General features: G+C 40.1%; 2 protein-coding genes across 2 annotated transcripts; both read right to left on the reverse strand.

Annotated features, from left to right (window-relative positions):
• Nucleotides 1-5,329: 5,329 nt before the first annotated feature.
• On the reverse strand, nucleotides 5,330-22,980 carry GALNT8 (polypeptide N-acetylgalactosaminyltransferase 8; the record flags this gene model as incomplete). The annotated part of the gene is made up of 10 exons (XM_054817481.1): nucleotides 5,330-6,389; nucleotides 8,165-8,332; nucleotides 8,916-9,011; nucleotides 9,839-9,976; nucleotides 11,566-11,751; nucleotides 14,728-14,842; nucleotides 16,989-17,186; nucleotides 19,010-19,193; nucleotides 20,280-20,446; nucleotides 22,826-22,980. Coding segments are annotated over 10 exons (1,587 nt in total), but the record flags the coding sequence as incomplete, so codon positions are not given.
• Nucleotides 22,981-38,566: 15,586 nt separating this feature from the next.
• Nucleotides 38,567-58,770, reverse strand: NDUFA9 (NADH:ubiquinone oxidoreductase subunit A9). Its single transcript, XM_054844579.1, has 11 exons — nucleotides 58,636-58,770; nucleotides 54,445-54,615; nucleotides 53,534-53,631; nucleotides 53,251-53,342; nucleotides 50,185-50,326; nucleotides 48,978-49,080; nucleotides 48,160-48,227; nucleotides 47,936-48,012; nucleotides 43,292-43,387; nucleotides 41,251-41,317; nucleotides 38,567-38,846 (listed from the first exon to the last, which is right to left on the reverse strand). The coding sequence occupies exons 1-11, from the start codon at nucleotides 58,691-58,693 to the stop codon at nucleotides 38,676-38,678; spliced, it is 1,143 nt and encodes a 380-aa protein (XP_054700554.1). The 5' UTR covers nucleotides 58,694-58,770; the 3' UTR covers nucleotides 38,567-38,675.
• Between the last annotated feature and the right edge of the window lie 13,319 nt (nucleotides 58,771-72,089).

Genomic DNA, 72,089 nt, shown 5'->3' on the forward strand with positions numbered 1-72,089 from the left:
TGGACAATTTGACATGTTCCTTGAAATACTGCTTATTATAGCAGGGAAACCCCCATCTGTGGAGGCTTCAAGCAGTCAGACACTTTTACAGTTTCTATATAGGAAGGAAGTAGAAGAACAATATGAGAAAGAAAATTTTTATTCCCATTTGTTCACCTTGTTTCAAAGAGAAGGATGGAAGGATTTCTCTATGAAGGGCCAATAGAGAATAGAAAGTGGATGTTGGTTTGTGCCCTGCATCTCAGAGCACTATCAACTGCCCTGGATGGAGTATTAAGTAAACAGTGATGGAACTGGTAGGACATTCTCTCCTGAGGCCTGGCAGGGTGGGATGCTGGACTTGGGACTTGCAGATGAATTGGAAAAAAGCATGACAGTTACACTTCAGGGTGTCAGTATTACAGAGCTAGGATAACAAAGGGGAAGCCGCTGAGTAGCACATCTGCTTCTACTGTTCCTCATATTCAAGAACGCATGCTGCGAGGCTGCAAGGTGTAACACATGGCAAACTAAGCACGTTCTTCTCTTCAAATCCATCATAATATATCAAAGCATTCAACTTTCAGAATAATTTCAGTTTAGTATCTTCCCGATCACCGGCAGGGAAGGAAGAAACTTGCTGTTCAGTTACCTCCCAAAGTTCCTTTGGATCTTTGCAGCCCTCCACCAGAGCAAATAAAATTCATATGGATTCATTTTTAATCCCTTGCAACCCACTTGTCTGATGATAATAGCTTGAGTTGGTCACAGCAGGGCAGGGCCAAGCCAGGCCTCCCTAAGAAAGTCTGCCAGTCTCTGAATCATGGCTACTAACAACTGTATTGCTTATCTGATCTTTTATGCAGATCGGTCTCTATTCAAAGCAAATAGCTTGATTTGGTGACTCATTTTCTCTAGATAATAATGTATTTTCATATTTATCCACAATCACCAGCTTCCTTACTGTACCTGAACATAAACTTACTTGACTGTCAAGCATCTTTAATTTGGAACTGCCAAATTACAAAACTAATAGTTTACCTTTTGTCTAAGATTACTAGGCAAATAATGGCAATGAAAATTCATGTTGCCTTTACTTCCTTAAATTTTTGCCTGTAGCTGCCAGTACAAGATAAATGAACTAGGATGACTCTTGTTTCCTTGTTCTAGAGAGCCCTGCCTTCTTTTGCACTGCCTTCATAGGCTTTAAAGACCATCCAACAAGCAGCAGGGAAAATCATTTTATAGTTTTAGGTACCGACACTTGCATTCCAAAACCTACTATTGTTCTAGAAGAACCATGTTAAATTAAGGCAATTAAATGTTTGCCTACACACATAAGCAGCATCCATTGCACACACAGTTTTAGGGCAGATTTAAGGTACATAAGGGAGATACTTTGAAGTGAGATATACTGTAGAATAGCAAGTAACAGCATATTTGACAATTCGTCCCTTGAGGGCAGACACATAAGCTATCTCAGTGTAGTGCAAGATCTCGCAACCAGGCAGCCACCCCAGAACTCACACACTCAAATTTCTTATCTTTGCTTATCCCATGACTGTGCCACCATCATCGTGTTCTCAGGGCTTTTTCCTTGCAAGCCCAAAGGCATACTTTTAATTAGGGGGTGTTAACCACAGACATATTATTAAAAACAGTGATTACTTCAGTTTTAATCTGTTCTAAAAGGAACTCACACCTTGAAGGAGAAAAATCAACCCTCATAATGCTTTTCTAAGTTATAACCAGAAGAATTTTTTCCCCTCCTAAAGAGCAACAAGCCCTGTCACAGTGTGACATAGGTAACAAACTGTGAATCTAATTAAGTGTGTAATTATACAGCAGATTGCAGCACAGTATGCTATTACTTAACTCAACCGGCTTGCATGCCAGAAACATGGCAGTCGATGTAGACTGAGCTGAAGACGTTAGGGACCATACCCAGTGGGGGTGAAGAATGAGCCAGGCGCAGTTCATCCAGGCTAGTGGCACCTGCATGCATCCAACAAAAAAGACTGCGGACACACAGAAATCCAAAATCTAAAGGAGATGCAGAGGCAAACTTGGACAACTGTGTGGTGTGGCAGTTATCATGTGAAGTTTCCTTGCATCTCATAGGATTGTACATATTTGTCTTAGTCTTTTTTGAATGTGACTATCAGTGTAGAGCTCTGATGCTGCATCTCTTTTCCTTGAAATGTGGTGAATTGACAATACCTTTTCAAAATTGTAAGGCAAGTATTTCCCCTTTATTAAACTCCTCTTCCCCCAGTAGTAAGTTTGGGATGTGTGCCATTACACCGTGAGGTTCCTAGATTTGAATGCTGACACTTGCATAAATAACATTTACAGTGAGAATTTCTGCTAAATAATTCACACAAAACTGACCTACATTTGCAAATATCACCGTAACAGAAATACAGTGGCATTCAAAGCAAACGACCATTGCAATACTGAATTCAGAGCTCTCTGCATCTGCCACAGTAGGGCTCAAGTAAACATGGTTTTGCTTCGAAGCTGCTGCCGTTATCATTGTTGCTTTGGACACTTAACAAGAGATGGTACATTTCTGGGGAGTTTTGCAGGCAAACAAACACGTTGTACGGTACCATTTTGCCTTGTCTGGGAAGGTAGTTTGAGAGGACTAGGGACTGTAAGTAAATTCACAGTGAACAGATGGAAAAACATGCTCTGAAGTAACAGCAAGTCTCCCAAAAATCAGCAAAAGCAGCCTGAAATCTAATCTGTGATTATAACCATGACCGTGATAACGACCACATCCGAGTAGATAGAATTTGCCAAAGTTGGGGAAATATAAAGCAATTGCCAAAATCACATTTGCTACAGGGAGTTGAGCTGAATACTGCAGCACCGTTAGTGCATGGTTTCAAGCACGAAGCTTTATGCAAAGCCTCAGTGCCATACTTTCCAGGCAGGAGGGACAGCACATGACCCTGGTCTACCCCGTGTGATTGACGTACCCACCATCTCATTGGCAGTCTTCAGGTTTGCACGCTTTACTGAGGGTTTCTGGGCGGCTAACTGTGAGCAGCTCTACCCTTTAGTCTTCTCAGTGCTGGCAATTATTTGTCAAACCAGTGGATGTCCTCACCTCATTCGAATCTTTCAGCAGAAGGGAAAACTCAGGCTTCCGGTCTGACGAAGATTTCAAAAAACATGCATTCATAGGTCACATCATAGCAGAAAAAAAATATAAAAACACACTGTGCTGGAAGATGTGAGCAGGAAAACAGGTATATAGCCACTTAAATAGGGTGAATAAAACCCAGGAATATCAAATCAAACCAGAGAACAAAGTGAGCTATTTGTGTCTTGTGTGGGAATGGAAAAACTGTGCTGGGACAAGGACATGCATAGTGGCAAACAGGTGAAACCAGCAGTTAATCATTTAACTTTCCTGTACCTGATAATCTACTCTTACTTTTGACATAACACAGATAAAATTTAAATAATAATTTAGTTAAAGGTTGTCCACTGATCCTGACTGGATTGCTCTCAATGCAAGCAAAGTGCTATAAACCACTGATAACACATTCACTTAATGCTTCAAAAGGGGTAATTTCACAAAGATAGAGGAGTGGGGGCGGAAATGAGGAAGTAAATTTAGATGGGAAAAGTCAGGCAAAAAAATGTTAATGAAATCAGTGGGGTTTTTTATTATCTTATTATTGATTACCACAGTTCCACCACACATGGTTTGGTCAGAAGTAAACAAATCCCCTGGTGACAGATTAAATGATTCTGTCTGTTCTCAGATTTAGTTTCCCCTTAAAGAGACTGACAATTAGTAGTATCTTAAATAGTTCCTGTCTCCAGACTGGCTCTTCTGCCCACTCCACCAGACACTAAAGAAAAAAAAAAAACCAAAACCAAAACCTCTTAGCTCTTCTAATTCTTCCTCCCAAGGTGGATTCCTGTTGTACATGCAGTAAAGCCAAGCTTGCGTGAGCACAAAGCCAAGGAGGAAATGTTTTATCACTAGGGACTACCGGCACAGTAGTATATACCTTGGTCATTTTGTTTATACTTGCTCTGAATTAGGCTGTCTCATTCCTTTGAAGTTGCACGCCCATTAAAAACTCTTGCCTATTACGTTATTATATATTACCTGTTTTCAGCACATGGTACTGCAGTACTCTCAATTCATTTTGCAGGAGCTGAGGTGATTTTCTGCATTTCTGAAAGTTCAGCTAATGACTGTTTTTTAGGTCACGAAGGCATCCCACTCTTTATGCTGTGCCACAGTCATAGCTGCCTTCTCATGATAGACCATGGCAGCAGAGTCCTACCTCCACCGCTGACTTGCTGAGGAATCACACATCAATTGCTTCATCATGCACCAGTTGCTTCATCATGCAATGAATTTCCAAGTTCAAAAGTATTACTAGTGAGAGCAATGTATTACTACTGTAGCACCCAAAACATTGAGTTGGTATTTATGTCTCATCAAGCATCACCAGAAAGTGCTAATCTGAAAACTGAGTTCTTCTCTTATGGCTACTATACTTCCTCATTACAAAATTAGCCAAAAAGTCACATTTGTGGAGGGGCTTCAGGAAATTAAAAACCATTCATATTTGAGATAAATAAAAATATTTGAAGCATTTTGTTTCAGTGTTGACCCCTATGTATAACTAGAGGTCATAGATCAAAAAACAGAAAATCTAGACATTCTGGAACATTTTGATGTTTTCCAAACTCTAAGTTCAAAACAGAATTCTTCAAATGTCCATGACATTCTATTGAAGTGGCACATTAAGATGGAAAAATGATTAGATAAACACTTTTTATTCATCATCACCAATAGGCCAGATTATGATTTCAGTTGTACTGGCAAAATTCCCACTGTCTTCATTGTGCTTGCCAAAATGCTAGTCCTTTGACTTTGGTAAGACACATTGTTGAAGATGCAGAAAACCACCAGAGCACATATTCCTCTCTCTTCAGTGTTGTTGGCATTGACCCGGGGCATGGGAATAAAAGTTGATTTTAGAAATTTAACTCAAATCTGGTTAAAATGTGGCATTTTTAAAAATCATTTTCCAGAAAAGAAAAATACAGACCCTAAGGACCAAAGACTGTCCTTTAAGAAGAGCTTGTCCAATTCCAATCCTGAATATCAGGGCCAGATTGTTCACATTAAGTTTACAGAGAAATTAGAAAGGAAAAAAAAATATATTGGATTATATTCAAACAAATATTCAAACAAACCCTGAATACACTTTCTATTCAGATAAAATGCTTGGCACTTTTTTGATAACAAAATGACTTCAGGCTGAAACTCTATACAGTTTCAAGGAGTTTATTTTACAGGAGTTCCCTTTGACAAATAAATGTAGGTCCTTGGAGTGTTTACTCTAAGAAGTATGACAGCCAGTTCCACCTAAGCCTATTTCTACAAGAACTCATATTTTGTCTACTGGAAGTTGCCTCCCATTAGCAACTCATGCCGTATTTTACTCCGTTTCTTCGACAGACCTATGCTATTGCATTGGCCTTGCATTATTTGTGGAAACCACTGAGTTGAATTCCCTGGTTTCCAAGTGGAATTTGTCCATGTCATCGGCTGGCTAGCATGAACCAACTTCACGTGGGTAAAAACAAAACAGCCTTAGTGTGGCACATGGTTGAATCTATTAAACTTTACTGAGAAACTAAATCATGTCCAGGGAAATTAAAGGGACAGAAGAACAAGGATATATTTCATTTCACCCACTAGCATGAGCATATCTCGACAAGAAGTTTTGCATTATTTATATGACACAAGCCAAGAAAAATGTTCCAATTCAGCCTGAGATAAACTCTGTGTACAAGAGGAAGTCACTAACTTTCGTTTCTTCTGAATTTTCATATCTAATCAAAATGCCAAAGTTAGAGACCTTACACCGGTCTTTCATTAATGAGCAAGAGATAGGCACTTCCAAAAGGCAATGTAAGGAACTCAGGTGGGTTTAAAGACTCAGACATAACTGCTTCTCTCCAGTGATAATAAAAGAGAGCAAAGACAATCCTTCTCCTAACTGAGGAAGCTCAGGGGGGTGATGGCCCAAGAATGTGAGGAGATGAACTTGCACCTGTGCGTGAGTAGCTCAAAGCTCCTGCAATAACTACTACATTGTAAAATCCCATGTAAACCAACTCTTGAAATCATTGCTTTCAGTGCTGCATTACGAATGTAGTAATTCTCAAAGAGAAATGTCCTCTAGTCAATGCATTGAGTTCTGTGTCTTCTCTTCCAGGTCTTTTATCTTTCCCCAGTCCTTAACTGTGTGTTGGATATTCCACCTTTGTCCTGTGCAGGTCTGCATAACAAGTCTGTATGAAACTGCATTGTCTTCTACAATTTCGAGGCATCTTTTAGTGCTTCTGTTGATTACAGCTGATCCCTACAAAAAAAGAAAGAAAATATGAGAGAAGCTGATGGCTTGTAAATTTAGTGCTCAGGCAGGAAGCAATTCTCTTGGCCTCTACAAATGTGTCTGAGAAGTACCAGTAGGTCAGAGACCTGAAAAAAAAAAAAAAAAAAAAAAAAAGTGTTTTCCTCAGGCTAATGAAGCAAGACAGCTTATGGAACTATCCAAGGCATATTAAAATATATTTAGAGGTTTATTTTGTGTCTGCTTTTTGGAGTTTGGGAGGGGGGGTGTGGGTTTGGTTTTTGTGGGTTTGGGGTTTTTTTACAGTTCAAAAAAATCATTTTAGTAAATTTTAATACTGTATCCTGTTTTGAAAGAAGAGAGCTAATAACAGGTAAAAGTATATTCATCTATTATCTCTAAGTCAAGATTCCAGTACCGATGGGTGAATTGGGTGGGGTGTGATTAAGTCAACTCATCATGCTGGAAATGAGGATTTTCCTAAGGGGTTGGGCTCCAGAACAAACAGGATCTTACCTGGCTCCGTCAGGCAGCCAGTTGTTTCACTATGATAATTCCTGGTGCACACAAGGAACTGAAGGTTTACTTTTAAGGTGGCTCTAAATCTTCCAGAAACATACCTGCATTTTTCTAAGTTTTGTGGTTACAGACCAGAATAAAGATAAAGGAAAGCCCATGTTAGTGGGATTTCTGGAGACCCTATATGTCTATATTATTTGGTGCACATCACTGAAACTTTTGTCTTTCACCAATTCAACTCCTCTGTTCTCTACCACTCTCTCACAAGATTTGTCTCCTGCTTAGTTTTTCATGGAGGGATACAGTAAACAGGCCCATACATTACATGTAAAAATAATGAATTATTAATTACATAAAGCTAATAAGTTTTGAATTGCCTGAGAGGGGAGAAGTTGCATGGCTTTCTTTCCTACCTGTCCCTCCATCATTATTGCCACTGGCTGTTTATCCTGCCCCAGCAGCGTGGCAGTATCTGTCTTAGACTAGCTGGCTAAGCTAATATCATTGTATTCTGTATTCAGAGGCACTGAATACAGAATATGAAAGTATCACTTGGGATCTTAAGCACGTCAGCATTGCCTGACATAAATCCTGCACAAATGGAGACAAGTGAACATGGCATGAAGGCTCTCATTGCCAGCTGTAACCTGAGCTCTGAAAGGATGAACCTAGCCCGATCTCCAGCAAGGATTTCCATGCTCAGATGCTGGTACAGAAGATGGTACCAGAGAGTGAGCAGGATGAGGCGTCAGCCTGCTTCTTCCTTAAGACCAACAGGGAAAGGCTGGGAGGGCAGATGGTGGACAGCGGAGAGAGTTCACAACATATAGTCAGACCATCAAAAAAAAAAGTAACAGAGGCACCTGGACTTGCACATCCCTTGCCTGTTAGCTGAGCTGTGGTAACTGAGCAAATGAGTGTTTTCAGTCAGCCTGGCTGAAAATTAAAATACCTAAACTTTTAAGTTAAAGGCTTAAACCAGCTGATTCTACCAAGACAGAGAGTTAGACAAGTGGCTATGGTTCTGATAACAAGTGAGAACTGGTTAAATTCTGGAAACTCAGCTTCAGCTCTGTGACCATCCCCTTGTTTTTAATATCGCACACCCCTGAAGATTCAATCAATTTCACCTTAGCTCCTGCAGTGGCATCTGTAAGACTTGAGATGGAGGCAATGTTATTCAAACTGCTTTGCAAGGAAAGTGTCTAAGGATTCCTTATAATGGGAAAGCTTATTGAAATGTGGGAATATAGAAATGCACCTACCTGCTTAAAATCCCAGTACAAGTTCAGGCCTTTATTCACAGCTATGTTACATTGCTCTAAAACTGGCAGGTCCCCATTCCCAGGGTCTGTTAGGCATCTATCAACTGTATTCCGTCGGGCACGTAAACCTCCTACATACATTTCTCCAGTGCTGTGAAAAAAGATGTGCTGAAAGGGAAGGTGACACCACTGTCAGTGTATTAAGATACCAAGGAAATCTCACCAGCAGATGATAGCAGAGACTTCCAAAACTGATATTAAGATATATCAGCTGTACATCACCAGCATTCACTAATCTCTCAGTAATTAAACCAGGATGAATTTGACCCTAGACAACATCTTTGTCCTTTCTGATAAAAAAAAGCAAGATGCTTACAACTGAATGGTAACCCTTAGCTTCCCTCCTACTGAGGGGACAGGTAGTGAGGTGTGAGAAAGAGCTCCACCTCTCTCCCATTCATCCCACTGATCTGTTAATCAACAAGATCAATCAGTATCAACATGAGGTCTCACAATCTTTTGGCAAGGCTAAACCAAAAGCCTTAGTTTAATGCACGTAGATATCCACAGGAACCTGCTCTGCTGCCAGTTGCATTGGGGAGCAGAATTTAATGAAATAAAGGGTAATATTCCCCTTTAGATAGCACAAAGATAAAAGTTTTGAAGTGCCTATTGCACGGCCCTGTGGATGCTTGAAAGGAACAATTAGCAACAGCTCATATGTGAAGATCTGATCATTTGCTTGCATTACCTGTGGTGAGTATGCATGACAAGGATACATAATCGGCGTGTTTCCAGGGACAGGGCCTTGATCAATACAGATGTCTTCTTTCAACGTGTTTTTCATCTGCAGAATAAAACAGGAAATTTACTGTGAGGAACAGCAATCCTGTTTTCAACTCCTCACCGCTAATTTTAGAAACTGTCCCAAGAGCAAGGCTACTTTATTCAGAGCTCTGCATCGAATCCTGAAATGGAAGATACGATATGGGTTTAGAAAAACCTTATATTACCTTTGTAGAAATGATTCATCACAACAAAAATCAAAAGTAAGTCTAAGGTCCTTCAAAGACTCATCAACATTGTGCCATGTAGCACCATGCCAGAAGTCACCAGGCAGCTCCATACAGGTAAGTGCCACTGCCCAGCTCCAGCAAGGTATGCAAGCTTGGGTCTAGAAAATGCCTGCCTCTGTTAAGAAGCCACTGCAGCCTGGATGATTAGTTCGCTTTTTTGCAAACAGTGGCTTGATTTCCAATGTATTACATGCTATCTTGATTCATGTCTGCATGCTTTCCAAATTATCCTGCTAATCTCTGCAGGAAAAAAAATCCATTCAAAAATTCAGGCCCTTACAAGAAGATAGTGATCCATTCTCGTAGGTCAATGGATGAGCTTTGCATGCACTAAAAAAATGCATGTTAAGCACTTTCCCAAACTGCTGTTGTGCTCTCATCAGTACCTACACAATAACCACAGTTTAGAAATTCTAGACTGACAACTAATATGAAAAAGACTTCAGAAAACTTCAGTGTCTAGAAAGACATGTAAAAGTCTTTTTAAAGTTTCTAGGAAAATATATCATAATCAGCAAAACAGTGTTCACAACAATTCTTCATAACAGTAGAGCTAATGAATTGTTCTATATTTCAAATAAACAGACTCAATACTTACTGTTCCATAGCCAACAATGTTGGGAAGAAATACTAAATTAGGGTAAATGTTTTTTATGTACCAGTCAAAGCCTTTACAGTTCAGTTTTTTCCTTAGCTCTTTTCTGGAAGAAACATCTCCGAAGTCTATTCCATGATTCTGCAAGAACAACATATTTAATTTCAAAAAATTAAGGTGGTCTGAGAAACTAGGGAAAATACGGACTTATTTCTCCATATTGTCTATTCATAACACAAATAAATATATTTAAAAGTTAATTTAAAAAAAAACTGTACATTTTTTAAACTTCAGAATTTCAGAATGTTTGCCTAGAAGCACCGACAAATTACTAAAAAAACTAACATGTTATGACTTCATAAATATAAAGAATATCAAAATTAGATAAGGCTAGGAAATAGTTTTCATACTGGTAAAAAATCTAGCTCAAAGTGAAAAATAAGACAACGCTTGTTAACAACCTTAGTTTAATCAAGTCTGTTGACTGCAATGCTCATCTCGTATGGGAGCAATCAAGATTCAAACTATTATTTCCAAGACTATGTAACTTCTTAAGCAAAGTGGAACAGTTCCAGCAGGAAAGTTCAACAGTAATCAGTCCAACAGGAGCTTACACCCTGTCTTTAAGCAGTTCTGTAAAATGCAGTCTGTGACCTGAATAAGTTAGGTTAGTAATTTCAAATAGACTTGTACATCCCAGAGAAAAGGGGTCATTAAAGATAAACAAGTTTTACTTAAGTTTCCTTCAGTGCTAAAACTGAATGAATGTGTTCCTACCAATTGCTTGGTTTTTGATGACTAGCATTTTCAGATGAAAAATCCCAAATATTTACAGTAAAAGTTCATTAATGAGGAAAGTGGATTCTTCTAAAGTTTTAATTTATGCTATATCACTATATATTTTAATTTGTTTCTTTAATAACTCTTCAAGAAAACATGAGGAAATGTGAGGCTATTCTTCATCTGTTAAAGATTCATAAATCCATTGAAGTGTGGACTGGGAAGATTTACACAGGGTTTTTTATTAACTGAGGTTATCAGTACTCAGAAGACCTTGTCTTGACACTTCCAGTACCTTCAACAGTTTGTGCAGGAGAAAAGTTAAAACCATATTCAGAAGTACTGAAGTTAATCAAAATGAGAAAAAAACCTGTAATTTAAAGGATTTAGATGATTATGATGATGAAGTTCTTAATTTCCTGGTATTACCATTTTTCAACCTTCCAAGGATGCTTTAAGACTTTCCCCTTTTTCTTCCAGGAAAACAAAAGTAAAACTTTGGGCTGCAGAGAGGAGAGCTCACTTAATAAAAGTCATTGGGTATGTGATGAAGAGTAATTGAATTCTCTATTTCAAGTTCAATTTTGCTTATTTAAAAGATATTCAGGGATAGTCAGATCACTCAAGACATGCTTTTTCATCTAAATTATGAATATTCCAAATAAAATATCCCATACTCTCCCTAAAAAAGTTAAAATACGTGTTAAATAATTTCATTTTATATTATTTAAGCTAGGCATCAACTTTTGGTCTGAGCCTAAGAGGAACATGTCAATGATCATGACTCTTGGATGCCATCCATATCAATAATTATTAACATATCAATATTAATTTTTTGTCCACAGTGAGTCTTACGAGCACACTACGCCTTTTTTTGTGTGACCACATGCTCTTATTTCACCACTTTTAGACTTTGGATTCCAATTTGAGACACAGAGAAATGCTGCCACCTCAATTGGAAGATTCCATGCAAAGTAGACCATGTACTTGTAGTCATCCATCCACACTTCAGCTACCCTCAAGGCGTTGCGTTTCACCGCGATGCTGAAGTCTAGCAAGTAAGGCTTGTGAGCTCTTTCCAAATGAGCGATTCTTGAACAGGGCAGCACTTCTACTTTACCTCCACACTGCCAGGCCTAGGTCAAGAAGAGAGAATTGGAGGTAAAGTTGCCTATTTACTCAAGCTCTTTGCACATTTTGTTAAAGCGCTCCCATTTCTGCTCCCCCCACTCCTTCACCAGATAAACCCACATGCCCTCAACATTCAAAGCTCTATTTCCTGGCTTGAGTGAATGAAAATAATTTTGCAATACCTTTAATTTCTACTGTATGTAGCCCTACCACAGGTCCAGGAGAGTAAAGGCATGTTCTTTCTTCTTTTTCTTTGCCATTACCATTAACAAAACTACTCACCAGTTTCCTGTGACAAGGCACTCAGATCAATTGGTACAGATGCACTAAGGCGAACTGGTACATGCCTCCAACTGATCTCACTAGGAGCAAAACTGCTAAATACTGTGCTGGCTATGGACCTGAACCCTTCAGAAGCAGTGACAATGCCCATGACATGCCAAGAGCAAAATTGGTCCTGCAAAATCTTACACATTAGGAAGAATTCAAGAGAAAGAAAAAATCCATTGGATTCCTGGAAATTATCTACATGGAATTCAATTCCTAAGCAGGCCACAGTCAATGCTTCAAAAGTACTGAAGGTCCAAAACAAACACACCCAAGTTAACCATACATGAACCAGTGTAAGTGTGGAAGCTCTTCAAAATGCGAGCAGCTATGCAGAACTGAACCCGAGCTGGCAAATCCACACGGCGCTGCACAATGCCGATTTATCGTCCTAGTTTAGGGATCTCACACAATGCTCCATTATGTGCTATAGACTTCCTTCACATGTTCACATTAAATTTTCCAGGACTGGCAGCTGGCTAAAGAAAAACATGAGAGGCTACTTGCATGCTAACCAAGCATATTTGACACAAGAAACCCTCAGGATGGAAATAGAGATCTTTAATACTATTTTTACAGTCAATTTTCAGAGCAGCTTTGTTTTTAAACTGAACGCATTCTTCATTGTTTTTGCCTCCAGCACTTGTGTAAATGACTACAGAGTAGACATACATTGCCACCACTGTGAATGGTGCAGGGCAATAAAGAATAAAGTGGAAATGCATTTTTCATGCAACAGAACTGAATTATTAATTCACAACCTGCCTCACCAGTCATGAGGTGATGACATGTGATGTTTCAGTCTCACAGACAGAATATGAAGCATGGGGGGTTGGCCATCTCCACCACAAGTAATGGACAAATGTGCAAACATCTCCAATATAGTGTCAAGTTAGCACATCCACGTGACTCAGTGTGATGCCTTACACACAGGGGCTTTGTTTAACATAAGATTTAACATGTCTGGAAGACTGTTGCTGTACTCCTCTTGATCATCTTTTCTACAAATCAGAAAACTTCATTTAGGCCTATTTCTGCTCTAAGGTCACATATTACAGAAACTCTGTTCTTTTTCCTTCAGATTATTCAATTGCTTCACATATTTCCTGATGTATGGTCCCAGAATTCAAAACACAACTCCAGAAGAGAACTTAGCAGTAGAAGAGAAGGATCATCAATGCCATCATTTCCTGTGCAGCTGTATGGCCATGTTGACTCATACAAAGGCTGTTACTCCCAGTTCTTTTCCAGCTGGATGTTCCCCAACCTACACTTCTGTAGCTGTTTATTCCTCATCTTTCTCCTAATTACTGCCATTTTTCTTTTTTGCATAAAGCAGGCTACTCTGTTATAGGAAAAAAACCCCTAGACTTGTTTGACATGATTTGTTTAGACAAATGTTTATTATCTGTATTATCTCTTATGTGCTTACTAATAGATACCAGAACAAAAAAGAAAAAGCTGTAAGAACATGAGAAAATGCCCATACTGGACCAACAGTCCATCTAGACTACTATTCTGTATTCTGTAGTAACTGCAAACTTATTCCTGGGGAATGTTAAGAACAAGACAAGTACATATGTTAACTCTCACAGTCCCCAGTTATTTCCAGGTCAGGGGACTTTCTGCATATTCCTGTGATTTGCTCTTCTTTACTAACTCTGAGTAGGTTTTTCTTCCATAACTGTTCAGTCTCCCCACAAATGACTGCAAGTTTTTCAGACCCACAATACTCTTTGGAAGGAGCTCTGCTCCTCATCTGTTGGTCTTGTCTGCTACTAGAAGAATGAAGTACCTCCTCCTCATGTTCATTTTGAAACTGGTTACTGACTTCTTTCAAAACCCCTAGTTTTCATATTTACAGAGAAAAAGAATAATCAGACTCATTTTTCCTAGATATTTAAGTCTTGCTAACAGGTTTATAATTCTCATGTCCTACCATCCTTTCTCTTTTTTATAGAGATAAGCGCTATGTTAATTCTTTTTCTTCTAGAATGTCTCCAGCTACCATTACTTTTAAAAAAATACTCATCAATAGAATTTTTAGTGCTCTCACGTGTTCCTTAATAACTACAGACACTCCAGATAAAGTTGGGGGGGGGGGAGAAAAAAAAAGAAAAGAAAAAAAAGAAAGAAAAAAGAAAAGAAATAAGAAAAAAAGAAAAGAAAATAAATAAAAAACTTCCTCCATTCTTGATTTGAAGACATCCAAAGTTGAAGAATACATTACTTTCTAGGGCAGATAGACCTCTTTCTGGTTTGTTTTTGGTTGGTTGGTTTTGGTTTTGGTTGGTTGGTTTTTCCTAATACATAACTTCATTTAACTTGATCTTATCTTATTCTTCTGCTAAGCCAAGAGACATATACCTTAAATTTCTACAGAGAACCACATCTTGTGACATCCAATATTTCCTCACTGAACTAGGTTTTTGTGTCAGGAGTCAAAATCCTTAAGAAGTATCAACAAAAACCTGCTGATGAACCTTAAACGCTATTGGAAATCTATCACTTCCCTTTGGTACACAAAACAAAACAGAATTGTTCTGAAATATTAACCTATACTTTGGAAAATAACCAGTGGCCTGAGTGCTTTCAAAAAAATCACATACTAATTTTCACTGTATTTCAGAAAAAGATATAAAAAATAGGCTTACCCTCAGGCCAAGTTCCACGTTTTCTCCGCCATATATGTGCATTCCACCGTCCAGTACACCAATCTCACCCAGAAATTTCCTATCTGCAGCAAGAATCCCCATTATAGATGGGCTCCTGGAGACCAACAATGATGGAAATAAAGCAAAGTCACATCTTGAACTTACAGAAGGATTCCAGTTGTATTGAAGAGAGAGTAAGATTTAATTCAGAACACGTGGATCGACGTTAAAGAATCCAGAAGACAGCAAATAAACTTGATCAATGGTTTAAAAAGCATATTTTTAAGAATTAAATCTATTTTGAGTGGAGATGTAAACCACAGCTTTCACATATTTAAAACAAGAAGAAAGAAATCAAACCAAACTGCAGCAAGGAAGAATTAGGTTGTCCATTATGACATTTTACCTAACATTAAGGAAACTTGAACACTAAAGCCTGTTGCCAAGGGGGATTGTGGAATCACTGTCAATTGAGGTTTTGAAAGAGAGATGAGAGGATTGTCTGGCAGGACCAATTGCCCTGTAGATTAATCCATCTGAAAGGGTTTTTGGTGCTCTTTTCATATCCCCATTCTCTATGACCAAACACGCTTCTGTTTTCTCTGGTCTAAGAATTGTGGACACTCCCCAGTGAAATATTCTTTAACCTACATTCAGCTTGTTTTCATTCCATTCTCACTCATAGTTCTTTAAGTATCTGTGCAGCCTTATCTCCAATGTTTGGCTACCAGCTGCAGTAGTATACAAATGAAGAAATGTGCCATCCCATCTGACAAACAGAGTACGTTATTTTCAAATGTTTACATGGTGCCTTCCCTCCTCAGGATCTACACAGTAAATTTTAAAGCCTTTTATATAAATAAGTGTGGTCGGTATAACCTTGGCTAGCTGACACCAGGTGCCCACAAAGCTGGTGTCTCATTCCCCCTTCTCAGCAAGACAGGAGAAGAAAATAAGGTGAAAAAGTTCATGGGTCGAGTTCATGGGTGTTGATCTCTGCTCCGACATGGCCCTCCATTGGCTGCTGTGTGGATATCTGGCCAGCACATTCCTCCACGTGCTGCAAGGGGGCAACCTGCTTCACCATGGCCTTCTCCATGGGCTGCAGGGGAATATCTGTTCCGGTGCCTGGAGCACCTCCTCCCCTTCCTCTGACCTTGGAGTCTGCAGGCCTGTTTCTCTCATATTTCTTCCTCACTCCTCTTACTCATGGCTGCCATGCAGCATTTTTTACCCTGTTTTAAATATGTTATTGCAGAGGCACCACCAGCGTTGCTGATTGGCTCAGCTTTGGCCAGCACCATGTCCATTTTAGAGCCAGCTGGAACAGGCTGTGTTCAACATGGTGGCAGCCTCTCACCTATTCTCACAGAAGCCAACCCTGCAGACTCACATACTACCAAAACCTTGCCACATAAACCAAATAAAATGTGATAGGACTAGAAAAATGTGATGACTATATCTTATCTCTTATTAGGTTTTTTGATTTTGTTTGATAGATGGCTGTTAGTAGCTAAGGAACAATCAACCACATCTGACATCCTCGCAGAACAAGGAAACAAATTGATTTATACATTCAACATGAAAAGGTTGCTGGTATCATAGTGCCAGCAACCATCTTGTGTTGAATACATAAACTAATCTGAACAGTTAAGGAAGGTATCAGGAACAGAAGCAAATATATTGGATCCTAAGCCTAGCAATAAATGGTCACTTTAGGTATAACAGCTGTGTGTATTGTGTTCGTGTCTTTTTCTTGTTTTTGTGTGATACGCAAGTGATAAGGGTTGAAAAAGGCTGCCCAAGATCACTGTAATCATGTCACTCCAACATCTCCAAAGAAAGAACTGCACAACTTGAATCCACGTGAGTCCTCACAGCTCAGCCATGCAATTGTCCAGCCAAGCTGTGAGATTCTTGGGCAAGCATGGAGAGGGAACGCAGTTCATCTTGTACAGTCAATAAATATTGCTACCACACTCCTAGCTAAGGAACATAAGACAGAAAAATCAATGACTCGGGGATTGCCTGAAAATCTGACAGCAGGATCAGCACAGGGCAGACTCTGTAATACAACCCTGCAACTGATATACTGAGACTTTCAGGGCTGCTAAAGAACCCACACTTCCAAACCAACTATCTAGATGTAACATGCTTCATAGGTATCTATCCCACCACCTATGAAACATCTTCTTCCCTCTGCTAGCTCTACACTGGATATCATGTATCTTGGCTCACTCTCAAATGCTATTCATACTTACCTGACTGGAGCTGTTTCGTCTTTAAGAGCATACCATTCAGCTGGTAAAGGTTCATAAAGGCACCAGAGCCCCCAGTCAAATCCATCTGCAGCCACTGAATACTGAAGAAGCTCAAAGTCATCAAACCGAATATTGTCAAATACTGGTGATATTATAACAGTGCGATCTTCTTTTATTCGTGACAAAATAGGCTCAGCCCTACCAAAATTAACAAACAGAGAATATTCAGCTTGAAAATGTGGAAATGTATTGAACAGTACTAAATTTTACCACCCGTTTCTAAAACTGAGTCAACTAGGTTATTTAAGTCATTGGCCTCTACAAAAAGTTTAGTCTTGGAGTGCTAGTAACGCAAATTGCTAACGCCATGGTTCAATTCTCCCTTCCAATAGGCACCTTCTGCATTTTGACTGTCACTAATCATAAAGTTCCACGCTTAACTTGCTGGGTTTATTGCCAACTGCTTCCTGCAGGCCCTAAAGAGTCTTCACTATCTGCATAAAGAGAGAAAAAGAAAGAAAAAAGGAAGGGAAGAAGACCCTGGGAGGTGCTGTAAGCCCTGAGGCTGATCATTCACCCTCTTTCTCCTGTGCCTTGATGGCATGGCTGCTGCATGAGGGAAAGGGTGTGACAGATCAATGAACCCCTATGATGGAAGAAGGCTCAGAGAAGATAAGCAAGGATGATGCGCTCATAAAGGTCAGAGAAGAATGTAGAGAGCAACCACAGCTATTGTAAAAGAAGCTGAAGTTAATCCAACACCAAGGGGACCGCAGTGTGGCCTTTTTGTAGATAAATGGCTGTATCGGTTGAGTGGGTCAACTGGTTATGTACATGGCCTTCCTAAAATAATCAATAGAAAGTATTATCTTTCTGACCCAGCTAGACCAACATAGGAAAAGTGTATATGTGGATCAGCCCAACATAGAGTATAAAAACTGAACACCCATCAAAATTAACTTTGAAGAGAGCAACACGCTTGAGTTGGCTTCAACCCATGTATTCCTTCCCAGAAAATGGGGATGCCCAACATCTTGACAGTGAGTTTATAGAGAGTGGTAATATGAATCCCATTTGTATTGCGATTCAACTGTATATTGCAATTGCTATATTGCACTCGTTTCAGTATATTGCTGTATCACTTTTCTAAACCAAAATCTTGTATACCTTCAAGTAAGTATATCTAGTATTAAACATTAAACCCTCCTTGGATAGGATATCTAAAAGAACTTGGTCAGAAAGTATTGGACTCTGACAGAGGAAGTCTTTTTGCTGGAGCCCAATTGTTGTTAGGCCTGGAAGAACTGACTTTATCTCTCCCTACATACTCCTGACAGCCCCACCTATCCCAAAGAGTTCTGAAAGCCATGACTAAAGGACTTCAGTATCCCTTTTAAGACTGTAACAGCAAAAGAGTGTCAGTTAGTGCGTTATCAAGAGGCAAAGAGAGATCTGGACCACACAGAGACATTTTGGCTTGGGAAGGGCTGGGAGAAGAACCTTGTTCCCAGAAAGTGAGACAGCATGGACAATAGTCAGCAAGTGAATTCAACAACCCAGAGGGGTGAAAACGTAAAGAGATTTCACACAAAACAGTACCATGGACATCACTACCCAACAGAATGTAAATATCCATCATCAGCTGCTTGTTTTGTCTTTCTTTGCAAAAAGAGTCCTACAGAACAATGATGCACCGTTAAACTAACAGGCAACAGTAAATAGACATTAGCCAAAGCTGGAATAAGAATCAAACCAGTTTAAAGTCATTGGGTATTATGGCTGTCTAATATACTTATAAAGAGCCACTAAACAGCTTACTCTGTTACCTGTCTGCTTTGCTATTTATTTCAAACAATTGTATCCATTTTCCTCTCAGAAATAAATGACTCAGTGGTTGTTAATCAACATGTGGCAGGCCAGAAAGGAGAACCATACATGGGATGGATACTCAGCTACATAGTTATACTCCCTGTCCACCTCCCTCTCACCACTTCAGAACCCCCCAGTCTTCATAGTCTTACCATGCTGTGTTCACTTCAATATGGGCATCCAAAATTGCAACAACATCTGCAGTTGATGCCTCCCAGCCAGAAATCCGGGCTTGCGTTAGGCCTTGTCTTTTCTGATGTCTGATGATCTTCAGCAGTCCAGGATATTTTGCATTGTAATTTTTGATGTGTGTTTCCAAAGGTTCTTTCAGATCATCTAAAACCAGCCCCCACATTTTAATGATTTAAAAAATAATAATAAAAAAAGAAAGACTTAATCAATATTAAGAAATGGAAAACATCATGGCTTTCTAGCTTCTTCCAGTTCCAGACTGAAAACTGATCTTTTTCTTTGCAATGAACAGGTAGCATTATTCAGGTACTCATAAATTCAAGAGTCTTATTTTTAAAACCACCTTCCATTGAAGGACTTCAGTTAAGTATCCAAATTTCATTTACATATAGTGCTATTGTATGGCTTCTAAATTGTGCACAAATACATCAGTGTGTAGAAACTTTAGATGTGTGCCATAACAGCAACCAATTAGCTGTCTTAGTGCAGTGATTTCTGTGTGTATCTTCTACCATGTGGAAAGGAAAAGAGAAAATAAACAAGCCCTGAAAACGCAAAATACTCCTATAAGAGCGGTAAGCATGCCAACTCCCTCATCAAAGGAAAAAATACTGTCAGAGAAAAGGAACAGACTGTAGGGATCTCTTAGCATTGTTTCGGAAATTCACTTAAACTCTTGCTCCACCCAAACAGACATGTTTTTCTGGCAGCTACAAAGCATTAGATAAATGAGAAATCAAACACATCTCATCAGGGAAGGGAAAAAAAAAAAAAAAAAAAGAGCGAGCACCCTTATGATCAGGGCATGACTGTTTCTTACAGATGATTATACAATGCTTTGTTCAGCTCAATTTTAAGAGCAACGATGCACCCACTGCTTCCCCTAGGAGTATTTTCCACAACCCAAGACTCTTCAAGGAGTTGTTTCAGATACTTACAGAGTTAGGGTTTTTAGCATACTCTTACTTTGGTACTTTGCCTGATGAGCCAGTGATCATAAACACTCTCCCACTTCAATTTTTAACCTTTTCAGATACTTGCAGAGAATTATCCTGATCCTTATTAGTTCCCCTTTTTCAGGCTATTAAGGTGTATTTTTTTTCTCATGTACTCAATTTACTTCTTCATTTTGAGTAGTCTACTCTATGTGCACCCAAAAGGCCACCAACATTCATTTAACACAATAGTGGTATAAATTAGTAAGAGTCCTGCCTTCCCTGGGTCACTTACCATTTGAACTGTAATCATCTATCAGGATGATTTCTTTCAATAAATGAGAAGGTGTTCGGTTAATTATACTAGTAATTGCACGTAAGATGATTGACAGTGCTTCATTTATAAATATGAGTACAACACTGAGTGTTGGAAGGTCTTTCGGATATGTTTTCATTTTACAGCTGTAATAGAAGAACGAAAACTTTAGCATAGTTTCTAAAGAAAGTCAGAGAGCAAGACAGATGCAAGAAGGCCGAACTGGGGTGTTGGGCTTAAAACATATAGTAAAAATCAGCGTAAGAGTGGAAAAAAAAGAATTCCTAAATCCAAGTTTCATTATTAATTTGAGTTGCATTATGTATGTATATAAACCACTGGGGGGAGTTAAAATTTCTGTTAAGATAAAAAAAGCAATTACTGTTTCTCAATCCAAAATGCTTATAAAATATTGAAACTAAAGAGTACAGTTAACACAGCCAGGGATGATTAGCTTACAAGGCAGTGGACATGTGAGTTGAAATTTGGCTTTTTGCATTTGCAGAAGATGACAATGGCCAAACTTGACAGCAGACAAAAGCAAATTAGATAATAATCCCTTTGTATGTGTAATGAAAGAGAACAAGGTAGGTCTACCTATAAACTGACGTGGGAGAAGGATTCCCTTGGACAAGGGATGTCTTTAGGAAATTCTTGAAAGGGCTTCAAAGATACCTACAGAGTATACCAGACCTTGTGGAACTCCATGCTAACCCAGAATAAATTGTTTCCAGTACCGAAACAAACTGTTTTGTGCTATTTGAATACCTCTAGACTTCCTGCTTACCATCAAAAGATTTTTTAATTATTTTATTTAAGGTATATATTTGGGATATTTATTAGACAGTGAGGACTGGGTCTTCTTCATAGTGCTATGCACTAACTCCCTCTAGAGCAGACAACAGAGCATAGCTGGATTCTCAGGCTGTTCATTCCCTCCCCTTAGAAACCTGCTGATGAAAGCAATACTCAGACTGCATGAGTTGTGTAGATACACAAAGTACCTCTCAGAGCCAGGTTCACAGTCCAGGCAGACCTCTACAGTGGCAATTGTGCACGAATTGAATGTATTTTTGTTGGAATTTCTCCATTAGCTTTATTCTCCATTAGTACAGGAGCCTGAATGAATAATATCTGCAAAAGGCAGTCTCTGCAAATGCATCTTTATGATGTAGTTGTATTTCTTTATGATGCCAAACAGAAGAGTGCAGTTGCATAACCTGCTCTTTACATCATTCCAGAGGACTGCCAGTAAGACAACTTCCCTTTCCCTAAGTGTGACATTGTTAATTCACGCCTACTTGCAATCCGCTCTGCCCTCCACATCCTTTTCTGAAATGCTCCATCAGATTTAGTACAAGCGACCATGAGTACAAAGGTATAGGCTTGCAGTATACCTGTGACATTCTTCCATGTTTACACTGTGGAATTTAGTTCCTCTAAAGCTTACTATTACCTTTTGCAATAAATTGTGTGTCTTATCATACTATACAGAAAAAAATGGGTTTGCTTTTTCAACAGATACTTGTTCCTTATGAGGATTTTAATGGTTACCTGTGCCAGCTCCCATAGTACCACTGGTCTGCTTAAAAAATATTATCTATTGACTTCAAGAACCAATTCCTGGAAAAAATCCCTTAAGCTTACTCTTATGAAGTGGACTGCATACCTACATCTTAATGCTTTAGATGTTTACCCCACTATATTTTCCATGTAATTAATCCTCAAACTCTTTGATAACTTGAGAGGGGAACAGAGAGAGAAAACAAGGCTATAAGGCAACTCACATGGTCACCAGTCCATTTTGGCTATGGCTACAATACTAACGATAAGAGTGCCAGGATTCAGCTCAAGTGCTGAATCTTAACCTCACCCTTCATGGGACTCACTAGCCAATAATTAGTTCCAGCCACCTCTCCTCTTTCTTTGATTTCTAATAATCTTTTAATAAGCAGTATAGGTATTCCCCACTTACGGTCTGCAACATAGCTAAGAAAACCAAGCATTTTACAATGTAGGGTCTACTTCTTCATTGATTATATTTTGGGGGCTTTCAAAAGGGGTTTGTGTGTGTGTAATTAAAAACTCCACTTTGGATATCTCAGCATATAAGAGGCTTACATAAGACAACATAACAGACAAGAGAAAGCATGCTTCACATATCCTGCCTTTGGGGCTTAAATAGAGTGCAAACAGACCAGAAGGTCTCATATCTTCTGAATATTATGGTTAGTTTTTCCCCTTTATACTGACAGTTAGAAGTCCTATATCAATTATAATGTTAGCATTAAATTCTCTTTCTTAAATGTCTTCTATACACTGTGCACTGTGACTTCTTTTCACAGTCTTTGGACTATTACAAATCTGAGCAAGACTTGGAAGAAAATGATAGGAAAAAACCCCTAAACAAACAGAGTACAAATTGAGATCTGTTAGCAGATTATTTTAACTTAGTTCAAAGCAATAGATCCCTTCCCCTTTAGTTTCATGTCTCCTTGTGAATGCAGAGAGGGCTTATACTGTACCTGGGAGATCTGGTGTCTCTGATAGGTCGGTCTAGAGGTAGATGATCACTGAGATAAACATTATACCCATAACTTAAGAACAAATTCTGTGCAACAGTTTGCTCCTCTTCACTTAAATCTGCACCCCAGCGTTTAAACAAAACTGAGTCCGGGTACAGCAAACGGTGTACAATCTTCTTTTCCTCCTTTGCATTGTCAGCTTTGTGTACTTCAGTCTTGGAACTACCTTGCAGCTTCAGATTATGCTCTATTTGTTTTATATTTTCATGGAATGCTTCCACTGATTTTGCTGATTGAAAATAAAAGAGGATTGATTATAACAGCAATTGAGAATGCTTTCTATTACCATAACTGAGCCAAATTCTCTTTATAACACTGTAGGTTAAGAGATCTGTGAAGTTCCAGCTAAATTGATATTCACATGAGAGTAGCATCAGACCCTCCCTCCTACATGAGAACAGTTTTTAAACATCACATTTCGCAATACCCTACAACAGATCCTGCTCTCAATTGCAGAAGTGCAGAGCAAGGGACACTGTGCTGGCATCAGTGGAGAAATCTGGGAGTAGAGGCAACACACAAATTGTTAAATTTGGCCCAAATAATTTCCATGACGTTATGCTCGAGTTTTACGTTAATGTATTAAGGATCCATCACGGGATTCCCATCTAAGTCAGGTTGCTGACACCATATTGATCTTGAAGGTAAATACAGTAAAAGAGCCCTTTGCCATCTCCTTTAATAAGCTTACTGGAATCTTTTGACTTCTGCTTAGAAAGATTTGAATAGGGTGAGCCCTAATCTCTCAAGGTTTTGATAGGTTCACAATACTGTAGCATAAAGAAAGGGCACGGATAGCCTGCATGAGATTGTTTAGCCTGGTCTTGAAGGTAAATACAATAAATGAGCCCTTCGCAACATCTCTTGAAATGCTTATTGTCAGTTTTGACTTCTGCTCTATCAGAAATCTTTGAACAGGGTGAATCCTAATCTCTCAAGGTCTTGTTAAGTTTACGATATTGGACCGTGCCATGTAAAAAAGACGCAGAAACCCTGAGCGAGTTAAAGCTTTCTACAATTAAATTACTGTCTTGGTGAATGAGTGGAGCGGAATGGATGTTGTTTGAACTCAAGTAAGGCTTCTGATCCTGCCTCTCATGCACAAGCTGAGGAAGTATGCATTAGGTAAGTGGATAGCAAGGGGGATTGAACCGCAGGATCAGAAGGTTGTGATCAGTGGCACAAAGTCCAGACGGAGACCAGTCATTAGTGGTGTACCCCAGGGTCAGTACTGATTCCAATACTGGTTTAATATGGTCATTAATGACCTTGAAAACGGGGCAGAGTGTACCCTCATCAAGTCTGCATATAATACCAAACTGTGAGGAGTGGCTGAAACACCGGAGAGTCCTGCTGTCATTCAGAGGGACCTGAAGGGGCTGGAGAGATAAGCCAACAGGAACCTCATGAAGTTCAACATAAAGGCAGGTACAACGTCCTGCACCTCTGGAGGAACAACCCCATGGACTGGCACCACCTGAAAAGCAGCTTTGCAGAAAAGGACCTGAGGGTCCTGGTGGACACCAAGTTGAACATGAACCAACTGTGTGCCCTGTGGCAAAGGCGGCCAACGGTACCCTGGGCTGCATTAGGAAGGGCATTGCCAGCAGGTTGAGGGAGGGTGAGGCCACACCTGGAGTACTGTCTACAGTTCTGGGCTCCACAGTACAAGACAGACATGGACATACTGGAGCATATCCTACAAAGAGCCACTAAGATGATTATGAAACTGGAGCATCTGTTACAGAAGGAGAGGCTGAGAGAGCCTAAGAAGGCTTGAGGGCAGATGGGGGGATTTATCGATGCATATAAATGTATTATGAGAGGGACCAACAAAGACAGAGGAAGAGTTTTCTCCTGGTGTCCAGTGAAAGGACGAGACGCAGTGGGCACAAACTGAAGTACAGGGAATTCCATTTAAATATAAGACTTATTTTGTTGTTTTGTTGGGTTTTTTTAACTGCTGGAGTGACCAAAAACTGGAACAGGTAGTCCAGATAGGTTGTGAAGTCTCCATCCTTAGAGATATTGAAACCCCAACTGGACAATGTTCTGGGCAACCAGCTCTATCTGATAATGTTTTGAGCAGGGGAATTAGAACAGACCATTTCCAGAGGTGCCTTCCAACCTCAACTATTATGTGATTCCGTGACTAAGTGTTGAAATGAAGACTTCAACTTTCTTTCAAATGGCTCTAAAATAATTGACAAAAACTACGCCCAAATATTGATGTCCATGAGAATAGGTGCCAGTGAAGACACTGTGAGTAATAATAGTGACAAGATGGGATAGGGGATATTAAATATGACCAAGCTGTACAGGGAAAACTCCTTATCAAGTTCAAGGGTGCCCCAAGTGGCATTTCAAACAACTAGTTTCAGGCTTGGATGATTGAGACATTCCAAGTTTCTTCTTCTGTTCTACCTAACACACATCTAGATCTAATGTGAGGAGAAGTGGACAACACGACAGTCAAAGCAATGCCAGCCAGCAGCGTTCTGGCTGCTTTAGCCCTCCTACCACTGCCATGAAGTGATGACATTCAAACAACATCGAAAAAGTGTGAAATCAAGGGGTCCAAAGGAAACAAAGAGGTGGATTCTTCAGCCCTTATTCAGATGGCTTTATTGTGCCCACTTCCCAACAACCAAACCTACAACAGATACCTGAAAACAAGGTCAAAATTCACAAACCATGCTGTGAGAAAGGAAAGGCCCTTTCTGAATTAATATTGCTCACATACAAGCATATCTGCTGGGATGCTGTTTGCCTTTCACTGTTGTGGGATGAGATAGAAATAGCCCTGCCAATAGATTTCAGCTAATGCTGCTTGAGAACACAGTCCAGTCACGCAGGTGATGAAGAGTTCATCAACGTCTTTTCCTCACAGCAACTCCGTTGCCTTTAGGCTCAAGGTACATGAAGGAAAAAGACTGAGTCACAGTTCCCCTTGTTGCTCACCCACACAGAAGAGGCTGAGGAAATGGGGCATTTCCAGTTTCTCTCAAAAATAGCTTTTTAATGGCAAACAAAATAATGACAGGAATAATAGCTGCCTGAGATGAGTATGCTGGTACAATCACCTTAAAATTACTTAACACTTCTAAAAGAGTTCAGGGTCAGGAGCTGTCTAATATGCAAAAAAACCACGATGATGACTGTGAAAGACTTTATTGTTTTATGTGTAAGTAGAGAAGCTATCACATCTTTTTCAAGATTGTAATTAATTGTAATTTAAAAAAAATAATCAGAAGTGTCCAGGGAAACCCAAACAGACATTGCTGCTGTCTATTGTTCTGTCCTTCAGGAAATCTAGATACCTAATCCTTAAAAAGTTAAGCAGCATGGCATTTTACTTACAGAGGTTATGAATGTTCCTGTCCAAATGGTCAAGTCTCTGAAGGATGTTATTTTCTTGGTTCGGAGATCGAGGATTAACTTCCAAGGAATCAAGTTTTCCCTTTCTTTGATCTTGCATTAAGTGCACCAGATAACACACAAAACCTCCGTTCATGATTAACAGTGCAACTTTATGTGGTCTCTTCCAGGGTGCCATTGTAAGCGTAAAGAAACTCAGTGTTCTGCTGCTGGTTGGAGTTTGTCTGTGGTTCTGAGTCTGCACTAAGTCTGGTTTCCAAATGCACTTTCAAATTGCCTCTACTTGACTGAGAGCTAAGACTGCTCAGATTCAGTAATTAAGAAAGTCTAATGAGTCATAAAACTGATGATGATAAGATACAGCTGACAGGCATTTTCATTTGCATGCTTATATGTATCTGTACAAGTTATCAATGTCAGAGAATGCACACAGCTCTCACTGGCTTGTGTAATGAGTCACATGAACTGAGCAAGCACCTGTGGTAATGCTGTAGGAAGTGCAGGGCTGTTGGATAAAAGTCAGAAAGCCTGTCGTACAACAAAGCACATGTACACACACAGACAGTTGAATAAACTGCAAGCCAATTCTATGTTTCCTGGTCATCAGCAGCTGGGGAACTGAGAATCTAATTAAGCAAAAATGTGAAAATAGATTAAAATGGATTTTCCATCAGTTTTTGAGCTGGCTGAAAGCAACCGTGCCTAGTAGAGGGCACTTCACAGCCCTCTTCCACGCAGGCCATTCCTGCAGCTCCCCACTACCAAAACCCTACCAGTTACACCTAGTACACATATGTGAATTTGAAGTAGCACTCACAACAACAACTGGCGTAGGGAGCTTTCCTTTCCATAAAAACACCAAGCTTCTTCACGCTTCCCAGCACTGCTGTCCCAGTGTGGGTCCTCTGTTGACCACAGACCCTCAGGGCTGTCCTTGCCCCGGCACATGTCCCCCATGGGCCACAGTCCCTTCAGAAGTGTCTCCTTCCAAGAGTGCGTCTGCAGCCCCATGCTGCCTCCTCCTCCTCAGCAGTCCCCTGTGGGTGTCTCGTGCCTTAAGGGCTGATGCTCTTTCTTATGTATATTGGTTCATGGCCTCTTCCACCACAGGGCAGCCCTGCAGCCTCTGCTACAGAAAACCTAACAGTTATGCCAGGTACATATTACTGTAAACATTACTTCAAATTCACATCACTAGTGTATAATACTTTACTTTTTTTCCCCCACCATAAAAAACATTGAATTTTGGCCTGATTCATATGAGAAGTGAAGAACCATGACTACTGAAAACAAATCAGTCGTGTGTACCAAGGTCCCTCTACTATGTTAATTGCTCATTGAAAAGAAAAGACTGAGATCCTTCCTCAAGCAATAAAGGGCAGGATAGATGGATCTATGGATCTCCTTGCTATTCGGCTGCATTTCTTTGTGAGGAGATATGGACAACACGACAGTCAAAGCAATGCCAGCCAGCAGCGTTCTGGCTGCTTTAGCCCTCCTACCACTGCCATGAAGTGATGACATTCAAACAACATCGAAAAAGTGTGACATCAAAGGGTCCAAAAGAAATGGAGAGGTGAGTTCTTCAGCCCTTATTCAGATGGTTCTATTGTGCCCACTTCCCAACAGCCCAACCTACAACAGATACCTGAAAACAAGGTCAAAATTCACAAACCCCACTGCTCTCAAGCTTCCTGACAGCCACACCTGACCACGTGTTGTGGTTTAACCCCTGCTGTCAGCTAAGCCCCACGCAGCCGCTCACTCGCTCCCTCAGAGTCGGGATAGGGAAGAGAATCAGAAGGATAAAAGTGAGAAAACTTGTGGGTTGAGATAAAGACAGTTTAGTAGGTAAAGCAAAAGCCACGCGTTCAGGCAAAGCAAAACAAGGAATTCATTCACCACTTCCCGTTGTTCAGCATCTCCAGGAAATCAGGGCTCCATCACGCATAATGGTCGGTTGGGAAGACAAACACCATCACTCACTCCAAACATCCCCCCCTTCCTTCTTCTTCCCCCAGCTCTATACGCTGAGCATGACATCGTATGGCATGGGTATGGGTATGCCCTTGGTCAGCTGGGGTCAGCTGTCCCAATGCTCCTCTGTGGCACTGAGCAGCAGCAGCCCTCACCTGTATCGTGTGAAGCCAGGGCCCTCAGCCTCACTTGGCCCTGCCAACTCCTTGTGCACCCCCAGCCTACTCACTGGTGGTGTGGTGTGAGGAGCAGCAAAGGCCTTGGCTCTGTGTGAGCACTGCTCAGCAGGAACGAAAACATCCCTGTGTTATCAACGCTGTTTTCAGCACAAATTCCAAAACATGGCCCCATAGTAGCTACTATGAAGAACATTAATTCTATCCAAGCCAAAACCAGAGCACCACTCTTGAAAGGCTCCTCAGCTGCAGACAGTTGGACAAATCGAGCCAATTAAAGCACTGGGTTTCTGCTCTTGACAGGTTTGGGTTCTCAATTTGATAGCACACAATGCTGTGACCAGGGACCAGCTGAGGGGAATCTCCTCCAAGCAGAGCCATTTTGCAATAACCAGGTTCAAGAAACAAGCAAACTCAATAGTTTTAAAGCAAAGAACATGCACCCTTTACTGCCAAAATCAACAAGTTGCTGTTGTCAAAGTTTGCTGTTGGCCAAGACCAATAAGTCCATGGTAGAGAAAAATCATGGGGTACAACCACTGCAGTAAATAAAACTTTGTCAAGGCACAGGGTCATTAATTTCCCAATTATTGCCAACGCTGTAATTGCTCAAGTATTCCTGTCTGCACCATCTAGGACTTTCCCACAGAATACCTGCCACAATTTGCAGATTAAGACGTACCAGAGACGTTTCCCCACGGGAGTAACTCAAGCTCGGTGAACGTGTTCTGGTCAGCACGCAGAAGACGGCAGCTAGGTGTGCCACCAACAGTTGTGTCCTTTCACTCGCACCTCCAAGGCCTAAGGACAATCCTTCAACTGGCCTTTCATGATAACATAGAACTAACTCTGCATGCAAAACACCTCACCTTCTTCTGGTTAATGATGCTGGCCAAGCCAGAAAATTTGATGCCCTATGTTTCATCAATAATACGAAGGAATCACAAAAAAAAAAAAAAAAGGCAAAAAAAAAAGCAAGGGAATTGTTTGTTTTGGTTCAGTTTTTTACAGCTCCAAGGATACATAAATTAGGCATGCCACAGGTTGTTTGATTCATACCTGTTAAAAAGCTGACCTTCAAATGGAAAGGAATAATGGTAATTAATCTGATTTTTTTTTCCTGATGCATAAAAGAAAGTGTGCTTACCTGTGCTAAGATACTTCTGCTTCTTTTAGACTTTCAGAATTTTTTTTTTCATGGGGGTGGCAAGGAGAGAGCAGGGAAGCAGAAATAATAAGATGAATCCCAGCATCACATTAGATTAGTTGTTTAAAAAATAATAATCCAATTTCACTTTTTTCATGCACACTTACAAAGAGAAGACAAAAATATTTTCAAGAAGCATAAAGATTATGCTTTTGTTGAAATTTTAGGGAAATCCAGGAAAAAGAAAAATAAAGGATCTCTGGACAGAAACAGGGCTGGAAAAAAAATGACAGAATGAGAATCACCTGGGGGAAGAAAAAACTCAGCTAGCAAGAACATAGCAGATTTTATTGTGAAGTCCAGTAAAAATTCTAACAGGAAATGAACAACTGCCATCAAATTAACTACAGCGTGAAATACGAGGAAGAAAAGGTAGGGCAGCTCAGGATTTGCATGTCACCACACACAGCAAAGTAAGCCTGTTGGCTGTAAACTCTGCTCAGACCATGGCAGAAATATTATGCTGATATTATTGCACAGCTCATTTTATAGCCAAATTAAAAAAAAAAAAAATTGCAGAGAGCAAAGAGCACCTTGTACTGCACATGCCACGGTTAAACCATGACAAGTACCATACTATGCACTGTAAATGCATAGGAATACCTTGATTAATGGTGCAAGTGCAGTACAATAGTATTTAAATGCACTGTATATTAAAATATTTATTTTTTAAATACTCAATATTTGGTTGAAAGTATCAACAAAATACTTCTTTTCTAATAGGAATGTTTTCTGCATGGTTTGGGTGTACTGGGTTGGACAGGAGAGAGGAGACAAGCATGCCTACAAGAGCTGTACCATTCCACTCACTCTCAGGATCAAAGAATGATCCTTCACTGTTCTTATATCACAGCACGGATACCACTGTGATACAATGAAGAAAGGAGGGAGGAGAAATGATTTCTAAAATGCAGAATTTCTGGGGGCTGCTGGTAAGCACACTCAGCAATCTCCACAGCTGACAAGGAAACTGTGGTGGATTGACCCTCGTTGGATGCCAGGTGCCCACCAAAGCTGCTCTGTCACTGCCCTCCTCACCGGGGCAGGGGAGAGAAAATGCAATGAAAGGCTCCTGGGTTGAGATAAGGACAGGGAGAGATCACTCACCAATTACCGTCACAGGCAGAACAGACTTAACTTGGGGAAATTAGTTTATTACCAGTCAAATCAGAGTAAGATAATAAGAAATAAAGCCAAATCTTAAAACATCTCCCCCCACCCCTCCCTTCTTCCCAGGCTCAACTTCACTCCCCATTTCTCTCCCTCCCAGCAACACAGGGGGATGGGGAATGGGGGTTGTGGTCAGTTCATCACACGTTGTCTCTGCTGCTCCTTCCTCCTCAAGGGGGAGGACTCCTCACACTCTTCCCCTGCTCCAGCATGGGGGCCCTCTCATGGGAGACAGTCCTCCACCAACTTCTGTAATGTGAGTCCTTCCCATGGGCTACAGTCCTTCATGAACTTCTCCAACGTCAGTCTCTCCCACGGGGTGCAGTCCTTCAGGAGCAGACTGCTCCAGCGTGGGTCCCCCACAGGGTCACAAGTCCTGCCAGCAAACCTGCTCCGGCATGGGCTGCTCTCTCCATGGGGCCACAGGTCCTGCCAGGAGCCTGCTCCAGCACAGGCTTCCCATGGTGTCACAGCCTCCTTCAGGTGCCTCCACCTGCTCTGGGGTGGGGTGGATATCTGCTCCACCATCATCCTCCATGGGCTGCAGGGGGACAGCCTGCCTCACCATGGTTTTCACCACAGGCTGCAGGGGAATCTCTGCTCTGGCGCCTGCAGCACCTCCTCCCCCTCCTTCTGCGCTGACCTGGGTGTCTGCAGAGCTTCTTACATCTTCTCACTCCTCTCTCCAGCTGCAATTGCTGTTGTGCTACAACTTTTTCCCCTTCTTAACTCTGTTATTCCAGAGGTGCTACCACCACCTCTGATGGGCTTGGCCTTGGCCAGCAGCGTGTCCGTCCCGAGGGCAGCTGGCATTGGCTCTATTGGACATGGGGGAAGCTTCTAGCAGCTTCTTGCAGAAGCCACCTCTGTAGCACCCCTGCTACCAAAACCTTGCCATGCAAACCCAATACTGAGCAAAAGACCCATACAAGCTCAAGTTGGTGGCATTTTTGCCAAACTCAGGAATTCTTACCCTCTGTGGTTGAAACTGGGCACTGCCCAGAGCAGGCTCATAGGGACACCGGTTACCTTCCAGCATAAGGAAGGACAGTGCATTGGAACTGGAGTAGAAAGAGATGGTCCACACCAAGGAAAAATCCTGCACTAGCCAAGAAGGGATGTTGTGAATCACTCTTTACATTCCTATTGGTTCTGAACTAATCTGAACCCATAGGTTTCAGGAATGGTAACTCTGGAGGAAAGATCATGAACTGGTATAAACAGTCATAGCCATAAACAGAGTTACGCCCTTTGTCACTATCCCAAGACACACTTCCGACTTTCACTCTGTGAAGCCATCCTGTGTGCACCATGGAGCTATTCACCATATTTCTTTCCAAAAAACTCCCTCTCACTTGATGTCTGATGATTTTCCTCCCAAAAATGCACTGGGCTGTATTTTTTCCTGACATACTTTTATTGGTTTTTGTCCACATGTATAACATCTTCAATGTCCATTCACTTGCCTTTATTCTCACAGGTCTTTGCCAACCTTTCCAATTTAGAAACATCTATAAGCGTCCTTAATGCACTACCTGAATCTTGCAAACCATAGGGAAGAATTGCATTAAGACAAAATTCTGCCGGGGGTTCCTTCTCTTTAAATCACCACATTATGGATGTGCACACTGTTGCCATCACTGTGTTTGTTTTGTAGTCTTTAAGGTTCTGCAGCTGCATTTAAATCCACATTAGCATTTAACCCACATCAATCCGAATCACTTTTCCAGTTTGAAGGAACACATATGGATGTTCTGGAGACAAAGAGATGGAACACTGCCAAGATTGCTCATTTCGTAATTAAATTTGAGGATATTGACATATGTATTCCTCAAGTGTTCTGCATTCATTGAGGTTCTTTCATCTTTCTTTTCATAATTATCTGTATTTATCCACCCAAGTTTTAAAGTAACACAAACTGAAAATTAATGGAGTTGGTCACCATAGCTAAAACTGAACAATGTGGTTTCCAGCTTATTCACAACCATACAGGTTTCACCAGAGCTGATTCAAAAATTTTATTTAACTATTTTTATGGAAGAAAACTTTTCAACTGGAATAGAAATACTTGGGTACCCATGATTTTGTTAACTTCCCTATTTTGTATCCTGGGCTGCATAAAAAGCCCTATCATTTAACGAACCCTACCGTATCCTGGGCTGCATAAAAAGTGTGACCCTTTACTTTCATGAGGCCCCAGCTGGAGTACTGCATCCAGCTCTGGGGTCCCCAGCACAAGAAGGACATGTGCCTGTTGGAGCAAGTCCAGAGGACGGCCACGAAGATGATCAGAGGGCTGGAGCACCTCTCCTATGAAGACAGGCTGAGAGAGTTGGGGTTGTTCAGCCTGGAGAACAGAAGGCTCCGGGGAGATCTTATTGCAGCCTTCCAGTACCTAAAGAGGGCTTGTAAGAAAGACAGGGAGGGACTCTTTATCAGGGAGTGTAGCGACAGGACAAGGGGTAAGGGTTTTAAACTGAAGGAGGGTCGATTTAGATGAGATATAAGGAAGAAATTCTTCACTGTGACGGTGGTGAGGCACTGGAACAGGTTGCCCAGAGAAGTTGTGGTAGCCCCATCCCTGGAAGTGTTCAAGGTCAGGTTGGATGGGGCTTTGGGCAACCTGGTCTAGTGGAGGGTGTCCCTGCCCACGGCAAGGGGGCTGGAACTAGATGATCTTTGAGGTCACTTCCAACCCAAACCATTCTGTGATTCCTCATGGGGATTTATTTTTCCCCTCCATGTAGAGGAAAAAGCAGCGGCATAGGAAGATGAACAACAGAGTAGAAATACGGCCATGATAAACCCTATCCCAAAAAATTACTTTCCTATTTTTCTAACTCTTCTGCAGAAGCAATCTCCTTCTTTGTTCCTTGTTGAGTCATACCTTCCTGCAATGCACCAGGAAAGCCACAGTATTACAAAATCTTATTATATATACACACAAAAACTTTGAATGAAAGTATTAATGCCTTTTTTAATGGCTTTTATCAGCCCAGAGGATAAACATTGGCCAATAAAGTTACAGAAGAGGTGTGAAACCTAGAAAAGCATTTGCTAAGCAGTAGCTCTAACTACTGGCCAATTTAATTCTCATCAAGACTGTGGCAATACAGAGGGTAAACCAATGCACATGCATTGCTATACAGGTTTCTCAAACTGGGCACTCTATGCCCTGTTCAAATTAGAACAAAATCCCTGGGATCTGGATGAGATTCCCCAGTGACAATGAGAAAGGCAACTGCCATTTTCTAGTTTTTAACCACCTCCTCACAGCCCCCAAAAAAACCCCAAAACCAACAACAAAACAAAAAAAGCCCCACAAAACCCAACCACCAAACTACAATCAAACAAGTTTTGGGCACTAAACTACTCTCCAAAATCTTGGAAGTAGAACAGCTGTAATTTATTGTTGCTGATTTATATGCAAGCCAAAATAGAAATGTATGTCAAAACAGGCCTAAGAAAGCACAAAGGAAAGCAAAAGTACATATTCTGAAAGAAGGTAGTTCTGGATTGCTGTGAATTTTCTCCGAAAGTTCTCATTTGTTTATTACAAAAAATTTGATGCTACCACCTTTGTAAGGTTTTTCAAGAAAGAATGGTGTTTAGTGTGAGTGAGTCCCAGGCTATAACTAGTCATTAAAAGGACAGAAAGAAGCCATAGCAGCACACTGTCACTCTATTCTCAGCTCTGCCACCAGCCTTCCTTTGCCATTTTGTCAGTGTCCCTCACCTTCTGCCTCCATACCTCAAAGAGGCTGCAGTAACACTATTGTGAATTACTCGTTGAGTTCTTACAACACTTTGAATTACTTTAAATATAGCAGTCCTCTGATCTCTTCATTTCACATAATGCGTGTCACTTAGGGCAGGTGGAAAGGAAAGAGAAAACAGTAGGGAGAGAGAGATAACTACAGAAAAAATACTGCCAGTGTGAATGCTCTTCTCAGTCATTAACCATCTGCCCTCTAAACAACTGAGAAAGTTTTAAAGCTTTCCAAGTAAGACAAGAAAGAAAAATTAAGAGGTAAGAATAAAGCAGCAGACAGACGGGAAGGCTTAATTCTATGCAAGTCACCTGTTTCAAGATAGAGGGATACACTATGAACAGTGTAATTTAAGAGTTATCATGTTTTCAACATAAATATGCACATAATTAACACTAAGTCCAAACCAGAGTCCTAACTGCTTAGGATACATACAATCTTGGAAGAAACGTAAGGTCCAAATCCTTCTCTCCCCCCTTACATGCAGATACTATTCCCACCCACACAAGCTGTTCCTAAAACGCAAGCATCCTCCAGTCCTACTTGCACGGCGATCTCGAAAAGCAAAGTGAGTTAAGCTTTCCGCTTTTGCCATCTCCTTCTCCTTCCTCCATACCTACTTCTTTTCATACTGAAAAATTACACTAGCAGTTACTGTCCCAATAAAGGATGAAGACTAGCAGTATTTCCCCCATGAACTCAAAATACAGAGGTGCTCTAATTGATATGCACAAGACTGTTACAATCAGAATAACCCTTCACAATATTCTCCTACTCCTTACAATTTCTCTTCACATCAACCAAGATATACTGGTGCCCCAAGGCAGCATATGAACCAAGTTACTGACACTGAGCGGAAGTGTCACTTTTTCCTTTCAGGATAGCTGAGTGCCAAAACTGAGAAGTGAAGTTTTAGTGACACCTATGCACTGTTTCCTTTTTTCTTATTAGTCCCATATCTTTTCCATCAGACTGTCCAAGGTTGGGTGGGGCATGTATACATACATTTCTATACACATGCACACACGCGGATATATACACATAATGCATACAGGCTGCCAGCATGATTACCTTCAGCAACTCTTCAGCCCTTACTGGTCCTTAACCACCTGTCTCTTAAGTGCACACATACACACTCACACAACCATGCAAATAATTCATCTGGGCCATGAACAGATGCTGCCAAGAGTCTACTTTTTCACAAGACCCTCTAGAGGAGGCTGAAGGTGGGCTATAGGTTAGATTATTACACTATGTGCTGGGAAAGGACCAACACAGGTCCCCCTTCCGCCATATATTATTATGCCACTGTACCTAAATTTGTCGATGTACAGTTTTGGGCCTGACCTGAAAATCCCTCTCTGAACAGCCTTCTGGTTGCGTGCTGGCAAGGAACGGAGATAGAAATGGCAAAGTCTGAGCAAGAAACAGGCTGCAAGAAGAGGAAGCACCCAGCGCGCTTAAAGACTACCGCCACTTTCTGCTCTACCAGTGACCTCTTGTGGGGAGGGTGGAAAACAACAGCCCCCTCTTTCCCCCTCCACAACGCTTTAAACCCGAGCTTTGACTGCACGTGTTTAAAGGACCTCCAGTACTTTGCAAATTACTGAAAAACTATTGCAAGCTGAGAAACTAGGAACAGAATAAGAAGGAAGATCCTCTCATTGATAAATGAGTAGGGATAAAAATCACAGATAAAATTAAATTTTAGTAATTTTGTCTTCTGGACTGTATTATAGTAAGTGACTTTTTTTTTTTTTAAACATTGAAGACCTCTACAGAAATTGTTTTGGAAGAATAAATAATGAGAAAACACACTGTAATTTCCACGAGGTAGGAAACAGAAGTGCTATGTAAGGTAAAGTATTGTGGAAAACAAAGCTTGCAGCAGCAGCACTAATGTGACGCTCCATTTCACCCAGTATTCCCATCTGATGTGGAGCAGGCTGCTTAAAGCAAACTTTTCATGGATATTCATCACCTGCACGTTCTCCATCTAATGGCTGTCTGAATTAAGATTCTGTGGGAGTGGTCTGTGGTGGAACTGAAGCCACAGGAAAATCTGTGCTTTGAATAGAAGAAAAAAAATCATCACATTATGGTAAGCATTTTCAGCATTGGCACCTAACACTACAGCATTAGCTTTGACAGCTTTTTCTGGCTCAGTTTGCCATGTGAAAATGGAAACTGCTTGTTATCCATGCAGGACTATCATGATAACTGTGTATCTCTCTACTCTATGTGGCACTTGCAAAACAGTTCAGCAATCCTACCATTTTCATAGCAGGATGTGAATAAAATGCAATAAATCAAGATTAGGGCCACACATATTAAACAAACACTAACGAGGCTGCTTATTTACAATTAGAGTCTTATGGAAAAAAGCTTGCAGTCAGAAAAATAATAAAACTTAAGGATCAAATTATTACCACTACACACTTCACTTTCGGTTTGTCCTAGCTTTTGAATGTTTGAATTGGCAGATTTATTAAAAAAAACTCACCCTGAAGTTATGTTATCAAAAGAAAAATGAACAATCCGTGAGACCCAAATTGAATACATAGTAAGTGGGATCAAAAAATTCATATTATCACAAGAGCCTACCTCTTCCTAACGAAGTAAACATTAGCAGCAGTAGATTTTATGTGGGAGAGCAAGAAGTGGAAGCTGTTGAAATTCAAGAAACACTTTGCCAAACTACTGTGAAATTCTTCAGCAACAACACAGAAATAATGAGATTCTGATCTTTGGCTCCAGAAATCAATGTGATTCAAACAAGAGACTTCTGTGCTTTCCCTAACCCTAACCTTTTTATTCTTTTCAATCTGTCTATTCTCTTTCCTACTCTCCTTTTTCACCACCTATTCTGCCCCAGTCTCCAGTTCAGATTTCCCCTCCACTGTTAGACTTCCACCTTTGATACCCATTTGACCAACTTGTCCCAGTTCCTTCCCTCCAATTTCACATCCAATAAAGGCAACAGTAGTAGGAAGCTTGGAGGTGAAAACACAAAGTGTTTTGTCACTCATTTTATCCCCTCTCAGCCCCAGTTTAAAACCAGTTTCCTCACCAATCTCAACTCATCCTAGTTAATGTGATTTGGCCTACTCCCAGAACTAGCTGCTCATTCCTTGATTCAAGAAATGGCTTCTTTCACAGCTCAAAGCCATCAGAACACTGCACTGCATATAGAACATCTAAATATCTGCTCTCAGTCCTGTGCACAGACTTACTCAGCTCTAAGCTGCACCCTAGCTAACAATGTTTGTGCCAAAACTTAACCAAAAGCCTCCAGCAGCTCTTTGAATATGGAAACAGAAAGCACGGTTCTTAATCAATTTCAGGCAGGGATGTTTCTCTGATACTAAAGTAACTGAAAATATTTAATCCTGAAGGAAAGCTTATCCCTCTGACCAAAAGAAAGATGATGTCCCAGCACATAAAAACTTTGAGCATCTAAATATAATTGGATTTTCTCATTTAAAAATAGAAGAAATGACACATTTCCTCATGTCTATGAGCCACAGCACATATAATTACCACAAGAGATCAGACGATATGTGCTAACTTGTTTACATGTCTCATTGATGCTCCTTGACCTTAGAAACAGCTTGTGCCATTTTGGTTGGCGTTTGCTATAATAGTTCTGCTCGGGGCAGAAAACAAGGCTCAGAAAAGTCAAGAACTTAAAAATGGGGTTTTATCTGAGGCCCCATAACCTGAATAGGTGGCAGTACCAGCTCTCCCTATTGGAAAGGATGTGTTCTAGGCCATGTAATCCTGAACTGCAATGTTTTCAAATCACTTGAGCACTTACTAAAGCTCAGTGATATGCTTCCTTTGAGAACCAAGGGAGAAGCTGACTAGTGTTAAGACACCTTCAAAATACTTTAATGCTCACAAGCTAAGCAACAATATGTAAATTTGCTTTCATGACCTTTTAAAGAGAAAAATTGCATTTCAATGACAGTCTTCCATAATTAAAAAGACAACACTGGTGAAATATTGTTTACATGATTAATATATTTTACTCAGTATGTACACAGTTCTCCAAACAAATTGGGTCATACAAAGGCAGTTTAAGAAGCGTTAAGTAACCACCTTATCAACTGTTACATGGGATATGTCTTAGCTGGTTTTGCTTCCTCCAGCTCAGTGTCCAACCAACGGTATCTGCGGTGACGGCGCAGAACTTCAATTGCTTTTTGTTCTAGTGATGTTGGTTGAATACCCAGGTCTTCCAAACCAGGAAGATCAGGAAACGTCATGTCCGTTGTGTGAAACTTTAAAAAGAAAAAAGAAAAAAAGAAAAAAAAGAGGGAATTCACTTGATAGAATAAACAGCATTACACCCAATGCAATTATTCATGTACTAAAAAAAGTATTGTGTACTTATACCTGAGGTCACCTTTGTTCTTTTACAGAAATAAACTAGTATAAATCTCTACTACAAGAAACATTTTAGTAGGTCGCAAAACAATTTTCTACAAATGGCAGCTCCTGGGAGATTCTACTGCAATTTCAAAGCTGCTGATCTAAGACTGTTTCCCCCAAGAAAGAACTCCACAATACAATGCACTGCTGCATCTTGTACTAGATCTGAAGAACTATTCAAACACAAACGTGGACTCAGCCTACTATGTGTCAGTCCCAGTTCTTTGACCATAGTTTTGGCTCAGTGTTTTCCCTTGGGAGAAGGAAGAGATTCAATGTGGCCCTACAGAACTATAGCATTATTATACAAGGTACTGAGTACCCACTGTACTTTGGCAGGAGATACAGATGTTCTGCATCTGGCAAAAAGTCCTCCAGGCTTCAGATTTAGATTCAGGAATAAATAGCAGAGAGACATGCAGAAAGTGTCTTCATTTCCTCTCCATCAGGTATACGTTAACAGGAAGACCGTAAACACAAAATTAGGCCAAACTTGCAAGGGCATATTTGAACTGCAATTATAGACATTCTGTTTTGTCAAGAAAATGTATGTTGAATTACCGCCTTTGGTAGGTTGTTTTCTCTGTTCATGGTTTACAACAGGGTCCTGTACAGGACAAATATTTAATCCTGTTAACATATTTGCAACACATATGACCTATATCTTAGAAAATGGGGATTTCTCTTATGCTATTATTCCTTGAAAAGTCTTTAAGTCAACCACATCTAATTTTTTGTAGATTACTTCAGATGAAAAGCTGGGAAAGAGGAACAATCGGACACAGAAATGACATGGAGAAACTCCCTCTTAGACTACCCATGCTATAGCTGAATTGCAGTAGTTTTGAGTGATTTGGTGCAGGCTTATTTTATGAAATTTAACTCTATAAACTACAAGGCAGCTAGAAGTAAGGTTTTCAGGAGATGTTACATCTACATCCCGGGTCAATACAGCAAACAGAACTACAATGCCAACTTGCTGTAGTATGGGGGATGAGTCAGTGCAGGGGGGAAGCTTTACACAAGACTCTGAATAAACTTAACTCCTTTATTACACATACTGTCCACGGTTTTTCACGATTATTTCCAAACAGAATAGGAAATCAGTTTATTTTACAGATGGAGAAATGCTGACATAGAAATTAATTGCGTACAGCTATTCAGTAAGTAGCTCTAAGTACAGGACACAGTTCTCCCAGATTCCTGGTAGTACCCTGACTCAAGTTAATTTTAAATAGCAAGCTTAGAGTCTGTCAAAGTGCATGACCCTATCTTTGCTAACCTATGCATATGCCAACAGTTTTGACATTAATACTTGCTAAATCGCTACTTTTTCCTCACTTGCAGTTGTTTTTTTGCAAGTTATTTCTCCACTCCCACTTGGAGACTCTGAGAAGTTAGGAATACACATGAAGTTGCAACATGTTCACAAGAAACACATTCTAACTTTAAGTGAGAATTTGGGCTGCATCCGGCACTGTTAAAAACACCATTATCTGGATGGTATAACTCATTCTAATGCATCTAGAGGTATATAAACTTACTAGTTACCTAAAAGTAGGGAGCACTCCCTCGCATCAGTTAGCTGCACATTGCACATCCAACCTCTGCTTTGGCTTTGCTATTTTCAATAGCATGCATTTTGAGGGAAGGAGGTGGGGCACAGCAAAGCATGCAGCTTCGACTACTTTTAATGCTTAAGAAGGTTGTGCCCTTTCCCCACCCCCATCATGTTACTTCTTGCTCTATAACCCTGTCACCAATTGTTTCAACCACTTTCTTAAACATATTTAGAGAAATATGTTAACTATTCTTCCTCCACCGGTGCTAGTAGAAAGACTACATCATAATGTTGCCTTTTAAAAACAATTTCTGTTAGTCCCTCTCTCTATTAAGTCTTGGTAACACTACACCAGACTGCTTTGGCAACGTATCCCCTTGGCACTGTAACAGGTCTGAACAAGTAAGTTAAGAGCAAGATTGCAGAACAGTAAGTAGCTGCAGCAATTGTATGGTAGGAACCAGAACCATTTTTGAGGAAGGTTTTATATATAGACACCTTTAAAAATTTAAATTTTGGTAGCATCCAAACAGCAACTCTTTATAATCAAATTCTACCCACTGAACTGACTGAAATACGACACCACATGAAGTACACACATTTCGGCACTCCTTGAATGCATAACTACAAGTGCAAGTTACAAATACACAATGAAACATTTCCCAAGAATTTGTGGATTACCCTATACTTACCCGGTCCACTTTGTCTCGTGTTAACCATGGTTCAAATGGACTAATCTCAAAGAATCTTGCAACTAAACTGTAATCAGAAAGAGTATTGCAAAAGTATAGTCATTATCCAATGCAGAGAAGAAAATGAGAACTGGTAAAAATATTTCACACTTAATAGACAGTGAACAAGAGCTTGTTCTCCAGCTGTTCTTGCAAGCTATGAATTCATTAAAGCAGTGAACATGCCAGCCAGCAAGCTCTTAGCTGTGTTTCTGGTAACTTTAACTGTTTGCTACTGAATTATTGGATCTCCTATTCTTTTACTTTGGAAGGGAATGAAGGAGCAGATATCTAGAAGAAAAAATGGGCATTAGTGGCTGGGGAAAATAAACGTCTACATCCAATTCTCCACACACCAGAGGGTTCAGTCTTGCCCCTGCCTTTCCTCCAAACTCTGTTCCCTAGTAGTCTAGGCAGTAATCCAATTAGTCACGAAGTTCGATTCAATGCCTCCATGAGAAAACATGCTTGCTGACAACTAAATGAGTTAACAGCCGTACAAACAAGACGATGGAATCTGGAGCAATCTGCATCTATAAAAAGGATGCGGATCAGTATATTTGCAGTTTCCAGAAATGAAGTTTCCCTTGAAACAAAGAAAATCTGGTAGAGAGAGGAAAATAACACTACAGCTCCTGCCCTGTGTATCAAGACCAGCAGTATTCAAGGTAGAATCTCCCACTGAAGCACTCATCCAGCAGAATAGGGTGTTACTAAGTTACTGCACGTAAACAGAACTAGGCTTATCCACCTTTTAGATGCACTCTTTTCTCATAAATATGAAATACCACTTAATAAAGAAAAAAAGCATGGACTGTGGCAAATGTGAATAAAACTAATAAGCACCAACAGTTACTTTTTAACAAGCTACTCAGTGACAGCTGAGCCATGTTAACCTGATGCCTCTACAGCCAATTCAGAAAGAGCCACAACAGTTTAAGATGTTGTTTTAGCATTAATCACCATTAGCTACATCAATCCAGTGTTGAGTCCTATTAGCAGATTGGTAGGAGGGTTATAACATTGGTGACTTTTTTAGCTTATTAGTTTGTATTGTACTAAAATTGAAGACCACTAGCACCCCAAATATTAACACATCTCAACCATGCTGAGGGCAACTTCTGAAATTGCATTTACTGCTTGAGGTAGCTCCTCAAAAGGATGTGATTATGCCTTAAGGACTAGGCCCAGGCTCAGACTTTTACTGCACTTTTTTATGCATTATTACTCAGTAGCTGCAATTCAGCAATTCAGCTTCTGTCCTCAGTACCTCGAGGCCAAAATGTACAGCTGCAGAAGCTCAGTGCATGCAGAGCCTTCGCAGTCCATCCACTGTAGTCAACTGAAGTGATGCTACACCTTTCTCTTATTACCTCCCCATTTATTACTGTCTTCTAAAAGATATCACATCATATCACAGACAAGGAAATGCGTGCTCACAACTGCACTGCTCAAATTCCCAGACCAACATCTCAATACAAGCTATCACCAACAGTAGCTCAAATCAATACAAAGGACTTAATTAGAAAGTCAATCAATACCCATAACCCACCCTTATCCCAACTCTGCCACCAAGGTGGCAGTGCTCACCAGACTGGAAGGACAGCTAACAGTAGCAATACCTGAAGCTGGTGCAGAAAAATCTGTCAGCAACATACACACAGATTTCCCCTGTGGTACTATTAAAAGTTCATTTAGTTTGCTATTGATTGTTGCTACTTAGGACCTTTTGCTACTTCTTGACTCAGTAAAGCCTTTCAATGACTTTGGAATAAATAGTTATGTTAAGTTTATTACAGGTACACCTTTCATACGCTAACTCATCAAATACGGGCTTGTACCTGAGCAGAAGACTCAAAGCTAGCTAATGAGTACCTAGGGAAAGACAGTTTCTACAATCCTACTGCATTAAATAACAATTGGCAATATTAAATGACCAATGCAACAGTTATTTATGGTTCTGTGGATCCCAAGTTCTTAGTGAAGGAAGGGTCCCACTTACTGGTAGAGAGGACGAGGAAGTGGATAGGGAAGAAAGGTTCGACAGGAAACGGCATAGATGTATTCTACCATGTCGTAAAGGAGGTATCGGTTCGGTCTGAAAGAAAAAGCAACAAACTTTACAGGTAAGTTAGGTATACTTAAATATTTGCAGCAAGAGACAAAAATTTTAAAGCCTTCCATCTCTTTCTTTAATCTAAATGATTTGCCAGATTTGTCATTTTCCTCATGAGAAGGGAACCAATTTTGGCTCTCCAGATTCTGTACTGTTTGAAATAGAGAGGGATTAAGTACAAAAACATATCATCTAACACCAGCGATGGTAACAGTGTAAGTCACAAACTGCAAAATTGTTTTGTCACTGTGTTGGGTGCCAGTGCCCAGGCACTGGCGGGGGGGGGCTGTAGCGGAGGCCTATGTGGAGAGGTTGGGACTGCCCCGTGCTGGGCACAGCCGGCTCCCACAGACCCACCTCAGGGCAAGGCTGAGCCCCTCAGAAAAGATGGGGGCACCTTGGGGAAAACATATTTAAGGAAGGAAAAAAATGCCACACAGGCAGAGAGGAGTGAGGGGGAAAAAAGTGTGAGAAACAGCCCTGCAGAGATACCTAGGTGTGAGCAGGAGGTGCTCCAGGTGCCTGAGCAGAGATTCGCCTGCAGCCCCTGGAGAGCCCATGCTGGAGCAGGTTTATCCTGAAGGCCTGCAGCCCATGCAGAGACCCACAGTGGAGCAGGGGAACAGTGGGAGAAGGAAGGAGCAGCAGAGAGGAGCTGTGATGGGCTGACACCGTAACCCACCATTCCCCATCCTCTGCACTGCTCAGGGAGAGAGGGTAGAGGAGTTGGGAGTGAAAGACTGAAATTGAGCCTGGGAAAAGGGTGGAGGAGAAAAGGTGTTGGTTTATTCTTTTTGTCTTTATTTGACACTATTCAAATCTATGTTAATTGACAGTAAAATAAATTAATTTTTCTCAAGTTGAGTCTGTTTGGCCCATGACAGTAACTGGTAAGCAATCTCCCTGTCTTTATCTCAACCCATAAGCTTTTCATATTATTTTCTCCCGCTGTCCTGTTGAATGAGCAGCTGGACAGGCATCTGGCTGATGGCCAAGGCTAACCCACCACAATCATACTGAATACAGTGTATTCTGCGTACTATTAAAGCACACCTTTAATGTGCCTCCTCCATGCAATAACTGCTGACTCAAATTGCGAATATGAGATTTTCAGCACTGGGACAGGACTGAATTTGTACAAGCACACTTGGCAGTTTGTAATAGAAGGAAGCCAGGAAGAAAATGGTAAAATTAAGAAAGGTTTGTTAACAAGACATCCCATCTTTGGTAGCAAATGACTGCAGGGAAATTGATTCACTTGACTTTGCTCGACTAAGAATATACTGTTGTCTTCAAAAGCAAGAGGAAGAAACTAAGATAAATTCCCCCAAAAGAACATATTTCCCCTCTCAAGATGGAGGGAAGGAAGCAGTCAGTCTTCTGCACACCTGCAGTAGTTTAAGAGAAACATATACCATTGGGAGTTCCCATTCCTTTCTTATTCAGTCTTTGCCTTAGCATTTTAATACTCTATAGATGGCCCACACTGAAACAGGTATCTCCCTTGGCTTTTAAGGCAACTTGCTGGTATTCCAAAACATTCTGAAAATCTTCATGACAACACATAAGAGCACACTGCTGAGCACTGGTGTGCCACTTGGTGCTTCAACCTTCAAAATTACATCCTGCTGATCATGATCAAAGCAGCAATGAATACACCAAAAGTGTGTGTCTCCTAATGCTTTGCTATACTTTCCAGCTAAGGCAGAGACCTCAGCGACATGACAAGGACCTTGAGACCAATTACTTCCCAGGTAGGGCCCTCTGTAAAAATACAACTCTGTAGGTTTTTTCATCTTCAGTTTCCTTTTTGTTTGTTGAGGATTTTTTGGGTTTTTTAATAGGAGACACTGAATTACTCTTGGAATGTAAATCCCCACAAAAATGAAACCATGTTAGCGTAAGGCTGTCTAAGTATGCAAAACTTCACACCATCCAAAAATCCAAGACTATGATACAATGAACATGAATTTCAGTTTGACAAAACCAAGATCTCAAAGATATCAAGGTATGAAGTTGCGTGCATGAAAACTGAGCCTTCAATTGACATGTTCTTCAGAAAGAACAGCAATGCTAATATCAACAAGTTTTGTTTGTGATTAGATGCTGGAAAAAAGACAGAAGCCCAAATTACTTCCACTTTAGTTTGTAAAAGCAAATTAGGGCAAAACATTTTAATGGATATATACTTAAAGGTAGGTCAGCATATTTGGGAGAATTCAACACTCAAAACTCCTTATCAACTTCACCCAGGTGGCTGGATTACAGAACCTGAGATCTGCATTTATGAAGTTACACTAAAGGACTACCATCAAAAACAAGATATTAAGTTTTATTCCGCTAAGAGAAGCACAGCAAAAAGTGATAATGACAAATTTACTTACTCAGGTGAGAAAAAACAAACAAACAAACTTCACTTTCATTACTTATTAGCATGGTTTTTTACCAAATTTTTTGCCCTCGTGCCTGTCCAAAGGTAGCCAATTTCACTTTCATCCTGATATGTAAGGATATACGGTATAGCCGAACTTGAAATTGTGAACATAAAGATAAATACCGTTTGTTTCTTTACAAATTATGAAAGATTAACAATATAACTTCACCAGGAATAAAATCACATTGAAGTGTCATTACATTAACCATGATACTAGCAGACAGTAAGCTCTGGAGAGCATTAGCATTCAAGACAGGTTTAACAAGTGGATGAAGCAAAACCAATGCCATGGGGGAAAGAGGGGAACAGATAAAAAATCCATATCAAATCTTCAGTCATTCAGAAATAGCAGTGACACCACTAGTTGTCACAGTTAAAACTCTATTCCACCATACAGTAGGAAAGGAAAAAAAACCCCCAACAAAAAACCCCTCTAACATAGAAATAGAATGTTCTTACAAAACTAGTATTTTAAACTCAAACTGGTAACTCCTTTTATAAAATAAAAAGTATCTCATACAGTTTTAGTCAAGGGTTATGCTGCACAGTTTGTTTGTTTGTTTTTCCGACACTGATTTGGATCTTTGGTTTAGACCATCATTTATTCAAAGTTTTTTCAGTCACTGTTAGGTGCCTGAAACTCTGTATTCCTTGCAGTGAGAGCCTGACATCCTTGCTTGAATTCCTGCCTCTGAAACCTGGGCTCTCAGCTCCTGGCCTTCTGTAATTTGCCAAAAAATGAGACTTTGAAACTAAGAATACATTCCAAGTTTAGCCAATTCCCCTTCCATTTGACTGCAAATAATGTTCTATTTAGTGTGCAGTTCTCAATTTCTCCTGCAGTTGGAGCAGTTGCTTCTGCTGAGACAGCAATGAACCCAAAAAGACACCTTTCCTTCCTCTTGTAGCAGGCCGCTTTCGATACATATTGACCCATCTTCAAATCTGCCCCCAAGAGATAAAATAATCACTCAAAGCCTTAATTTCATCGCGTTTTTGCATTAATTGTGTCCATCCGACACCTCTGTATCTATTCTCTTTGGTTAAAAAAGTGGTTTTGAATGGCTGTCTAGCATTTGTTTCCACTTGTTCTTTAGCGTGACACTTCGTATCATCCCAGTGATTTGAAAGCAATTTCGAGTTACTTAATACCCTTATTGTTCCTGTTAGTAGTCCTTTCAGACCATTGCTAGCTTTTTTCTTTTATTTTGCTAGTTTTTGAGCAGAAGTTGGTCAGAATGATCCAAAAGAAGTTGAAGACCGGTTGCTGTCTTTTCCAGAATACCAGCATACAGCACACCTAGCCTAGCTGCCAGGATAACATCTTCCTCAACAGCTCAGTTAGAGGGCTGAAGAAAGTGATGTCACAGGAGTAAAAGATGAACCAGCAATTATCTCTGCTCTATGGGAATAAAGAGCTGTCACTGCAACAGCATCACAAAACAAACAAGGAAAAAACAACGTAATCTCAGATAAGCCTTTTGCAAAATCTATACTATGCACATTTTCAGTGTATAAGGGGGAGAAGACAGAGATATGCATGCAACAGAAAAAAGAGAGGTGTTCAGCATCATTTCTATCTTGATTAATTAGCAACTTTATCAATGAATCTAACGTTCCTTTTACCGCATATATTGGATGAAGACTGGTTCCAGTGCTATGTCACAGTATCAAAACATGGATCCATTACCTTGGCCTTTGCCATGTTATTCTTAATGCTAATTAGCCTATTCTGACTTGGAGCTTTTGTACACAAAAATATTCCTAGAGATCCACTGCCTCCACCCATTCTAATTCCAGGTGGTTTCCACACAGCTTTACCAAATTTTTCTCCAAATCTATGTAGTCTTGTTTCCCAAGACTGCCTATTTCTTTGTGTGCACATACATAACATTAAATGTAATGGGGCCCAAACTAGGATTTTCAGAGTACTCACAATAACAGCTTGAGTCATTTTTCCTCCCAAAAAGGAGGTGGAATTTATTGCAGCTCAAACTGTGTGCATGGATAGAGAAATTAAATGTACTGTGCAGCATGCCAAAAAATGACACCAAAAATAAGTACTTCAGTTAATTAGATTCAGAAAATTAACCTACCCAGCCAAGGCGTATGTTTTTCCTTTAGCATCAGGATCCTTAATTGCATTAATAATTGCCTTTGCTACATCAACCACCTGTGAGAAAAATTCAGACAATTACCAATAGAAAAGAGGAATGCATGCACATTCTCATCTTTGAGAAGTGATTTACAGGGATAAAAGAAAAAAAACCCGATACACACACACAGAGGATTTGGGATTGTCATTTGATTAAAAACTTACATATACTGGTTGCTTCACTGTTTTTTTGCCCAGAGAAATAAGAGGCACACCACCAAACCAGCCCATGTCTGATAGAAAGATAGATACATAACGTGAGAAAAATATCTGTGAATCCTTTCAGCACAAATAACCAACCATGCTGTGCTACACTGAGTGTGGATCTCCTCTGAAGCCTAACTTTAAAAAAAAAAAAAAAAAACCAAAAACAAAAACACAGAACTGGGAAGAATTATCATCCAATTTCAGTAGCATTGTTTTCAACACACATTTAGTTTTCTGATTAACAACCATGGGAAGGCTGTATTTACTTTTTACCTAGACAGGTTCAGAGATATATCAACTTTGCGAGACAGATTCCACTCTAGCCGATCTAACAATTTTGCTGATGATACATCAGAGTCATTACAGTTGTTTCTGAGCCCAGAACAACTCAGGTTTATTTTTACATTCCTGTATTACCAACTTGAAAAACTACTTTCAGGATAAACTATTTTCAGGGTTAAGATGACCAGACCTTAGCTCAGAACAATCTAAACTAAAAAAAAAAAAAAACAATAGTATACCTTCCTCCTCTTAAAAAAAAAAAAAAAAAGAAAAGAAAAAACCCAAATGCTAAAGTCTAACTCGATTCAGAAAGAATTCAGTCATGAGATAAAAATTCATAATATTTCCATTACACACCTTCAGTTAAAAAAATTCATTACATTTCTGGTAAAATCATACCTCTCTGCTTTTCAAAAGCAAATCACATTTTCCTTCTGTTCTCTACAGACAGATACACAAATCACACATGGTTTTATTATTTCAGGAGTACATACTTGCATAATGATTGAGAAATCGGTCCTCTCTCCCAAACATTTCCGAGGGCTTCAGTATTATAGCATCTGGAAATTCTTCCCTCACTGCTTTCTCTCCAACAGCCTATCATTCAATTAAAATGAAAACATCCATTAGACCCCTTCTGAACAGACCAGAAGAGGATGCCTTTTCAGAACTTAATGCATCCTGACTACAGCACTGTCAGAAATGACACCAGCAGCAGCACAAAAATTACTCATATCTGAGCCATTTGATCTTCGAGATGCTATGCTAAGATACAGTTCTCTCAGAACATCCCAAAAGTCCCATAAACATATATCTCAAATAGAAGAAAGTATCTACAATACAGCCTCACTAGTGAAGTGACACAAATTTAAAGTGACAAAGTTCAAAAAGAAAGAAGCCTAACCTAAGTACTTCTCTTGCTTATGTCAGACCAGAGCTTGGAAGAAAACAGAACGTTTACATAGCCCCTACTACATTATCAGAACATTCCAAGAACTGCTAAGTACAGTTAGAAACTTCAGTGGTGGCTACCTGCTTTCCACGTGGGACTGGCCAATACAGTAAGGTCTCACTATCCTATAGAGTTGTTACATATTGAGAGGTACTGAATTTTAACACAGGTTTTAAAAAACGTTTATATTAAAGACAAAGTGGAATACAGTGAGCTTAAAAAAAAAAACCCTGAAACTGGGATAATAGCTATATTAAAGAGAAAATCAGTAATAGAAAATTATACCTCCTAAAAATAAAAAAAAAAAAATTAACAAGAGTAGCTAACAATTCCACTCCAAAGGCCTGTAATCGCGACACTCATCTGCCTTTGCAGCATTCATTTTGGCATCAACTCTTATTCTGCTAGGTCATTCCAGCCTTAGATGTTAGGCCTGATATCAGATCCCAAACCATCACCAAACTAGTTCCTCTTTCTCAATGACAGTAATTTTAGATGCAAAGATATTCAAGTACAGAAGAAAGGAAGAGTTTTCATGAATACAAGATCTATTCCCCTTCAAGGCACATGAAGTACTAAGGAGGATTTCTAGTTCCAACAAGCACAGTAACTCAAAAATTCCTCAGCTGCAGAAAACATTCCATAGTAAATTCATACACTGATCTCCTTCAAACAGACCCAGTTGGGGGGAGGAAACAACAAAAAAAGTAGCCTCTTGGAAGATGTATTCTAAAGGATTCCAGACTTACTTTACTCCTGAGATATTTGGAAGGACTCTTCATGCTAGCATTCAGGTGAGAGATATGAACGAGTGTTTCCATGCCAGCTTCCCTAGCTATCTGCGCAATACTTGTAGGAATGTTTACAAATTCATCTTCAAAACTGAAGTTTCTAAAACAAGGCAAAAAAACAAATTTTAATTTAAGAGCTATCAACAGTGGCTGCCTACCAACCAATAACAATCATTACAAATTGCTTGAATATATTTCAAAAACTTATCTTGACACTCTTTTTAGGAAGTTTCCTTTCATGAAGGACTCTATATAATCAAAACATGAGGCAAATGAAAAACAGTACTGTCTGTAATCTTCAATTACAGTAACAGTACTGTCTGCTTTTTCACCTGTTAAGATCAAATCAGTATGAAAAATCCTCTTGCCCGCTTGTCTGTGACAAATAGAAAACTCTACCCAAGTGATTTATTTTGTTATTTTTTATAAGAGAAGTGCTGCATCTTGAAATCTGAGCAAAGCTGCCTTTTTACACCACCTGGTCAAAATTTGATTTGATTTAATGCACTCAATTACGCTACAAAGGAGCTCAAAAATTCTGAGCAGCCTAAGTTACAGCAGATGCTAGGCACTGGGAAAGTGGACAAAAACAGACCAAAGAACTCACAGGTGCTTATGCAAATGGAAAATTTTATACCAACAAAACAGTTAAGAACCATTTTATAGCAGCTGTAAGGGACTTCAAGGGGAAGCATGCAGAAAGAACACCTCTGCTCACTTTACGGCATTCAAGGGGCCTAAATTAGGGGGGTTCAAATGTAATCTAGTTTGGCATTCTGATCAAGAACAATACAGAAGCTCTGTCTCCAAGAAGAACTGACACTATAGGCTGGCAACAATCCCAAAATTCTTTCCAACTATCACAAGACTGCAAGAAAGAGAATTGGCTTCTCGTGTCTTTATACTGTCTTCGTAAGCACCCCGCCCCATCTTTTCCATTTGCTTTGGGTAACAAACATCTTGTCCAAATGCCTCTCTGTCCTTATCTACTCCCACAGCTCTTCATATCCCACTGGAGTCTAAAGAAAGACGTAAAAATAAAAAGTTATTTTTGACCCTTCAATAACTAATCTGATCCTGGGAACCATCACTCCTGTTCTACTCACAAAAATAGATTTTAGAAACACACAACATCCCTCCTGTAACTATGGAGTTTTCAAACAACATAGTATACACAGATGAGACTGTACACTAATACTAGGCAAAGAGGAAAGTATTTAATGGAAGGCTTTACTTTTTTTTTTTGACTGATCTCTACTTCTAATCTTACTTTTTTTTCCTTTTTCTTTTTTTTTTTCCTCCTGCTTAAGTTTTTCATAGACTTGGGGATCATTACAATGGCTAGTCTGACCTTGTGTTTAACAGACCATAGAAATTTATTTCAGGGTTCCAGCATCACCACTACCAACATGGTAGATAAAATACATGATAAGAACATTTGTGCAATACAGTTGTAAGTTTTGGAACATCCAAAAGTCTTTAACATGTACCAACACCTCTGCTTTTGAATCTGTGAAAACCGACTGGAGTGACAAGGTTTGGGGTTTTATAACTAGAATGAAACTTTTTGTTGTTGCTATTGTCACACTTCCTTTCAGTAACAAAGAAACCCTACCTTACATAAATAAGACTTTTTACAATAGTCCAGAAATTTTAAAGGGGGAAGTACACATGAAATACCTATCTGAAAGATAAAAAGAGATTACATTGTCCTTTTACATTGCACAGACTTTCTTTTCTTCCCTTGCCCCCACATTACAAAGACATTTCTTCTGTTCTGATAGCAATAGTCATTTGAACTCTTTATATTCATAATTTAGTAACAGCACAAAAGAATCCTGACAGGTTGGTTTGTACATTTTTACCGGTATCTCAAAGTCTGAAGAAGATATAAAAACCCCCAAAAACCTTGTGAAATGCACAAGACTGAAGTTAATTTAGGTTGAGTGTACTCTTCCCCAACTAAACTGTTGTAGACTCCAACAGTGGGACAAGGAACTAAGCGAGTATCAGAAAAGGAAAGTACCTCTACAAATCTGAACGTGAAATCAAAGCATCTCCCAGAAGTTATGTATGATATTTGACTAGACAAGAAACAGCTGAAATAGGTGCTTGCCAACAAACATACTATTTTAGGAAAAATAATTGTTCAATTTGAGAATACAACACCAAATGGCTGCTCAAAAAAAAGAGCAACAAAGGCATTAGGCTTGTAAATGCAGATGAAACTGATACCTGCATTTGTTTCTGTCTAGTACAATAGCAAAATTACGTAACTTATAAAGGCAAATCACAAACTAATGAGTTTTTGTCTGGCAGTTCTACACAAGGCTTTAAATAAAGTGGACATAATCGCATGCATGCAAAAAAAAATATGAGGCTGTTATAGGTATTTTTAACCTCAAATAAATAGGGGATTTTTAAATGGATTTCAAAAAGGAACTATTTTTAAAAATTATTACCAAAAAACATTTATGTAGCTAGTAGCATCTATGCCAAAATTCTCTCAAAGAATGATGTTATTAATCATAATCTTAAGGACTCTCCATTAGCTATTCCTTTTAATTAGCATTTACCAGAGAATAGGAAAAGCTTGACCATAGCTTATTCTGGTAGGCTACAATTCATCACTACCTCAAAGTGACATGATGAAAGCCCACTTCTGTAACAATGTAAATACAAGCTCACAGAAACTGCTGAGCCTCATCAGCTATAGGAAGGCACCCAGCTAACATCTGTAAGGTGTATGAAAGCAGTACATTGAACCCTCTGACAGAACAAAAGCTGTACACTAGAAAATTGTAGAAAGAATGCACTTTTCAAGAGCAGATCATAACCAGGATTCTAGTTGACCATTTAAAGAAATAGAATTGTACTTTTATATGCAAAATTTCAGTTTTGCCTTTTTGTAGAAGCCAAGAATAGTATCAGTGTCACTGCATACTGTACACATGCTGTAAAACACGGCTACAATGTCCAATACCTGGTACAAAACGATCTATATAGGAAAAAAAGGAAAATTACTTTGTTTCCCATTCCTTTCCAACAAGATTAATGACCACATTGCTGTGTTCCACGGCTCTTCGGATAGAGTCTTTGTCCTTACAGTCCCACTCCTGTAACCAGAGCATCAAATGGGAAAAAGATGAGATAATGTGTAAATAGGCATAATCAAAGAAAGATCTTTCACACCATTTCCATTTAGAGGCTAAACAACAGCTGGAGTTCTGACTTTGAGAATGATTAACAGACTTCCTTGTATAGCAATGGTATTGTATTTGATCTAAAGCCAAAGCAAAAGACTTACTAAGAAGAGAAGTTGCCCCAAGTCACCCATTGGTCGCAGATACATGAGGTCATACTGATCACAACGATAGGGTATGATTACTTGTGATCCAATGCGACCTAGGTGTTAAAAAAAAAAGAGTTTCATTTATCTCAAGCTACTATGTAACTCTAAGTAGATGAACTTCTGAATGCACAAAACTTCCTTTTTTTCCCCTGGTGTTAAAGCACAACAAATACACATAGATATCTTGAATAGTTATCTGCAGAACTAGAAGTAAGTTTTTGAACCTACATCACTGGAATTCTTAAGCAGGGACATACCTGAATATTTGAGCTTATAAGATAAAATATACATGCTTGTAAGACAAACAATATAAGCTTGTTAACAAACAACAACAATAAAAAAATAATCACAATATGTGCTATAAAACAGTGTAATACCTAAAAATGTGTCACATCTAAGGATATTTGCATTTTTTAAAATTGCATGGAGAGGAGAATGAAAAAAGCAAGAGTTATTTTTTAAAACTCAAATTCAAAAGGGCAATTCTAAAGAATTCCAACCAAATTCCTGCAAACATTTTAGTAAAATGTCCTAATAAGGCCAAAACTAGAAGAATCAAATACATGCTGTACCTCTCCTCTGATCTGCATTTTACAGACTAGAAAAACAGTACTTGAAGGAGAATGACTTATTTTAATTACTGTAATCACATTCTAAAGCTTCTAAATTTCCTAGATTAAAATAGTTTTTACTAATTTTCACATCTTGGCACTTTAGCAGACCAAATACTATGAAAGTATCACACAAAACACTTCACTTTTAAGATCCAAAATCCCAGAGATTTCTAGATTATCCTGCAACCTAAAGAAAAACTAGTTTTGTTAAACACTTAAATTTTTTTATTTAGTACTCCTGGGGAACATTACCTAAACGGTTGACAACATATCGCCCCAGGAAACCTGTAGCCCCAAAGACAGTGGCCACGATGCCACTAACAGATGATCGTCCACTTCTTCCACGAGGGATCACCGCATGATGAACTTGGCGGTGCTGATGCAACACAGACGGTGCTGCAGCTAGCACAGAAATGCCAGGGCCTACAACACAAAACGGGAGAGAGCATGTGATATAAGCTAAAAGTTATCAGTGCCAAACCATAGTTAATGTCATTTTTCTCGCTACAGATCCATTTTCTCTAATCTCCCTCAGCAACATTTCCCATGTCAAGACTCCTGCCAAGGCTATTTCTGGATAGGTCAGAGGACAGTAGGCTTGAGGGAGCTGTTGATAAAAGTCAAAGACCAAACTTAGACATGAAAAGAGCAGACTAAGGTTATCGGCTCCTAAACAGCAAGAAAAGCTTAACTGGCTAGCATTAGTACTTGATGTATAAGGTGAAGCACAGAGGTTAAATAAATAAAAAATACTTGCGACAGGCAGGTCCCATCCAAGTACATCCACATCCCACTCCCAGATCTGGGAACCGTGGGACAAAGACCTCAAAATCACTCTAGACGCAGTTAACCAGACTTTTTACCTCAGTCTAAATATAGCAGACCCAAATGCTGGAGGAGGCAGCAATCCTCCTATATTATAGCTCTGGAGTGAAGAGATGCAAAGAGCCAGATCCATGATGCATAAAATATTGCCTCAAAGCTGTTCCTTTTCTCAAGGAGCTACGAAAAGTTGAAAGGATATCAGTAAGATATTGACGTAAATTGACAAGGTAGCTCCAATAGGGACTTTGAAGAGAAGAAACATGTCCTCTCCAACCAAGTTAGCCAAAAGCAAGAAATAAACTGCTTGTAAGAGATTTGTGAAATTAGAAGTGTTTAAAGTTACTACGTGTCCATGCTCATAAAAAGAAAGGAATAGATGAAACGTAGAGTGCATTAACACAGTACAGACATCTGGCTGTTGACAAGAGCAGACTGTAAGAGCTGTTACTGGAAAACTAGCTCGAGGATGTAACAGAAGTCCAGTAACTGACCTTTCAACTTTTAGTAAGTCATGGCCATAAGCACTTTCTGGATAAGAATAAGCAAGTTTCATCTTCCCCATATAAATGTAAGTAGCAAGAATCATAAAGAAGACAAGACTAGTATTTGATATCAAAATGACAGGTGCATTAGGAAACAACAACAAAAAAAATCCCACTTGTACAGCGAAGGAGTACGTTTTATCCCGATATGGGTAGGTATTACCAGTTACACAGTGGCACTGATGCTGTAGCCATGGTGTTAAGAAGATAAAAAGGACATGGTATGTTTGGACGTAAATTCTATTTTGTTAGATCTGCTGATGGAATTCAAACCAGAAAATCCAGTGATTTCAGTGCCTGAAGGAGGTGTTTCTGTACCCAAAACTTTGTCTATCCCTCCTCTCTCCATAAGCCAGAAATTGGAATAATACAAGATACCAGATCTCCAATTTTGTCCTTAAAGGTAGTTTGATACCCACTTAACTAAATAAAGCAATCCCACATATACACTTGTACTTATCAAATTAATATACTATGTGTAGAAACTATACTCCGATTGGCTGACAGAAACAGGACAAAACAAGACATTACCTACACAAACTTAAAAGTAGGTATATGACTTCCTAAGAAGCAAGTCTCCTACAAAATAGGTCCAAGCTCAGGAACAGTTAAACTGGGTATGGTATCTGCCTTAAAGTGACAGATATGCAAGGCCTCTCCATCACTGAAACAGAGACCTTGAGATTAACTATGAGAAAGAAGGAAAATATACCCTATGATAAGCATCCATTAAAAAACAAACAAAATACCCACCAAAACCATCAACCCCTGCAAAAAACACCACAGTTTGTTCAAAGATCTGCTGGAGTTTAATAGCAGTACACATTCCTGTGGTATCCAATTAATGACTAAAAACCTGTCATGCAGTTTTAAAAGTGACACAATACATTCGTATCAGATTTTTTAACACCTCAAACTGAAATTTTAAGGAATATGCCAACTCATCACTGCCATATTCACCACCTATCTTCACTCTCTGATTTTTCTATAATCCAGTTAATTTAACATCACCCTCTAAAATCTGTGTATACTTCTGTGGAATTACAGCGAAGGTGAAGGCAGTCATTTCAATAGATTTCCAACACAGCACATCTTAAAACACATTACCACACTTTCCTTATAATGTTATCTGACACAGACTACACAAATATACGGTCTATACCCTAGGTTTTAATGTTGAAAACTCTTGGGAGGGGGGGTGTTGCTTTTACTTCTTTATTCTTTTAAATGACAACAGAACAAACCTGCAAATGAAATCAGGGGTGTATGCCGAATACTCTGTACAGAATAAAACCTGTAGCTATGTAACAGGTACCTGAAGAGCAGAGATTGACAAATCTCAGTACAAGTGCAAGCATAAAGGATAACACTGAAGGAGACAGTTGAATGAACTTGTTACCTTCATTAGTGTTCTAAAAACTAGAGTTTTGTTATTTATTTTTTTAGGAAAAGCAGACTCACAGAAAAATGACTGGGTTCTTTACAACCAGCAGGATTCTTTCAAGTATGCGAAAAAGCTACATGGTACGTGGAGATCGTGAAAGAGAAAGTTTGATGACCCATAGTCCTTCTCAGTACTTTGTTTACATACACTTCTCTCTGTAAAGGTTTATAAAAATATTTACACTAAATCCATATTTACCGAATTAACACTATTTCTGTTACTCTTAGATAGGAAGATTTTAGTGCTTACAATAGAAAACCTAAAAGCAACAAGGTTTTAGCGCACTGTGAGCAACTGTTGAAAAAAGTATTACTGAGCAGATCAACCCATGTCAGAGCAAGAAAGTTAATCTGAAAAGAAAATCTACACTTCTTTCAACTACTTTGTGGGTTTTTTGCTGTTATTTCTGCAAAAATTATTGGTGACACATTCTTCAGGATGCTGTCACTGTCATACTAACAAATAACATCCAATTACTGTCTTGTATTCTCCCATCTGTGCGTACATGTCTATTATTGCTTGCCTTATGCTGTAAGGTCTTTACTGGTGTACATCATTTCTTGTTCCATAGCTGTACAAGATCTGTCACAATGTATCACCATCTATGGCTAGATGCCCAATGACTACTATATTACCAAAAAAAAAAAAAAAAAAAAACCATGAGTTTTAAGGATATCCATGAGACTCAAAGTAAGCACTGATTCACAACCAGTGAAGGACCTTCCATACAGACTGGAGCCCTGTCAAAACACAGGGCTTTATTAACTTAATAGAGCCATACAGCTTTCACAACTCATGTTAATATCTCCAGACTGAGTATCACTGCTTAAAGCTCTGTGCTTCCATGTAACACAGAGTTGCTTGGAGATTCTTTCCCCAGAACAGTAGGATTTCATCTTCTTCACTAACCAGAATCCATTTGTCACTGGAAATTTACTTTGGCAATCCATATCTAAAGCAGTTTATAAACACTGATTTGAAATAAACCTCAAATATCCACAGTAAACCAGAACAATCTTTGTCTTGAAAAGACACATTGTTCCCGTTAAAAATATTTTAAATTCCTTCCTCACCTTCATCAAACAACAAATCCTGCTTGCCATCTCCCACTTTACATGGCAGAGCATATGCTGAATCAATTTCATTAAAAATCAGTTCTGTTTTAGCAACAAAGGCCCAAATACAAGCTTTAAATATTTTGTTACTTGAGCATGCTTACAGAGCATTCCCAAAATGTCAAGGTCACCTAAGAAATCGTAAGAGGAATCCAAATTTTTAGCCTGCAGGACAGCATTTCCCTTGCTGAGATTTTGACAGTCCGAGTGAGACAACCTACAGTGTAGCTATACCAGCAGCCTGAGCAATCCCACGCAGCCCTTTGGACTACAAACTCCAGTTCCCTAAAGAGAAGGAAAGCAGAAACGGACCATTTCTGCTGCGAACAGCTACTTTAGCCAGCTGCTTTTCAGACGCTGCCCTGCCGGCTCCCTGACCCAGCTCTACTCCCGAGGGCGCCGCGGTGAGAGAAGGGATGCCCGCGGGCAGATAGCTGGCATAGCAGCGCACAGGCTCGGGCAGAAAACGCAAGGGCAGCCTGGCTCGCCGCGGCCCCTCGCCGGCGGTGACACTCACCTGCCCTTGGCAACAAGAGGCCGCGGGGAGCCCGAGAGCACCGAGCCACAGCCGCCATCTTGCTTTACCCACCAACCCTCGCGCTAGACGGCACACGGGCAGGGTCAAACCTCTCCCCCGCTGCGTGCGCAAGCGCAACCATCGAGCGGGGCAATGCGCCTGCGCAGAGCCTTCCCCCCCCCCCCCCGCACCGCGCACGCGCCTGGAGGGCACACGTTCAGTTTCTCTGTCCCGAGGGGCGGGGCGGTGGGCGGGGCCGAGGCACGTGTGGTCCCAGCCCGACGGCTGGGCCCTGCCCAATGTCCCGCTGAGGGGAGGCGGCGCGCGGCTGGGGCTTCTTTTGGTTGGGACAGGCCTGCTGTGCTGAGAGTGTGCTGCTGGCCCCGCCGAGCCCTCCTCCCCGGCCCCTGGGCAGAACCGCGGGCAGTCGTACCCCCTCGTAGCGGAGCAGCTCCCGAGCTGGTGGGCTTGGAGCCAAGCTGGCCCGTGACGGACAGGGAGGCCGGGGGGCGAGCCCCGTGGTGGGGTGTGGTGTACAGTCGGGCCCGACTGGGGAAGGGCGCTTGAGGTCGTAGAGTCACAGCTCTCGAGTTGGAATTTTAGAAGTACCCAAGGGAAGAATTTTGGAGGGGGGGTGACCCTCAACACTTGCGGGTGCATTTGAAAACCCAACGCTTAAATATTTATTAATCTCTCTAGTAGAACTGCTGTTTCACAGATCCTTCCGCCTGCTCCCAACTGCCTGTCTAGCAGGAAATGAGCCAAGTCCAATAATTAAATGACAGTAATTTTGGCCACTACTGAGCTGGACTGATTTAAAACACTTTCAGTAACTCATTACTTATGACTTGAATTACCTGGCCTCATTAATTAGCCTTAAGTGGGGATTAAACAATTTTATGATTACAGACATGCAACCACTCTAAAATTCCAAACTCCCACTGTCAACCTAGGTCTTCAACATTTCGCTGAGACTTTTTCCCCTAAGCATGTGCTTTGTGAATGTTGCAATCACGATCACACACAGGGCACTCTAAATCTGCCACTCGCACTATTATAGCCTCGTTTTTCCCATGGGTTCCCATTGCTTTTTAGTCTGCATTGAATACAAATGGCCATTCTTTTATAACCTGGCTTACACCACTGTAGCCAGTGTTCATATTCACTAGAATGTTTTTAAAACATCAGTGCAGTAAAAGGCAGAGCAGTCAGATAATATTTCTAGCCATTTGGTACAAATTCCAAAATAGTCAATTTTAACTCCTGTTCTGACACAGATCCAAAGTGGCAGTTCTGCCAGAGCTGTGGTGTAGCAGGTGACTTGGGGCAAAAATCTGGATGCTCTGTGAACTCTAGCCATCTCCAGTTCTCAGCCAGGTGTGCACTGAACTAAACCTGCTCATCTCTTTTAGCTGGTAGACAAAAACCACAGCAGCAGGGCCCCTCCACCTCCCACATGCACACTACCTACCCACCACTGCTCTCTCCACCTTCATCATGCCTGACAGTCTCACCACAGCTTTTCTGAGCAGCCCAGCCTGCCTTAATGCCTTCGGGAAATCCCATTTTTACGGTTATGCTTAGATATGGTACAAAAAGGCCAATGCTCACAACCTGCAAAGGTAATAGGTGCTCACGGAAAGCAGTGCGAATTTACCAAGCAGAACTGGGTACCTAGCCTCATTTCAGAAATGGTACACGGCTACATGAAAGTGTCTATCCAATTCCTGCATCTCACATGTGCATCTCGCTCTTGATCCAAGTCAGAGCCTCTTGCTTTGCGGACTTGACCCTTGATTGTTCTGTACAGTGACATAAATATCCATGGGAAGTGATTTTATAACAAATTCTAAGCTTGGACTAGAAGGAGAAGGCTAAGGCAAAGGACTATAAATCAGGATATGTGTCTTCTGCTCCAGGCTTGCCACTCCCTGATTTTAGGAGAGATGAACTAGAGCTCTGTGATTTCCACTCTCCATTTTTAAAAGTATTTTCCTATTTCAGCAGTGCTATTGTAGGGACAAGATGTGCTAGTTGACCAGAGATGCTTAAGTCTTGTGGTGATGTAATCATAAAAAAAAGCAGTAAGGTAATGGACACATCCAACTTGTTACAGCTCCAATTACAAGTTAACCAGGTTAAATGTACAATTTATGGGGAGCTGAATTTGATTTTAAAAACAATTTGGAAAATCATATTGTTGATTAAGGACTATCTCACTGTATTTGAATCCCAGGGAAGTTAAAGCTAAACATCTAAAAGCAGCCTCAGGGCTACTGATCACCTAAAATGTGTGAGGATTTATTAAGAGTCCCACAGTGAGTGTTTCTGGCATCTCTCAGCTCTCCTACATCAGGGAAAGGCAGGCTAGTTGCAGTTGCTGATGTTGAGGGCTGGCAGGCATAAATGACGTGCCTCGGTCTCCACACATGCCTGCACCCTTGGTCTCCATGTGGCCTTAGTGTTATTACAGAAATACTGATGTCATTCTGCTTTCTGGCTGGAGCAAGATAAGCAGGAGACCAAAGAGCCTGTCTGGTGAGGATGACCAAACAGCTTAGTTATAAAACCAGACACACCAGTGCTGCTGAGGTAGGAAAGTCCAATCGATTCTTCAGATTATTCAGTGCATGTAAGGGATAAGTAAGAATATGAGTTAATGCCTGGAGATGCCATTTGCTTTCTGATTTCACCATCCTTTGAATTCATCTGGATGATTCAGCTGCCTGAGAAACCTCTTTGAAATAGTTCTGGACTATTCATTTCTGAGACTTCCATTCACCATAGTCTCCCTTGTCCCTAATCTGGCTTTTTTTGAGAGGTGTGTGAAGAACAGCCAGCAGATATTCTCCTTCCTCTGAAAATTCCTCCTTCCTTTTCTGCTGTGTTTCTCCACTGATGTGTTTGGGTCGCTTAGGCCAGCGGTATGGAGGGGTGCAGGGTGGAAGGCAGGAAGTAACTCTGCTCTCTATACATGCTATGTTGCACCTACTTTCTGCCATCTTGCATGTTTCGTTTGTTAACTCCCTTAACAGTGTTTGATTTGTAAGGTGTTATGTAATTTCCCCAAGGTGTCAACTTCTCATGCTGCAGTTAAAGCACCCCATGAATCAGAATGAAAGCCATTTCTGAGTGCAAGAAAACAGACGTGTGCTGCAGAGATCTTTGTGTGATAGGTTGTTTCCTGTGATGCTACTTAGGAATTTGACTTAGACGAAGGTAGACTACATACTGTAGATGGCAGAAGGGGATCACAGCATTGCCAGTGGGTCAAGCATAGGATTAGCACGAGGAGACCAAGGGTGTGTTCCCAGTTTTGCTGCTGGTCTGCTCCATGACATGTAAAAGTCATTCACATTGTCACATCTCAGCTTCCCCATCCATAAAGTGGAATAACAATGCCTACTTTGTTTAACACTTAGAAATACACTAATGAAAAGCACTATATTAGAATAACGTATTGATATTATTGTTAGTGGTTAACTTTATTTCCTATAGGTAGCATATTTTTAAGTTAATTTCCCAATCCTAGAGCTTCTGCTGTTCATATAGAATTATTACTTATATGATACCCATTTTGCTTTTTTTTTTTAAAAAAATGGTTTCTTAGTAGCGGGATACAGTTACTGTTTGCTTTATCCTTGTGTCATGGTTTAGCCCCAGCCAGCAGCACCACATGGCCACTTACTCATCCCCACCCCACCATGCGATGGGGAGGAGAATTGGAAGAAAAAGGTAAAACTCATGGGTTTGGATAAGGACAGTTTACTGGGGCAGCAAAGGAAGAGGAAAATACCAACAACAGTACTTATAACCTCCTATACAAAGCAGGTGATACACAATGCAATTTGCTCACCTCTGGAGCCCGATGCCCAGACCATCCCATAGCTTCGATTCCTCCTCCCCGGCCAACTCCTCCTTACATACTGAGCATGACATTATACGATATGGAATACCCCTTTGGCTAGTTTGGGTCAGCAGTCCTGGCTGTGTCCCCTCCCAGCTTCTTGTGAAAATTAACTCTATCCCAACCGAAAACCAGGACACCTTGTAAGAGTAGTAACCGAAGTTATCCTAGCTTCCCCACAAATTGCTTTCTCGTAGTATACAACAATAAATAACTTTGAGAAATACGGATGTGATCATCTCACATTAAGACCTACATAAACAAAATATTTTAGTGCTGACAATAAAAGCTTGTTCTTAGATAAATTAAAAGCTACAGCCGGTTAAATTAATCCTTGGTTGAAATTGATGCTACACCTACATGTGGAGCCTCTGGGACAGAAGTGTCATAAGAAGAGGAAGATGAGGGGCACACAGCAACCGCATCTTCTGGAGCTCAGAGCAAGGTGCAGAGGGAACAAGGGCTGTCCACAGCATTGTTATGCCACCAATGTGAATTTGTGCATACTTTGGTCCAGTGGTAACCCCAGGGAAAACAGTGAGCACCTACATCTGTTGTCCTTCCAATAGATCTTGGATGTTACTAAGCTAAGGGGTCGTTGATATTTGCGCTGTCCTGGATCCCACTCGGCACATCTGACCCAGTGTCAGAGTCCAATACTCTCTAATTAGGTGCTTTTAGATATTCCACACTTGGGGGGTGGGGTGGGGAGGTGTGTTGATGTTTAATACCAGGTTTACTTGCCTGAAACTATTTGATGTTGCATGGGATTTTGCTTTAGCAGAATGACACAGCAATGTACATAAATCACAATACAAATACAAATTACACTTAACAGACTACAGCACTTGCAGTAGACAGGCAAATCACAATACAAACGTGTTTCTCATTGTGGATCTCCATGATACGCTCACTATCACAATGGTGGGTGTCCTCAGCTGCTGGGAAGTAATATGTGGTTGAAAGGCTGCTCAAGCCCAGGACAAGGAAGACTATGGTGAGAAGAAGCCTCAGAAGTCTAGAACTATTTCAAAGAGGTTTCTCATGTATACACTCCTCATCCTGGTCTGGCAAATGCAGGAAGGCATTTGCACTCTTTGATTAAGGCAGCGATGAGCCAGCCAACCTACAGCTGGTTGATTCACACAGCTGATGTAGCCATTTATGTTGAACAAAAGCCACCCTCTGGTCCCCTTCTTGTCAAGGGAAGTTCAGCTTTTTGTGCAACAGCTGTGGTCAGTCACTCCAGGCATTCTTCCCTGAGCTTCATGAGCACGCTGCCCTTGCCTATCTCTTCAGAGGCTTTTTCCATTGTTGGGGTTCAGTGATTGGTCTCACCCAGCATCTGTGTAAAACATTGCTTCGGACAATTATCAGAGTGCCTCTATTTACGTTGTCTGTAATCCATAAATCTTAATTTCCAGCAAGTCTTCCTCAGTGAGCACTAATTGCCTTATCTGGTAAGAGATTCACTTTCTGAGTAGGTCAGGGTGCATTAATCTTCCTCTACAGTTAGGTTCAATGACAGCAAGACATCCCTGAGGCTTCCCATTCCCATCCTCTTGCTGAATTGCTCCAACAGAACTGTTTTTCTTGGTCCCCTTTGCTCTCCAGCAAGGTAGGCTTCATGCCACCATAAATGAGTGGAATGAATTGAGCTGGGTGGGGGTTTTTTTCTGATTTAAAGGTATACAGTCAACTTGAAAATTAGTCATTTCCAAAGTAAAATTAATAAAAAGAATTACGGTACCATATCTGTTCTTGAGATTTCCTTATCAGGATTTTGTAATCCAAGCTGTAAGCAATTTGTCCCACCACTAGCAACATGGAACACTCAAATAAAGTAGGGAATTGGATGAGAAGGTTATATGATTGAAAAAAGCAATCAAATTGTATGTCAAATGCACAAAATACTTAATAGAGAATGCAAATTCCCCTCATGGCTACTGTTAGTAATATTAAGTGGTTTTTGTAACATTAAATAGAGAAAAACATCTGTGGAAAAGAGAACAACTCTGCAGTTGGCAACCTTCCTCTATTTCACTGTATCGATAACCAAGCCGTTGCAGCAAAATTAATCCAAATTCTGCAGCAGTAGTGTTACAGACTAGAATTTCTGCGGCATTTTGTGATACTTTTTAAAAAATGAGATTTCGTAAGTGCAGTAGAATAAAACAGCATGTGTTATGTGAATGCAATAGCACTAAAATCAACAGAAAATCTTCAAAATAGCAAAATTAGCCATCTGCCTAAGACTTTGAAGGATCTGGAGCATTTAAAACTTCGGAGCCCAACTCTTACTCAACACTGTTGAATAAGACTAGTGATATAATGTCTGCCCAGTTAATTATATTTTGTTTGATACTTTGCCATAATTGCAATTGTTATGGGGTAGTTTATATAGCAAATGGAAAAAAACCCAGAAAATTCCTGTGGAGAAAGATGAACATAGGATATTGGTGCAGAAGTATTTTATATAGCATGAAAGGCAGTTGGCATTTGAATTATGCATGCTACAAAAAGAATAATATTTAACAAAGTGGGTGCTCTCTCTGCAAAAATAGATTTTCAAACAACACATATCATTATGCACTTGGGAAGGCAGACAGAGACCTCCGTGTGCACAAGGCTAGATTTCTGGAGTACAGTGCTTCACCAAATTCATGCTGTGGACTAAAAGAGCCCTAAAGCCAGCAGATTATGTACCCCTAAGCTGTCACTTTTTACCAAATGAGAACAAGAGAGAATTTGTTAGAATCTTGTTTTGCTGCCTTTCTCTTTTTCACACTCTTCCATTATTATTTCAGCATCTAACGACTTTTTCTAAATACTAATAATGTTGCTGCATTTGATTTATGTTGTTCTCAAATGCATTATGACACCCTTAGTAAAGATAAAAATTAGCAAAAGTAGAGTGCTAGTGTTGCCATTAACGAAGATATCTTGAAAACAACTTTTGTCCATTTTAGACTCTAATTATGTATGGCTGCCTACAGGATTTTTTCTTGGAAATGCTGAGGAAAATCACAATCTTTCAGCCTGTTGCAGGAACAAAAAGGTAAGTTATTTCAGAAACTTAATTTAAATACAGCTCATTTCCAGAAGACGCAAGAGGCATTTGCTGGAGCTAAGGCATTATATTACAACTTTCTACTTCTTTAGAAATCTGTGTGCAATATATTCACTTGCATGAAGTTAAAAAATTGCAAGCTCAGCCTACAAAAGTTTCTTTCATTTTTGATATTCGTATTTTCATTCAGACAGAGATTTTTGGAAAACCTTCGTTTTGTCTGAAAAATCCCAGTTTCAGTGTGTGAGTCTGTCCATAAATGCAAATAAAATATAAAACTACCAAATCCAGTTCTGACTTCTCTCTGGTGAAAAAATTGAAAACCTCATATTTCCATAATTCACTACATACTGCAAACACTTCTTTTCATATCCATGCCTTTCTTGGATTTTTATTTTTTTTTTACTCATTGATATCTGATAATATTGACTAGCTGCAGAGCCAGAGAGCTCTGTGAAGTGGATCGTTATATTTTTGGAGGTAAGACAGAGCAGAATTGGACAGTAAGAAATGTGTTTCTTTTAACTATTTTGTATATGCGTCGGCATGTAGAAAAAACACCTAAGAAAGCAAGAAAGAGGATTGTGTCTGGTTAAATATTTTTCATAAAGTTACACCTTTTCCTTGTTAAATTTGCTAATAAAAGGAACACTCTCTGCTACCAAATACTAAACATTTGTACGTGTGCAACGTAACTTTGGATTCTTTTCACTGCTTAATTCTAGAACTGCCATCCCTTGAATGTAGAATGTCGCTGTTGCTTACATACGGTAGTTACTGCTGCTTTGCAGTAAGGAATTCGTTGTCTAAATAAGGGAAAGCAAAATTCTTCAGTTCCTTGTACTGTAAATTGGGTAAGCACATGCAGAGAACTGAGATGAGAATTCCTCATCTGATATATACATGTTTTCTTATCAGCCAAAGTAAACCATCGCATACTTTTTCAGACCGTGTTCCTCAGTGCTTAATAACGTTATCCTTGGCACAAACCAGGAGTATTTGAATTAAGATTTAGTATGTAAATCCAAACCAACTAATTTTGAGTTGAAGCTAGACCTGGGTAAGTCTAGACCAGCTCTTTCAGACCACTTAGCAAAGGTGCTCTGGTTTCTTAGAGGAACTATAAAAAGTTCATTTCCTGCATATGAGGACTTGGATGTCAACAGGGAGTATTGCTAAAACCATGTATAGTTCAGTCTGCATTCTCTGTGTAGCGATCATATATTCAAAATTTTGACTGAACATTCTTTGACATAGTAGTAATTTTCTATCTCTTCAAATTCATACAGCTGTATACCCTGAGTTTAAGAGATTGCTTGGGTTTTGTTTAACTTCCAGAAACTGATACAAATATTAATAGGAAAAAAATGGCAAAACTCCATGTTGTGGATTGTTTGCAATGGCTTTAGAGAGAAACTAGATACAGGATAACTGGAAAATCCTGTTTCTAAGTAGAAATTAAAGAAGAAAGAACAGGTGAGAGGAAAAAGACATAGAAAGAAGAAGAGGCCATGGACAAATAATGTTTTTTCCACTGAACCTTTATGATAATCTCTGGTATTTCAGCTTGCAATATATATACACCTTTCAGAAATGATGGAAAAGGTGGTCTTTTGACTTGAAAGGAGCTAGTCTGAGAAAGGTAGAAGAAAGGAGATCACTCCATTCAAAGGAGTCACTAAAAGAGGAGAGATGAGAAAATAAAATGAAACATAGTGAAGGACTGCTATTTCTTATCCTATGTCCACTGGTGCATGCCAGGGTAAATAAAAAATCTATAACATTCAAACAGCCAGGTAGGCGCATAAATCCATGCTCTGTGACAGAAACATAAGGAGGAAGGTAATCATTTGTGGAACAGCTGCAGCATGGAAGACACAGCTGGCCACTGAAGTAGATGCCAAACATACTGACAGTTCCAGCCAGCGGATATAAGCCTTTAAGTGCAGTCAGAAGGACTCAAATATTGTTTAATGCCAGTCTGAAAAACTTGAAGCTTTCGGACAATAAGGAGTGGCACAGCTGTAACCTGCTTCATATTTCTGCTGTGGCTGTGGAAATACCGTGTGGATGAGAGTGCCACTCGTAAAATGTCTTATCCTGAATTCTAGCAGGCTAAATCAAGTCCCTGCTATTCTGTTGTTACCTGACTGGGCTACAAATACATGAATAAGCTCATGCGTCTCTTGATGAGCATACCTACAATTTCGAAGTCCACCACAAACTTACGCTTGCGTCAGTACTAAGTGTAAAATATATTCTCCAAATGCAAGCTCTTCTTATGCCAAAGCCATTTTTAGGCATTCAGAGAGGATGAGCCCAGGAAATTCTGCCACTAGAATTAGTGCTGCCTGGTGAAATGGAAGAAGTGGACATATGACATACCCACATGCTGTGTCCCTGCGTTTTTCCCAGTACTCGCTGTGCTGTTTATACTGATGTACATGTTTTTTTCATACAATCTTGCTGCAGATGCTGGCTTGGGAGCAATGCTAGGCAAAAGAACTTCTTGTTTCAAGTCCCCAGACAGGCTCAGAAAATGCAAAATATTCCAAGATACCTGTCCATAAATCCCCTTACTGTCCTGGGCTGCTTCTGTCACTCTTCTTAAACGCATGTCTCCTTCATTCTGTGGAAAGATATGCAGTTGGAATAGCTGGCTGACTGCACACTGATTGTAAGAAACAAAACCACAGAGGATTAGTGATTAAAAGTCCATGTTTTTAATCTAATCTGAAGTGTCCTCAGTAATGAAGCTGCAATAGAGCCTATTAGATAGCAGTAACCATCACTTACGAAGCAACAGTAGCCCTCAACAGAAAAAAATAAGACAAGCTTTAGTAGCACGATGGCAAAACAACCTAACCTTTATTCATATTGGTATTCATATAGTTTATGCCACAGGTAGAGCTAGTTGCTGCCATTGACAACATACCACTGAGATCAGTATACATACTGATTCTTCCGTAGTCACCAAGACCAATCAAAACTTCACTTGGTACTCACACACAGCTTCTTGACATAGAAAGAGCCTTTGTGCCAAGGGACAAAAGTATGGATAATGAATCATTATGCATTTCCATTTTGTTTTATTCCTAAGACTGATTCAGGAATCTGATCCACTCAAAATCTTAGGCTGGTTTCAAAAACACCCTGAAAGGTGTGCATTTGGCATTGATGATACACTGAAAAGCATAAAGGTAATAGAAATTCAAGACAACCGTCTGCTGAGGGGCAGATATGCCAGTGCAGTATATCACCAGAAGGATTCAGTGTCTATAGTGAATGTATTTGTGTGGATGCCACCAGATTTTCACTTGAAGATGAAAACCACTCCAAATCCAAAGGAGCCGAAGGGTGCAGAGAATGAGGCCACTACCTGAAGGCAACTGAAAGTTAGAAGAGGTTTCCTTTTATGCTGACAGACTCTCTAACCTTGTCATTGCAATGGCACATAAAGAGATTAATGAAAAGTCAGATGGCCCTGACCCATGTTTTGCTGTTCTTGGAAAGCCTAGTCATAAATCTGTTGGACTGGGTACAAAAAAGATAAAAATAATCCATCAGCAAATGTTACTCATGTCAATACGAAAGAACCTAAATATGAAGAGAGTCCACCTTCCAAGACAACATTTTTTATAAAGAAATAAACCAGTCTTCCAAAAGAAATGAGCTTTTCCAGAAGAGAAGGGTAGGACAACACGAAAAGGAAAAATCACAAGAACATTTTGGCCAAGATGAATTTGCAAATATTTTAAGTGAAGAGATACTAATTTATGCAAATAATGTGTCATAGTGGTCTCAGTTATGAAGACCATGGAAGGCCAGAGAAATGACTCAAATATAGCTTGTATTGTGCTGAAAACTTGTTACTGAAGCACTCTAAGGCCATGGTTTCAGACTTAATAGACTCCTGTTTGAAAAACTTACATGACATAGCAGGCAAGTTCTTGACTAATTCAGATTTTGCTTCTTTAGTGAAGTCAACTCTGTTCATCCTAGGTAGTTGTAAGGCTGCAGCAATCGTACAAGCAATGTTGAATAATTTTCATTCTACCATGATAGTGCAAAAATCTGGAGGAGATAATGCCTAGCATATGCCTCTGTGAAGACAGGTTCAAGAACAGATGCAAAGGCTTGGAATTGAGGTCTACAGAAACAAGAACTGAAATATTGCCAACAGAAAAAGACATGACCTGTGCAGATGCAGTGGGTAACCACATTAGTGAGCAAGGGTTTATCCTCTGGCATGAAAACCAAATGCAATGCATCCAGTGCTCAAAATCACAACCGACAAGGGAGCTGAAACAAGATCACCAAAGAACATGCCCTGGAATTCAGAAATTTGGGATGTAGCCAAAACATTACCAGATTCATGGGCTTGATTGTGATTGCATTATTGCCCATAGATTGTCGCCTAATCTACCAGAAGAATGCCAACAAGAAAGCAACAGAAAGTGGCAATGCTACCAAAGCCTTTGGGTTGTTATTACAGGGGTCCTGCGATCCCGCCTTCCAGATATTTTCAGAAGGAAAGGATTCATCAAAAGAAGCTGAAGAACCAGATTCACAGAAGTCAGACACTGAAAGGCAGAAGCCCGAAAATGACATGTCTAGTGCTACATTAATGCTAATCTGGAAGTTAATGAACAAAAATAGAAGAGGCTTTTTTTTGTTTGCAAAGCAGAAGGTCAAGCTGGAAATCCAACTGTTGCTGAAACAAACCAAAATACTGGCAAAAACACTAAGGGACATATTGGCTTTTCAGGCACTGAGCAATCCTGTGAAGAGGCCATATCTAGACTGACTAAAATGCTTACTGATCAACTTGACCTGAGCAGAGAAGACAGCAGCAGCGCACAATTTATTGGCAGTCTGGTGGATACAGTGCTAAAGCTGTGTCTTGTGACAGTTAGATACAGCAACTCTGAGTCAATTCTAGCAGAGTCGAGGAGCAGGGAGGATGGCACAAGGTCAGCAGGCTCTAAGGGCATGGGGACTGCTGACTCCATGGCTGGATCCAGTAAAGGTAACAGTATCAGGACACAGGGTGGTAGTGGTGAATCAGAATCCTTCTGAAAATGTATGTAACAGCTCTGAGCCCTCTTGCAGTGGATGATTGCCTCTCAGGCAGACATGCCTGTGCTCTATTTCTCAGGTGGCAATGAGTTCATGAATAAGCAAGGCAGAAATTAGAACGCCATTGGACTTAGTTATTTGGTCAGTTCCTCCAGTCTTGCTGCCTTCTTGGGAGCAAAAATCTTTTTCCTCAAGAAAATCTTTTTTAGACATTTCTCTTTTTAAGCTAGTGCCCTGAGTAGGAATGTGGGCTACTTATCTACTGTCTTGTTAGAAAATAGTAAACTAACAGGAAATAAAGATGTGCAGAAAAATATATTCCTTTAGCTCCACACAAAGGCAGCACAAAATTATCTTATATGCTGTATTTCCCACAAATTCAGTGGGTCTAACTTTAAAGGTAACAAAAACATGTGCTTTCAACATTTATTACATAAATTAAGATGTTTACATTCAGAAATGTTCTAATGAAAATGCTATTTAATAAAGCAATATTTACATTCTAAACATTAGGAGTTCTTCACAAACATTTTTACCCATGTTACTGAATTGCTATGGATTCCAAGTATGGAAATAATTCAGAATCCCAATTTACTTTTCACAATATAATAATATTTATTATATTTCATTTAACTTGGACAATGAAAGGCAGTCTGAGTTGTGTTTGGAGACTTCTCCCCTTTACTAATGACCCAGCAGACAGCAGCTCTTCACCTCTTGTAATCATACCTTTTGGCAGCCTCTTACGGAATCCAACCATGGAGAATGTAAACCCCCAACAGCAGGATGGAAGTGGGGGACTGAGATGCATCTGCTACATCATGCTTGCTCACACACACAGACACATGCTTGTGTACAGTCTCTTCAGTTCCTCTTTAAAATAGTTGACCTTATCAGTACGTCTGGTGTATCCCACCTGTATATCGCTTCTGGTGTATAACACAATTCTGTTGTGTTTCTGGTTTTCCGCAGCTTCAGAAACTGTTCATCAGTAGCAGTGGAGAAGGGATACAAAGTAGGAGCAATTTAACTAGCCATGCTGAAATACAAGAAGGAAAGGCAGTCTGGTGAGGCTGTAGGCAACTCTGTTTAGTTGTCAGTCTTGAACTGGCTGCTTAGTAACTCGTGAGCAGGGCCGTTGCCTGTTGTGTCCTCACCACCAGCATGATGCTGGACCAGCAAAGCACAGCATGCCAATGATGTCATACACCCGTGATCTGTAGGAGCTGATATTAATTGTACTCCTCCTGCCTGGCAAACATATGAATTAGAAAAGCATGCAAAATAGCTGGGGAAATCTGTCTGAAAAAATGCCAGTCACAAAACCCACCATTTACCCGCCTCCTTGAAGACAATTTTGTGTGCTCTTCTCGGCTGCCTCCACCACAGAGTTCCTGT

Source organism: Grus americana, chromosome 1 (genome assembly GCF_028858705.1).
Source record: "Grus americana isolate bGruAme1 chromosome 1, bGruAme1.mat, whole genome shotgun sequence".
NCBI lineage: Eukaryota > Metazoa > Chordata > Aves > Gruiformes > Gruidae > Grus > Grus americana.

What these genes read in the sequence shown, in the direction of transcription:
- NDUFA9 (XM_054844579.1), bottom strand. Translation starts at nt 58,693, where the DNA reads ATGGCGGCTGTGGCTCGGTGCTCTCGGGCTCCCCGCGGCCTCTTGTTG. An exon ending in CCTCTTGTTGCCAAGGGCAG is followed by an intron (nt 54,616 to 58,635) that starts GTGAGTGTCACC and finishes TTTGTGTTGTAG; the next exon opens with GCCCTGGCATTTCTGTGCTA. An exon ending in TGGGGCAACTTCTCTTCTTA is followed by an intron (nt 53,343 to 53,533) that starts GTAAGTCTTTTG and finishes CTCTGGTTACAG; the next exon opens with GAGTGGGACTGTAAGGACAA.